We start from the raw sequence: 72,089 nt of genomic DNA, 5'->3' as shown, positions 1-72,089 counted from the left end.
TACCTAATAATATAAGATACCTTTAATTTATGGTATCTGTTCATCTTAAATGCAAGCCTATCATATAAATGAAAGGATTGATTGATGAGTTCAAGTATTGAAATTGAAAGGACAAAGAGAAGGCCAAACTTAGAAAAGAGATGTTGGTGCAATCCAAACTGGAACACTACTTGGTAATTGGGTCATATCTCGAGTTCTAGATGTCTAAATGATTTCAATTTTTTACACAGATTTGGTAAGACATAGGCCTACAACTTTCATGTGGAGTCCAAGATTTAAAAAGGCCATTTTTAAGTCCAAATTATAGCAACAACAGAGAAGTCTGAATCTGTCCTGCAGTCCAGACACTATTCAGTAATTAGCCCACAACTCGAGTTCTATAAATCCAAATGACCTTAATTTTTTTTCCTAGAAAGATAAGACAATTTCCTAGAACTTTCATGAGTATAATTGGTTCCAATTCTGATGTAAACAATGACGTTTTATTCAGACAAGAAGATAAGGATTTTCACAAAGTCAAGAGTTGGCCACCTACTCAACAATTAGTCATCAAATCAATAGTTTTAAATTTTAGCCTATAAAAGGAGGCATTTGTCATGCATTTAGGCATCTTAGTGTTCAGATCAAGATCATGCTCTTACTCTCTTTCTTTGTATTTTATAATGTTTAAGTTTTATTGTATGTTATATTAATCTCTTGTTTATGCTTTTCATTTCCTTTCCTTTATTTATATAATTATGTTCTTATCTTGTTTATTTATGTTTCTTTCTTTCATTATATTTAGCTAAATCTATTATGTCAAGGTGAAAAGCTTACACTAATGGTGTAAGAATAAGTATAATATAAACTCAACATGACCTTTAATGCTTGATACTAACATGTTTTATATTTATTATCTTGCTCACTCTTAATACCTTGCTTGTTAAATGGTTAATCTAGATTTATGTTGAACAACCCTTGGTACAACAAATGCTTGGCACTTTCATAGCTCAATCGTATGGTATAACCTACACCTGTGCTATGAAAGGAACTTGATTTGTTGTTAACATAAGTTATCACCATGAATACCTGATAATATTTACAAGTATTGGCATTACTCGAATAAGATAATTAATGTAATCATGTTAACAATTATAATATGATTGGAACCTTCTTTGTGTGTGGTTTTCAGTTGAGTAATAAGAGTTTATATTATACTTGTTTAAAGTACCATTAGTGGATCCTTTAACCTTGACATTTGTTTTATTATTGTTTCATCCTTATATTAATCTTTCATCTCAAAGTCCTCTTTATTATTACTATTAATATTATTAATATCATTACTACTACTACTACTACTACTATTATTATTGTTATTATTAGTATTAGTATTACTATTATTATTGTTGTTATTGTTATTGTTATTGTTATTATTATTATTGTTATGTTGTTGTTATTTATAATTCATATAGTTAACCTCCCTATGGTTCGACCCAGTCTTGCCGAGTTATTTATTACTTCGACACTCCTGCACTTGGGAGAAGACATCAATCTTTTGGTCGTGTCAATTTCAATTATAAAACCTTAAAATATATGGTTAATTTGTAGATGGCTTCTAGTTTACCAGAAATATAACAACAGGATATTTATGAAGCCTGTCAATTAGGAAAGTAAACTAAAATTGTTTTTCCTAATAATGCATTTAGAGCATCATCAAAGCTCCAGTTGATACACACAGATGTGTGTGGTCCGATGCACAATGAATCTTTGAATGGTTCAAAGTATTTTATATTATTTGTTGATGACTATAGTAGATTCAACTGGGTTTATTTTCTTAAATCTAAGGTTGATGTATTTGATGAGTTTGTAAGATTTAAGACAACAGTTGAACTATAAACAGGAAACAAACTAAAGATGCTGAGATTTGACAATGGGGGTGAGTTTACCTCTCGAAAATTTGAGGGATATTTGGCAAAAGAAGGGATCAAACATCAGCTAACAGTGCCTTACACTCCATAATAAAATGGAGTTAGTGAGAGGAGAAACCGAACATTGATGGAAATGGAAAAATGTTTGTTATATGAGAAGAAAATGCCATTAAAATTCTAGGCATAGGCAGTAAACACAACATCCTACCTTCTAAATCGTATGGCCATAAGAGTTTTGGGAGACAAGACTCCTTATGAAATCTAGTATGACTTTAAATCCCAATATTGATCATTTTAAAAGTTTTTTGGTAGCCCTTACTATATCCTGCAACCTGGAAGTTAAGAGAGGAGAAAACTTGATCAAAAGACTGATATGAGAATTCTTATAGGCTATAGCCACAAAATCTAAGGCTTATAAAAATCTATGATATGAAATTTAAAAAGTTGTGATAGCTAGAGATGTAAAAGTTTCAGAGAATGGCACATGGAACTGGAAACTGCATCAATTGAAGGGACAAAACAAAAGTATTAAATCAAACTAGATGCTGCTGAGGATGATGTTGTCAATGACAAACTAGTAAGGGGGACAAGATTCTTAACTAACATTTAAAGGAGGTGCAATGTTGCTAAAGTAGAACCAATAGATTTTGAAGAAGCTATCAACTCATAAGTATGGATAGTTGTATTGAAGGAGGAGCTCACGATGATAGAAAAGAATAAAACATAAATGCTGGTTAACAAACTCGTTCACAAGAAGGTAATTAGCATGAAATAGATTTTCAAAACCAAGTTGAATGTAGATGAGAGTATCAATAAGCATAAAGTAAGACTTGTAGTGAAGGGTTATTCACAAGAGCCAGGTATTGACTTAACTAACACATTTGCTCCAGTATCTAGGCTAGATACAATAAAGCTTTTGCTTGCTCTAGCAGCACAAAATGGGTGGCATATTTTTCAGTTGGATTTAAGTCTGCATTTCTGAATGGTGTTCTAAATAAAGAAATACATGTTGAACAACCTGATGGCTTTGATAAGGAGATCACATCAAACAATGTGTATCTATTAAAGAAGGCTTTGTATGGACTTAAACAGGCTCCTAGAGCCTGGTACAATAGATTGGACAGTTATCTCTTGAGTTTAGGCTTTGAAAGAAGCATGAATGAAGCAACTTTGTATGTGAAGAATGTTGATAAACATACTATGATTGTATCAGTGCATGTAGATGATTTATTGATTGCAGGAAACAAGGAGCAACTAGTAAAAAAGTTTAAAACAAACATGAAGGATAAGTTTGAGATGAATTGAACTTGGCTTGCTATCATACTTTTTAGGCATGGAAGTAACTCAATCTGAGCAAGGTTATTTTCTATGTCAAAAGAGGTTTACTATGAAGTTACTACATAAATTTGCAAAGGAAAATTGCAAACCAATTAGTACACCTATGGTACTAGGACAAAAGCTTGTGAAGAAGGATGGAGCACCTAAAACTGATAGTAAAGCCTATAGAAGTTTAGTTGGCATCTTGTTATATTTAGCTTCTACACATCCAGACATTGTGTTTGTTGTCAATTACCTTTCTATGTTAATGCAAGGTTCAAGTCAAATCCATTTTATTGCAATCAAGGGAGTTTTGAGATATTTGAAAGGGGCCCTAGAGTTTGGCATGCATTTTCTATGTTAATGCAAGGTTCAAGTCAAATCCATTTTATTGCAATCAAGGGAGTTTTGAGATATTTGAAAGGGGCCCTAGAGTTTGGCATGCATTTTGTGAAATCTAGTTCTGTTAAACTTGTTAGTTTTTCTGACAGTAATAGGGCTGAAAGTGATGAAGAAATGATGAGCACCTCAAGTTATTGCTTTACTATAGGAGGAAGTATTTTTTGTTGGAACTCAAAGAAGCAATCAATGGTTGCACATTCCACTATAAAGGCAAAAACAATAAGCAACACAATTGATATGGCTAAGGAAAATGCTGAATGATCTAGACTTTAATAAAAAAAAGTCCCACAAAATTATTTTGTGATAACACATTAGCAATAGCTATTTTAAAAAAAAAAAATTGTTTTTTATGACAAGACCTAGCATATAAAAATCAAATACCATGCTATAAGATAGTTCCAACAAGAAGGAGAATTAGAATTGATCTACTGCACTTCAAAAGAACAATTAGCATACCTGTTTACCAAGCCTTTAGCTAAAGATAGGTTTGAAACTCTAAGGGAAAGGATAGAAATGTACAGCTTTGAAACAAAGGAGGAGTGTTGAAGTAATGGCACCAAAGGTGGAGTTTATTATGCAATAAGTTCTTTTATTATTTATCAGTTAATGTCATTGTTATTTAAATATTGTTTTGAATTCGTAGATATTTAAAGTTTATTGAGGATAATCCAGTAAGTCATATATATATCACCTTAGATAAAGGAGATGATGGTTGTTTTTTTATGCTTATTTTTTTGTAGTGTTTGATTTCGTCTATAAATAAAACTACAGGGATGCCTCACCGTTGAGTTTCTGCTCTTTGTTCTTTATGTTTTTCACCTCTGTTCTCTGTTCTTTAAATAAAGCTCTACATATATCATTTACTAACATGACAAACCAGACTTGACAGTCACCAACAACCTCCCCCATGACAACTTTGAGCCTATTAGCCAGTGCCTTTGAGAGAATCCTGTACAAACTCCCAATAAGACTGAATCTGTCCAAACCAGAAACAGAGTTTGAAACATTCCACACTTTAAGACCCCCCTTGATAGTTTTAATAACTTTCGCCATTCTGTCCGAACCAGAAACAGAGTTTATAGCTGAAGACCACAAGTTTTGTATGACTACCTTGAAATCAGGTCGCAGCCACCAACAAGTTAGAAATTTGAATGGTTTAGGACCCCCAATATGTGCTATCCATTCTCACCATGATAGGCCGGGGCGATGTATACTTGGGAAGACCAAACAAAGAAGCAGAGGGAAACGTTTGAAACCATGCCGTGGACATCAAGGCTCTATCAATTCACATGTTGCTAAACAATCTCGAAAGGCTTTCATTTCGCAGGAGTATTTCTTATATTCTTTGCGATCAAAAGGATGCAACATTTCATTGAAATCTTCGATAACACTACCCTGAAAATGCACCAAATAGTCCCATAAATCTTGTTTTTGGGAGTAGTTAGTAGGGGCATACACCATTATGATCATACATTCGAAATTACATTGAAAAAAATACCTTCAATATCAAGGACTCTCCCATTCATACCGACTAAATAAAAATTAACACTAAAATTAGAAGAGTTCCAGATGCAAGGAATCCACCCTGGTAAGCCTATAGAAGGAACAGCAAACCAATATCTAGATTCCCGTCCCCAGATAACGTTTACAAAAATAAATTTAACTTCCAATCTTCCAACATTCAATCGCTTCATCTCTACTACTCTTGTGATGAGATCATATCATCGAGGATCTACCAGCTGATACCATCGTCTGACACTGACATATCTACCAGCTTAATAGAAACAATCTTCTTCTTCTTCTTCTTCTTCTTCTTCTGGCTTTTGCACCTCTTTCCTTTCTCGTGTGGCTTTCAAAATAGATTTCTTCTTCTTCTTCTTCTTTGGAGCAGCTCTCCTCTTATCATTTTCCATCTCAATAATCTCATAGATTTGATAAAGTTTTCAAAACCCCACATTTCTATTGCTGTTTGAGCATCGAACAGCATTTACAGATACCACAAGCTTTGTATTATTGGGAGAACGCACAAAAACTTTCATTTTCTTGTTATCTAAGGAACAATTGCTATAGATCATCAACAGGTCCATCATAAATGGGCTTATCAACTAAAAAAAAGGATCGTCACCATTTATTTTGGTCCAAAAACATTCAAGAGCCCATCACCACCATTGTCAACTGGATCTAAATCATCTTTGTGCCTTTTCCTTCTACCTGAAGAGTGGCAATCACTACCCACATATCCGCATTAACCCCATCTTCACATTCTTTTTCTGATTTCTTTAAACATGCCTCTTTGAGATTTTTATTAGTATATTTAGGGGACTCAACATTCAAGGATGAGTAATCATCAGACGAAGAGGGATTATTATATCTTCCCGCCCAAGAATCAACAGCTTTCTTTTTTTCTATATACCCAGCAAGCATTAATCTCCAGACACGGTTCTTCATTCACTTTAATATTACCACAAATTGATCCAGTTATATCCACCCTTACAGTTCTACCAATGCACTCCCCAGTATAATTAGTACCTTTCCTGCATCAAACTTTAGCTTCGTATAGGAAGAGTTATCAAGAGTGATGAATTTACCAAAAAGGGTTGATGTCGAGGATCTTCCCCAGTATAGTCTTTGAATAGTTTGACGTACACGTTGTTGATACGAAAATAGTCCTTTCCACTGCACTAATAGCATGTTAATCTAGCCTTATAGTTAACTGGCTAGTTAGGCCATTTGCTTAGCGGTGATCAATATCATGCATATAACTGTGTAATTAGTATCTTGTTTGGTTTTCAAGTTTCTTTCCGTTTCTTCTTAATGTATGTGTGCCCCTCGTGCCCTACGAGCTTTGAATCGGAAGAATATAATATTGAAGCTAATAAAAATAACTACAAGTCTTTTCCAAGAAGCCATGCAAGTGAGCATCAATGGGGGAAACCAGGACCAGCTGGGATTGGTGGCGCGTTCATGTTTTATTTCTCCTGCACTTCTGGCTTTATTGATTCGTGTGAGGCAGAGTTGCTGGAGATATACAAAGCCTGTAAGAAGGAGAGAATTGTTCTACTTGTATATTTCATTCTGCAGTTACAGTGGTATATATTACATGAGAAAGGGAAGCACGATCCTATATCTCAGCTAACAATTGCTGAATATCTGCTAATGATTCCAAAGATCAAGCCGAAATATATATGCTAATAACTGTACAATAAGCGATGGATGGAAAGTGAATATATGCTAATAACTGTACAATAATCCATGGATGGAAGGTGAATATATGTTGTTAATACTCCCCATCAAGTTGGAGCATGAAGATCCGTAATGCCCAACTTGAGTGATAATGCTTGGAAAGCTTCACGGCCTAAAGCTTTTGTGAAGATATCTGCCAGCTGATTGTGACTAGGCACGTGCTGGGTGGAGATGAGGCCGACTTTGAGCTTTTCACGAACAACATGACAATCAATTTCTATGTGCTTGGTATGTTCGTGAAAGACAGGATTCTGAGCAATGTGAAGAGCTGCTTGGTTGTCACAATGTAAAAGCATAGGCTGGGAGTGGTGGACACCAAGATCATGTAAAAGTGTTTTGAGCCATGTAAGTTCACAAGTGGTGGAAGCAAGAGCACGGTATTCGGCTTCAGTAGATGAACGAGAGACCGTATGTTGCTTCTTAGTGCGCCAAGAAATAGGACTGGTGCCAAGCTGAACAAAAAAACCAGTGGTGGAACGACGAGTGAGCGGGCAACTAGCCCAATCCGAATCTGAATAAGCTGACACTTGAAGAGTGTTAATAGAAGGGAAATATAAGCCTTGGCCTAGAGAAGCTTTGAGGTAACGAAGAACACGGACAACAGCATTATAATGTGATTGTCGAGGTTGATGCATGAACTGACTTAGAAGGTTGACAGAGAACACAATGTCAGGATGAGAGATTGTGAGATATATCAAACGGCCAACAAGACGGCGGAAGGAACTGGGATCATGGAGCAGATCACCATCAGAATTATTGAGCTTGAGATGTTGTTCCATTGGAAAGGAAGAGGGACGTGCACCAAGGTGACCGCTATCAGCAAGTATGTCAAGGGCATATTTGTGTTGAGTGAGGAAGATGCCACTGGGAGAGCGGGCAATTTCAAGGCCAAGAAAATATTTGAGTTGGTCGAGGTCCTTAAGCTTAAAGCGTTGAGCAAGCATGACTTTGAAGTTATTGATGTCAGCGAGATCATTTCCTGCCAAGAGAATGTCATCAACATAAATAAGGATGAGAGTGAAAGACTGTCCTTGATGGCGAGTGAAGAGAGAGTGATCCGCCTGTGATTGGGCAAAGCCTGCAGTAAGTAGAACAGATGATAATTTAGAGAACCAATTGCGAGAGGCTTGCTTGAGGCCATAGAGTGATTTCTGAAGATGACAAACACGGGCATTCGTCTGTTTGGAATAGCCTGGTGGAGGAGTCATAAAAACATCTTCATCAAGGTCGCCATGGAGGAATGCATTGTGGACGTCCAACTGAAAAAGATGCCAATGACGAGTTGCAGCCACTGCAAGAACACATCTAACGGTAACAAGTTTAGCAACAGGAGCAAAGGTGTCATGATAATCCAAACCTTCTACCTGAGCATATCCCTTGGCCACTAAGAGAGCTTTGTGTCTTTTTATGGAACCATCAGCCCGAAATTTGGTTTTGAACACCCACTTACAACCAATTGGGGTTTTGCCAAATGGAAGGGGTTGAAGGGTCCAAGTATGGTTTGCTTCTAAGGCTTGTATTTCAGCTGCCATAGCATCACACCAGTGAGGGTGATGGGCAGCTTCAGAATAGGAGGTGGGATCAGGGTGATGGGAGAGTGCAGAGAGGAAGGCAAGATGTTTAGGAGTGAAACGTGTATAAGACAGAAAAGAAGAGAGACAGTGAACCATACCTGAGGAAGAGCGTGAAACCTGTGAAGTAGTGGAGGACCTTGGGAAAGAAGGGCAAATATAGTCAGCTAAGTAAGTGGGACGAGTGACAACTCGTTTTGGTCGTGTGGGAAGGGGTGGGGTGGGCGATGTGGATGACGGTTCCTGTAAGGAAGGGAAGAGGAGGTAGTGGGCAGTGCAGAAACAGTGTTAGATGGAAGTTCAGGAATAGGAAGGGAAAGAACCGGGGAAGGTGTGGGATCTAGGGTCATGAGATGATAAGGGAAAATATTTTCTTCAAATGTAACATCACGAGAAATAAAAATTTTTTTATGTTCAAGATCGTAGACACAATAAGCCTTATGATGAATAGGATAGCCTAAGAAAACACATCGTAGAGCACGAGGAGAAAATTTATCACGATTTTTGCGAGTGGTTTGAGCATAGCATAAACACCCAAACACTCATAAATGTGATTATGATGGTTGTTTTTGAAAAAGAAGTTCATAGGGTGACTTATGATTAAGGCGGGGTGAAGGAGTGCGGTTAATTAAATAAGTGGCTGTGAGAATGCATTCACCCCAAAAAGAAATGGGAAGATTGGCTTGAAAACGTAAACACCGGGCCACATTAAGAAGGTGGCGATGTTTACGTTCAGCAACGCCATTTTGTTGAGGTGTATCCACACATGTGCGCTCGTGAAGGATGCCATGATCGTGAAAAAAATTTTGTATGTTATTAGATAAAAACTCTTGTCCATTATCGGTGCGCACATGCTTAATGATGCGATTAAATTGATTTTTAACCATTGCACAAAAATTGGTAAGGCAAGTAAAAGTTTCTGATTTCATACGCATGAGATAAACCCATGTAGTACGTGAGTAATCATCCACAATGGTTAAAAAATAGTGGGCACCTGAATATGAAGTTGTAGGATAACCACCCCATATATCACAATAAATCCGATTAAAACAAAAGGTGCTCTTATTTGTATTCAAAACGAAAGGTAAACGAGTGTGTTTTGCTCTAGCACAAATATCACAAGGCAAATGTGATTTTGGAAAATTTAAAGTTGTTGGAATACTTGAAGGAGAAGGGTGACCGAGTCGTTGATGCCAAAGGGTAGAGTTAGAAATGCGTTGAGAATGAAAAACAGAGGCAGCGAAAGGTTTGTAGTGGTAAAGTCCATCTCGTACTTCACCCGTTCCAATCAGCTTCCTCGTTGATAGGTCCTGAAAGACACAAAAGTCAGAAAAAAAAAAAAAATAGCGACACAATTGAGAGTACTGGTGAGTTTGCTGATAGACAATAGATTGAATTTAAATGATGGTACGTATAAAACATTAGGAAGAGAAATTGCTGGTGAAATATGCAATGTGTCAGTATGAGTGATAGAGACGATGTCACCATTTGGAAGTGAAATAGGACATGGTTGATTAAGAAGCTGAGTGTTATCAAGGGATGAAAGACTGGAAGTCATATGATCTGAAGCTCCTGAATTAATAATCCATTCTTAGTTAGAAAAAGAAGCAGAGTGACAGGAGACAAGATTACCAGCAAAGTTAGCAGAGTTGGTGTTCACAGGTGATAAAAATTCCAAGAGTCGATTGTATTGATCACTTGTGAGGCCAGGGATAGCAATCTCAGTAGAGGTTAAAGAACCAGATATAATATTTTCAGTCTTTGAGGAACCAGCTGGAGTGGGAGAACCAACGACATTATTTGCTGCCTTTGACGAACCAGATATTCTATCAAGTGTTCCACGAGGTTGAGGTCTGTTGCTGGGATATCCATTGAGCTTATAACAATGTGTTCTCCAGTGACCATCACGGTCACAATAGTCACATTTTGGACGACCACGCCCTCGCCCTTTACTGTCAAAACGATGAGAAGGATGACGAGGAGCCATCATAGCAGCAGACTCGGTTGGAAAACTTGGAATATGAAGAAGACGTTGTTTCTCTTCTTGATGCAGGGTTGAATATACCTTATTAACAGGAGGTAATGGATCCATAGCCAAAACTTGGCTATGAATGGAGGCATATGAATCATGCAAACCCATTAAAAATTGAAAAACACGTTCAATATCTTGTATGTGATTCAGTTCTGTCAAGATGCCACAAGTGCATTGTGGTGTGGGAGTGAGCATGGCTAGCTCATCCCAATGACTTTTAAGTGTTGTAAAGTATGCTGAGATTGTCATGGAGCCTTGAGTGAGAGTAGCAATATCACGTTTCAGTTTGAAGATCCTTGGATTGTTGCTTTGAGAGAATCGATCCTCAAGACCGAGCCAGACATCACGGGGGCAAGCATGATAGATTAAACTGCTAACAATGGATTTATCAATGCAATTGAGAATCCATGATAAGACCATGTCACTGCAACGTTCCCATAACTGAATATCTGCAACAGAAGACGTTGGCTTGGAAAGAGTACCATTAACAAAAACCAATTTGTTTTTGGCATTCAAGGCCATTTTCATTGCCCTCTTCCAGGTAGGATAATTGTCACCATTAAGGAGAGTGGAGACCAGAATGGCACCAGGATGATCAGCGAAATGAAGGAAATATGGTGAGGATATGTCTTAAATGGATGGTGATGTGAAAGAGGAGGCTGCCTGGGATGTGGTATTTGACATGGCTGCAGAAAAAAAAAAACGTTGAAGAATTTTGCTTATAGAAATATGCAGAGAACCTGCTCTGATACCATGTAAGAAGGAGAGAATTGTTCTACTTGTATATTTCATTCTGCAGTTACAGTGGTATATATTACATGAGAAAGGGAAGCACGATCCTATATCTCAGCTAACAATTGCTGAATATCTGCTAATGATTCCAAAGATCAAGCCGAAATATATATGCTAATAACTGTACAATAAGCGATGGATGGAAAGTGAATATATGCTAATAACTGTACAATAATCCATGGATGGAAGGTGAATATATGCTGTTAATAAAGCCCAAGCTTAAGATCGTAGAAACTTGAGACCTTTTATGAGCTTCAATATATTGTTAAGAAGACAGTTGAGGGAAACAATTTTTACACGCCCACACAGAGAGGCTAACCTTACATTAGACTTCATTGCTTGATTGTAATCTCTTTAATTTGTTGTTTCCTTGTTCGTTAACTCAAAAGGAAGCTATAGAAAATAGCCATCAAGCTATAGAAAACAGCGGAAAGAAATTAAGGAAAAAAACAGGACAGGTAATAGTCAAGCTAGCTATGAAATCAAGCTCTGCTTTGCTAATGACATGCCACAACTTCCCTCTCTCAAAACGTGAAGAAAGGCCACTGTTCCCAGAGTTGCCATTAATGGAAATAGAATTAAAGAGACGCAGCATCCTCCATAGCCTGGCTACTAACCGAATCTGATTCCACAGCCCAATTAAGCTGGCTTCCCAACGATGACGGAACACTAATCTCTAATGCTTTCTTAATGGGGCAAAATTCAGTCTCTTTTGAATCCATGTCCTCAATCATGCAAGAGAAAACGCACAAGAAACGACCCTATGGGTCTCTCAGAACGCCTCCAATTCCTGGTTTCTCAATCAAATTTGTAAAACAACGTTACCTCCCATCGTTCTTGGGAAACATCTAGAAACACCATCCATCGTAAAATATCCATGAAGCTTTGGCATGATCTCAAGAGATCTGGCATATGCCATAGCACTTCTTAACAACCATTCTTTGTTCACTTCAGCAGCCTCATATTTTAGACCAAATGACATAACCTTGTAACAATATTTACAATATATCCCCAAGATGTAACAAAAGTTGTCTTCACCTTATTTTCCAGGATCATTTTTATTTGGTTGTATTCTAAGAAACCGTTCAAAAAGGAGTATGTGGAACTACGTGCAGCATTATCAACCAAAACATCTACGTGTGGTAGTGGAATATCATCTTTGAGGTTAGCTTTGTTCAACTTTCAGAAATCCACGCAAACTCTAATCTTTCCCTCTTTCTTTGGCACGACAACAATATTGGATACCTATTATGGATATTTCACTACTTCTAGAAAGCCTGCATTCCACTTTTTCTAGAGTTCTGCTTTGACTTTGATCCAGACATTCGAGTGGGCTCTTCTTATTTTCTGCTTGACTGATTTACAACCTTCCTCCAATAGGATATTGTGTACTAATATATTTGTATCCAAGTCAGGCATATCCTCGTAAGAACAAGTAAAAACATCTATATATTCGTATAGTAGAGCGATCATCGTTGTTCTTTGCTCATGAGTAATTAAGGTCCCTATTTTCAACTCTTTCTTGGACTGATCATAACCCACATCTATGGTTTCAAGTTCTTCTACAACGGGCTTCCAGTTATGTTCATGTTGTTCCACTAGCTTTGTGAATTCCCTGATATTGCTTTCATCCCACTCTTCTTCTTCCACCGCAATCACATGTTTGTTAAAGTTTGGTCATTCATTCTTGATGTTAAGTGTATGTGATGTTGATTATGCTTTTGCATAAACTTTGGAAAGGCTTACAATTTACCTAATACTTTGCACAAGTTTAGGAAAGGTTTACAGAATCATGAGGTTATCTAGTCCTCCATTGATTATGCTTTGATCATAGGTAATTTGAACTTTCAACCTTGTATATGCTTAGCTACCCTACTTTTGGTAGGTTTTAATTAACATCTTGACCATTTTCTCTAGGCATAGTATACAAGCAATCTCTATTGCCTCTCTTGCCTTTTTTTTTTCTAGTGACTCTCACTGTTGAAAATCTTTGAGCTTCTCAAAGAAAATATCATGATTCTTGTCACACCTGTACATCGTGGTGACCAATTAAAAATTATCTCTCGATTGGAAAAGAAACAGATATTTGGCGTCTTTTTCTTTTAGGGGAACAAAGGTTGAGGGCATTCGAGGGAACTAGCCTACATGACCATATAAAAGCTGTCAAGATGTGTTTGGTACCTAATGTAATCATTCCTAAGAAATTTAGGTTGCCAAAATTCATCAAATATACAGGAACGCAATGCCCTGTAACTCATCTCAAGGCATACTGCAACAAAATGGTTGATATAGTCTATGACGAGAAACTATTGATTCATTTCTTTCAAGACAGTTTGAGTGGCATTGCCCTTACTTGGTATATATGGTTAGACAATACCAAGATAAAAAAGTGAACGGACTTAGTTGATGTCTTTATTAGGCAATATAAGTTCAATATAGATGTGGGCCCTAATAGGTCAAGCTTGCAAGCTATGGAAAAGGACAACAAGCACTCCATAAGAGAATACACTTAAAGGTGGCATGAGACTGCCGCACAAGTTTATCCTCCTTTATTGGTAAAGAAGATGATCAACTTGTTTGTCAACACTTTCAAGGTCCCGTACTTTGAATACCTGATTAGAAGTTATGTACAACACTTTCAAGGCCCTATTTGTCCAGACCATCTTCTTTTATCATCTTGTTCTTTTGAGATTCCTTTATTGTAAGGTCAATAGTAGATGACATTCTTATGTGATATACTAGTTAAGCAAATTGGGAATACATGACCTGTTAAGACACCTCATTTACCCCCAGATTCTGTGGATATACGAGTATAGGTTCAAGCTGAGTGTAAATTTTTTGCTTTTTCACATTCAAATCTTAAGGCTTGTTCGAGTAGGCTAGTAAACCTAGCGACTTCTTCTCTAAGACTTTCCATCTCTTTTTGATGTTGGCTTTCCAACTAGGCTCTTTCTTTGTTTTCCATTTGTCTTTTTTGCAATTGAGTGTCATAAGTGCATTTCAATGGGGGACCTATATTTCACTTGGAGTGTGGTATTATAACAGTTCATAAGTGTATGTTCAAACATGCATGAAAATGAACGCAATACATTGGATATGGATTCACTTTTTTGGGGGTGACATAATGATCGTTATTCCTTGGATATGTGGTTAGATCCGAATCCAATATTTATTGCAATGTCGAGAGGAGATGTATTTAGCCTTTTATCATCTGAGCTTTCAGTCACATTCTTGGTGTCTTTTATTATGCATCTAATGTCTTAGCGTAGCAGTATCTCACCGACATCTAGTATAAGGCATTCTCCCTTAGTCATTTGTAAGGATTCAGACTCAAGTCCATACTCATCAGTTGTTACCTCATGAATAGCGGCCATTATGTCACCCAAAAGCCCTATAATAAGGATGCTTACATGTTAAGCTTATCTCAGTGAAATTACGCAAGGATCCACCTAAAGGATAGGTTTTAATCTTTAAATGCATTGGGGTAGCTTTGCTATCTAGTCTCAAAGGTCTTTCGCATGCTAAGTGATCGTCCTCAAAAGGTTTGTCGCACGTCAAAATCCGCACGGCGATTCGAGTTTTCATTTCTTTGCTTGATTGGTTCTTTGGGAGTCGCCACCTAGTATTTATTGAGGGTTACTAGAAAACCCGAATTTACTGGTCTTTGCTAGAGATTCGTAGGTACGGGACTGGTTGTGGCTAGGAAAGGTATTAGCACCCCTAGCATACCCTACCTGAGGTAAGCTACTTTGCGGTTTGATATGATTTGAAAATTTGAAATATTAATCAAATTCTTAAGGCTTTGATAAATCAGTTATTAAATCCCAGAATATATGTAGAAACTTGTTCTTACATTTTCTTGAAAAATACAACTTGATTTTATTTGTCCTTGAGATATTTAACCATATTTATATTAACAATTAATTCTTTTTTGTCTTTTTTTTATTTTATTTTTATAATTCAATAACATAAATAAAAATACAAATAAACACACACATCTCTTTTTTTTATTATTATTTTTCTTACACATCCTCTTTTACATGTAAAAAAAACAAAACTCATAATAAATTACAATTCCAAAAATACCAAATAAACCCCAAAAATCTACAAGAATTGCAGGGAAGGCCTTCTGCAATGGTTGGAAGGTTTCTGGGCATTAGAACAGTGGCGGCGCGTCTTTCCCACGCGCCCCCGCCACTGGAGGGGCGTGGGTTCACGCGCCGCAGCATGAAAGTCAGTCAAGGAGGGGGGCTCTGGAACGATTTCCTCCTCTCTTCTCTCCCCTGTCCGTGGTGGCTTTCACAGTGACCTGCAACAAGAGAAAACACCCAAGCAGTCGATTTTATTTTTGTTTTATAGATCTGTCCAGCTCCTCCGGCTTCTCCCTTTTCTGTCGGTGTTTCTACTGCCGATGGCCGATCTGGTGGCTGGGAGGACTTCTTCTTCTCCTCCACTTCAGTGGCTGGCGGTCACTTTGGCTCACTTTGGTTTTGGCCAAAAACAGAGGCGGCTGGGGAAGAAGAGAGGACTCGGGTCTGTCGGGTCGTTGGTCCAAGGAGAGGAAGATGGGGCTACTGGCGGCATTGAGGCGGAGACACCGTCGTTGGGGTTGTAGTCTGCTCGGCTGCCTTCGCTGTGGAGATGAGAGCATCTGTTGAGCAGGGAGGCTGAGAGAAGGAAGAGGAAGCAGGGGGGCGAGAGTGAGATGGGGGAAACCGGAGAGGGGCGCTGCTAAGCTTTAGTGGCTGTTGTGTAGGGGCAGCGGCGCCATGGTCTTTGTGGGGGTTTCTCTCCGGTTGGCTTTCCCAAGGCCAAGGGAGGAGGCGGCTGGAGAGGTTGCCAGAGGAGAAGAAGATGGGGGCGAGGGCTGTCTTGCTTTGATCTTCTGGTTTTTCAAAAGGGAGGGGGAGATGGCCGACTGGTTTCAAAAGGGAGAATGGCTTCGGGTCTCACGTTGGCTTGGTGGCTTCTCTTCGGTTCTTTTCGGCTGGGAGCTGGACAAGGATGAGTGTCGATAAGATTGGTGAGGGAGAAGGTCCTGGAAATGTGCAAGCAGGGGGGCGTCGTGGCTTTGGTTCTCCTTTTTGTTTCCAAGGAAAGGGGCTGCAGCAGGGGATGAGATTTTTTCAGAGGGTGGCGGCTGTTTGAAAAATGGAGGAGAAGGGTGCGGCTCAGAGAAGGCAAAAATCCTTTAGGTTTAGGTTTTCCCGTTTGTTTTCCCCTAAAATTTTCTCCCCGGGCCAAATTTTTTTTTCCCCGTGTAAATTTTTTTCTCTCCGTGCCTGTGAATTTTTCTCCCGTCTCAAAATTTTCTCCCCCCCTTGTTTTTTACTGTAGCATTGTATTTATAGGAGAGGTGTGACTTGGCCAAAATCACAATGGTCCCTCAACTTTTCTTTTTCTTTCTGTTCTTTTTTTGTAAATTTTGATTTTTTCTTTTTTTTGTGTTTTCGAAAGCAAGCAATATCACCGTCAACTCAACAAGAAAAATCAGTTATCATAAAATTTACGCGTTAAAAGTTGAACGCATTCCAAAATACCTTTGAAAATTTAAATTCTTCTGAGATGACGTTGAAAATGATAAAAACGATGCAAATACATCAAAAAATATATTTTTTGGGTTTTTCTTTGTTTTTTTGCTATTTTTTATTTTTCTGAAAATTTATCAAAAAATATGGGTCAAAAATTGGGTAGCAACAAGGTTGATATGAGGTTTACAAGCAGGGTGAAGATAAAGGCCCTGAGTAATATCAGTTTGGCATATCGACCACTGTCGAGCAAAAAATCATGCGAGAGTTGGATAGTTTCGCGAGCCTTATCCAAGCTAAAGCCATTGGGGTGCCATTACTCCTCTACTCATCTTAAAGTTGATACCACATATATTTTAAAAATGAGATGAGTGATGTGTAAAAGCCTTAGACCCATGTCCAATATATATGCATGATAAACAATGAATAACTATGCATGCTTAAACAATAAAAAGAGCAAAAAATAAAACTCGATAAACACAAACAACACAACAACAGAAACACAATACAACAAACATTTTTAGTAATGAAAAGACAAAAAGCAAAGCTTAGTTCTAAAGGTCCCCATTGGAGTTGTCATTCTGTCACACCCGGACATCGCGGTGACCAATTAAAAATTATCTCTCGATTGAAAAAGGAACATATATCTGGCATCTTGTTCTTTTAGGGAAAAATATTTTGTTTTAGGAGTCGCCACCTAATATTATAATCACTAAGAACCCTAACTGGTTAACAAAGATTCTATGGTACAGGACTGGTTACACAAAAGGAAAGATAGTATCCTGCTTGAGGCAGGTTGCATTGCTAGTTTTGTCTAAAATTGCCTAGAGTTTGTTTTTGTTATGTTCCTATGGTCTTTCTATAATATTCATGACTCTAGTGTCAGTGAATACTCGTCTATGAATATTTTTAACTCTGGCATTAATAAATATAGAGTAACCCAAACGATACTGTATTTCTGACTCTGATGCTAATAAATAAATCCGCAAAATTTTGTATTAAAAAAAATTAAATTTTTTTTTTTAATGTAGCATGATCTCAAACTAAAAAGGATCAGGTCACTGGTCCAAACCAGTGACATGATGTGGCCATTGTTGCAGGCATATGTGAACAATTCACGCATGCAAGCAACAGTAACATGCTTATTAATGTTAGCAAAACAGGGAAAGAAGGAGAACTCACCTGGCGTTGCTGTGACTTGGAGACGAAGCCGAAGGAGACGGTCTGGAGCTGCTCTTAGTTGAAGATCTGGCCTGCTGCTCACGGCAGGGACAAGCTGCTGTCATGAAGGAGAGTTTCCGATGTTGCTTTAATAGAGGCTGGAAGAATATCCTGCTGTCAATGGCTGGAGAAGAAGGTGCTTCTTTTTCTGCTGGATTAAACTCTGTTCGGTGTGGTTTTGTGGGATTTTCCTGTTTTTATTCTTCCTGCTCTTCTGGTTTTCTTTTCCTTCTTCCTCCCCTGGTTTCCACTTTCCACCTTGGTTCCTCCCTGGCTCCTCGTCCCCCTTCTCTCTACTGGTTGTGTATTGCTGGAGCAGAGGAGGAACTACTTTAACGGTGGATGGCTGGTGACGACTGCGACTGAAAAGAGTGTGGTTGGTCTTGCGGTTGCGTGCTCACGGTGCAGTATAGAGAAAGTCGCTCGCTGAAGTTGCAATCTACTGTTCACGGCTGGTGCAGGATGGGCAACTGAGGCAGGGGAGAAGACGCATGGTTACCGTTGTACTGCTTCTGGAGCTGGAGGAGGTGCACCTTGCTGTTTGCTGGACTGCTCTGTTGGAGTTGGTGATGGCGCCGTGACAGTAGGGGAGCTGCTGTTTTCAGCCAGGATGATAAAGACTCCACCGTTGCCATGACACTAAGCAACCAAACCTTACTGTTGCTACTGAGAGGGGTTACTGTTGTTGCCGGTTTGGTTGGTCTTGAGGGAGAGGAAAAAGCTGGGGGGAAGAGAGAGACCGGAGGGTATTCTTTTAAAAGTAGGAGTGAGGGAGTGGTTCCTGAGGCCGGGGAAGAAAAAAAAAAACCGAGGGGGCGTTTAATGGTTGTTCTGAGATTAGAGAAGAAGAGTAAAAAAGCTTGGGGGAGGGGGCAGCGGCGGCTAGTCTAGGATTCGGCCGCGCCCCCTCCTTGTTTTGTAAATGTCTTTTTTTTTTCTTTTTTTAGGGTTTCTAGGGTTCTTCTCTCTAATCATTTTTTTTTTTTTTTTGCACACATTGAGTTTATATTTATAGTGTGAGAGTCCCTTTGTATGTGAGAAATAAAGTTTTAATCAATTTTTTTTTTTTTTTTTGGAGTTTGAATTTGATTAAGAATCAAATTTGAAAGCGGATAACTATCATTAACTTAAAGACAAGGATTATCTTGAAGATAGATATAGAATGATAAAAGTATATTGTTGTTCCTAGTTTTCACGCAAGTTTGGCAAATCACGCTTTTCATCAAACTAAATCTCTGATCTTTTAATTTTACATTTTAAACCCTGTAAAATTAAATTAAAAAAATCAATGGGCCAAAATTAGGTTAGAACAATTCTATTTACTGTTATCAAAAATAAATTTTAAAAAATAAAAATAATTATTTTAATACATTTCTAAATAAAAATATTTTTAAAAATAATCGTTAACATAATATCAAATATACCCTTAATCATGGAATGAAGAATGAATAGAGGGAAAGACTGATGAAACATACTCTTAATCTTCTTAGTGATCAAAATTAACTTAAATGATTTAAAATTGAAACTTTGAACTATAAATATAAAACAAATCCACTTATATAAGAAGTTAAATCTCTAATGGTAAAAGAACACTTAATGTTTTTGTTCTGGAAATCTTACTCTTTACTAAGACTAGAGAATAATCATTATACTACATGGAGTGATTATGAACAAATAACTAGACATATTAGGAAAGTAAAAAAAAAGGGGAAATAAAACTAAAGTAGTTCTTCAAAATATCATGTGTGACAAAGCTTTTTCAATTGATACAATTATTATCATGATTATAAGTAAATCTAAAAGGTGTGGGTTTCTTTATTCTGTTGACAATGATTGTTCACACACTCACAAATATTATGACCTATTATTCATTTTTTAATAATTTATTTTGATCCTTAAAGTCTTATTTTAGACAATTTAATACTAATTAAAGACCAATTGCTTTTGATTTATTAGGTAAGGATGAAATTGGAATAAAGGGGACAAAAAATAGCACATGCCAGAAATTGTGACAAATACATTTAGGTCCTCAATATTTTAAAATAGCACAATTTATATAATTTAGATCCCTTTAAATTTAAAATTTTTACTTTTGGTACAGAGGTTCATTTGTATTATTTTTCAATTTCTAGTTAGAAAAGGAAGAGAAAAAAGAGAAGGGTAGTCAGGTTCCAGCAATGAGAGAGAAAATTATTGTTCACACCATTTCCGACCACCAAAATAAATGTTCTTAACGTCCACGCGTTTCATGTTATGAAAGGGAATTAATGGTGGTTGTTTAGAGCCTCAATGTTATCTGTATAAACAAATCTGAGCCAAGAAAGCTAAAACTAACCCAGTTTTATTTTAGGGTTTTTAGACCTTTTTTTAGGTATTTTGAATAGATGGATTGGTTTGTGAGTGTTCTAAGAGATTTAGAAAGGTGTTCTTAGGTTGAAATGACTTAGAAATTAAGTTTTTTGGGCAAAACAAATGTTGCCTGATTTTTCAGTCATCGTAGTGGTGGCTTGTAGATGATATATTGTCTGCATTACTTGTTTTTTTTTCTCAAAAATAGAGGATGACAACAAGTTATCCATCGCTTTAAAAAGTATAAAGAAAAAAAAACAAACCCAAACCTATAGGGCTTGAAGGCCTACCTATATGATTGGGTTTTTCATTACAGTGACCCATACATACTAAGTCATAGGCCCACGAGCATAGGCTTTTTTGTACCCTTTATATATATATATATATATATATATATATATATATATAAAAGAGAAAAAATTATTAAATTTGGTTGAGTACATGGTTTGGATTATAGGCATGACGAGTTAAGCTACAACACCCCGCTATTATTTGTTTTCTAATATTAATTATTTTAAATGATATATTTTTTTTAACGTGTTTTTTTAATATTTTTTAAATTTATGTTTCAGTTAATATCTCTCCTATGTGATTTTTGTTTTTTGTTTATTTAACATTTTTTGGATATAGATTTATTTTTAATGGTATTGTGTGTATTTAGTTTTTGTAAAGATTATTCTTATTCATCTTTATTTTGTTTTAATCTTTTGAATAGATGAATTTTATTTTTGAAAATAAAAAATAGTTATTTTAAGATAATATTTCTAATATGAGCATCGGTTCTTGAATAATATTTTTTTTTCTTTCTTTTATTTTATTCAATCAATTTAATGTATGTGTCTATTTTTATTATTATCTGATTAAATACAAAACTAATTTTAATAATAATAATAAAATGAACAAACACTACTGAATAAATATTAGGTTTTGCGAAATTAAATATCTTAATCTATGAATGTCTCTTGATTTTTTTTAGTTTTATTTTTAATTATTGTTAATGATTTTTTTCTATTTATTAACAAATATAGTTTTTAATTTATTTGATTACATGTATGCATGATCTTTTCAATTTGATTTTAGAATTTTTTTTTATGTACAAAAACACGTCAAATATACAATATTTTTTGTAGGAGAAAACAATATTTGGCCCGCAGTAGAGCCCAATTCAAATAGCTAGTAGTAACTATTGCTTGAGATATTGATATCTAGATACTTTATTAGAAGGATTAAAAGAATGAAAATCTAGAGGACTCATAATTGTATTGTTTGGTTTTGGAAGTTTTTTATGGTTATTTTTGCTTGTTATCGTTTTTTTTCTTAAAAAAAATAATATTGGTAAAATAACATACTATGAAAATGAATTGATGAAATAACATAGTTTATATATATCAATGATTTAAAATGCGATGTGTATAACTTGTCACTATCTTGAAATATCAACATCCAAAAAAAAAAAAATGAACTACATATTAGGAGAGAAAAGAGGAGAGATAAAAAACATTAAAAACATAACAAAACTCTGATTATAATATTATTAGTATTACATCAAAAACATAACAAAACTCTGATTACAACATTACTATAAAAAAACAAAAGAAAATAAAATTGATGAAGGCTTAGTTTGTCCAATAAAATTATCCAGGTTACTTGTCTCTTAAGACAAAGCAGGACATATATGCTAACACAAGATCATAAATGGCTAAAATACAACATGACATGCTCTTCTTTCTCTGTTTATTTATTTATTTCGGATTGGGACTTGTTGGACCTCTATGTCTTGTTCTCATTACACGATACAAACAATTTTGAGGCTTCGAATAGTAAAGGTCACTCAGAGACACGTGTCAACATGCCAACTTGCACTCTCGGCCGGTTATGTACAGTTAAATGTCCAACGAAGTTTCCATTAATTAATAATAACTGACCAAGTCGGGTCGGTTGAAATTTGGATTTTAAACTAAACTAGATAAAATATTAATTTAGCGAAATCTATTTTATCAAATTAGATTTTTAATCACTTAACCTGATTAAATTGTGTTCATTAAAAATTAAAATATTATCAATTTAATAAAAAAATTTAATCCAAATTTATTTAGCAACTCATAAATCACTTTATAAATAAATTAATTCTCTCAAATATAAATAATAATTTTATGATATATATATAGAGTCCAAAACACCAAATCCTTCACTATCTTTATAGACTCCTACCTACCCCTACCTTTTTGAATTCTTATTTAAAATTTTAATTAAGATTATAATAATTATTATTTTTTAAAATATTTGTTTTATAAATATATTAAAATAATATTTTTCATTTAAAAAAAAATTAGTTTAAACACCCATCCATCAAAACAATCTGAAAACATCATAAAAAAATAATTTAAATAAAATAAAATTTAAAATTTTTTAAAATATAAAATAATGACATCAAAAGTAAACTTTTTTGAACTTATATGGTAGATTGACGGCAACCAAAATTTATCTATCCAAGAACACACTCTGATACAGCTCAGCTAGGAATTGTTTACTGAGGTGATGTGTTGCAGGCCACTGAAAATTTGACCACCACAATCGTTGAATTGGCCGGCGATTAAAATAATTGTAAATTAAGTCTTTCATAACTCAGTTGGTTTCCCTTCAGAAGATCTTTTTTTTGAATTCAAGCTTCTATTTTATATTGTCAGGTTTTGTGCTTACATTAAATTAGGGTTAAATTACAATTTTTTCAGCTATGTTCCTAAATTTTCATCTTTTTGTTTAACCTTTTAACCATAATAATTGCATGCCATATATTTATTATTAATGACTGAGGTAAAGATAATAGAAAAAAATGATTTAAATCCCAAATTTATTAGGAATAATTACACTATAGTAAAGTTTTAATTCAAATACACTATTCAAAATATTAAAAAATAAATTTGAAAGTACATAAAATTAAAGTAAAAGTAAAAATAAACTCACTATTAAAATTACATCCTTTGATGTTTTGTGGAATATAATTCATCTATAATTGAATTTGAATCAATATTATAAAAACCCTCAATCGGGATAAATTAACAATCTCATGTCAACTGGAAAATAAAGTAATTAAATTTTTTTCCCTCTTTTAATTTCTTCTTCCTTCACTTGATTCTTTCCTAGATTAATGTTTTATAAGTTGGACTTTGTTAATTTATAAGGTTATTCTCTCTCACTTCTTTTTTTTTTCCTTGAAATTTTTTTATGTTTTTTCCTTATTTTTTTTCTATTTATCTCTCCCTTTTCTTTTCTTTCTTCTTCTATTCTGCTTCTTCTCAGTCAGCAACATATAAAAAAAAGGGGGAGCTTATTTATTTTATTTTTTAATGGCAAATAATCATTTTACTCTTAATAAATCATTTTGCTTTTATTTGACGGTCCTTTTTTTTGTTAGCACTACTAAGCTCTCCGTTCATCCTAAACTCTTAACTAGATTTTCTTCAATATATTTTAAGATCCCTCATAAAATTTCAACTCGATCTGATGATCGGATTGAAAATTACGTCCAATAACGTAAAACTGATCAAATTATGATTTTTCATTAAATTTCTAAAATTTTTTCAAAAATTCTGAAATTTTAACTCAAGTTAAAGCATAATATTAGAAGGCTCCACGCAAATTTTCAGAATTTTTTGATAACTTGATTGAGAATTATAATTTTGTTTTACATAAAACTAGTTAAAAATTATTGATAAAATCTTGACCTAGGCTAAAGCTTACCTTAGCTTTTGCCATGCCTCCGCCTATGACTCTAATGATTGGTTAAACTCTCTTTTTTTCCCTCAAATATTCTTTATAAGTTTGTTCCTTCTTAGTTATTAAATGGAGATATTTTTATTAATTTTAATAGTTCATAAATATCCTTCATCTTTTTTCTTTCTTTCTTTCTTTCTTTATATATATATATATATGTGTGTGTGTGTGTGAGAATTGTAAATATTGATGCACAAAGACTCAAATATATACTAAGGAATTAAATTAATTTCTGATATGGCGGGTCAATTGGTTTCTAGGATTTTTGATGAAATATATTAAGCCACACAACGGCAACAGAGACCTCACCTTTAGAAATGCTTATTATTAGAACGTTCCAGACTCGGGGGGTTTGAATGATTGCTGCGATGGCGGTGGCGGCGGCGATTTGTTGACAGTGATGGGGCAGTACTGAAATACATTGTTAGGAGGAATCGCAAGTTAATTTGTCCTGGTGAGGTTGAAGAGGATGTGGTGACAGCAGCAGTTGACCACTTGTCCGTCATCATGGTGGTCCTAATGTCACAGGAGATGTCGTCACAACCTGACATTTCGGTAGTTTTTTTTGTAGCGGCGTGTATAATGGGACCGTTTGTTTCCGAGCCGTGTTTTTTTTTTTTTTTTTTTTTTTATTATTATTTTGAATTGCTTTTCTATATAAAATTAAAATTTTTAATATTTTTAGATTCTAAAAATATTTTTTAAAAAATTAAAAAAATATATAATTTTATTATATTTCTAAATAAAAAATACTAGAAAAAAAATATTATCATAATAATAAATGCTGCATTGATAGAAGTAATAATTTAAAGTGATGTATCGTGATTTTACATATATAAGTATACAACGTGCTTTATATTTATTTTTTTAAATTTTAAAATGATTAAAATAAATATTGTTAAGAAATTAAACAATTAAATTATAGAGGATAAAATATATTTTCTTATCCATATATTTCATTTTATGTTTTATGAAAACCTAACACAATTAAAATAAATATTTTCAAGAATTGAAATTATTTAAATTAATAAGGAAAAATTTTCTTTAACCAAATGTGTCCTTTTTATTGATGTTTTTTTCCTAGAAAAAAATACATATTTTTTTTTATGAAAACAAAATAATTTTTTAAAATAAAAGCTTAGCTCACTTGAGAATAATATTTCAATAAAAAAATACTATCATGAATTTTTTTTTATCATAAAGTATAAATGAATAAAAAATTAATTAGTTTCATAAAAATATATGAAAACTAACATAGTTTGTATTTTAGTTATTGTTATAAAACTTGAACCAAATTATTGTTCGACTCAAAACTAGCTAAGGTTAATTTGAAATCTAGACCAATGAATAAAAAAAAAAGAATGGACCTAGTTAAAAACTAGAGTTGATTAACCACATGTACTTGGGTAAGATCCGGTAAATAATTTATTGACTTTTTTTTTAATTTTTTTAAATCTAAACAACATCTCTTAATAGAAAATTTATCTCATTTAACTTGGATGAACCTGCCTTGTCCCGAATGTAAAAAACTGTGAATGTGACATTTCTAGTAGGATATAAAGTTGAAATTTGATTCATTGAACTGATATTGAACGTAATTATTTAATTTTGTTCTTAAAATGTCAACCAAACCTAAAATGTCAATGTATGGACTAATTTCATGTCACTATATGCTTCATTAATTTATTTTAAGGCAGTGTATATCAAAAATGGAAAAGAAAAATCATGGCTACACAAACTTTTTAAAATGAACAACATTATCTATTGATCTGATAAAATCGAATTACCGAGTCTGATTTCATGTTTCTGAATTGTTAATAATTTTTTGTCAATAAATAAGTTGAATATGAAATAGATTTTTAAATAGATAAGTTCAGCTAACTAATAAAACCTGAATTAAATAGATTTTTTAAAAACTAATAAAAAAAATTCCGGAAATGACAAGAAAAATAATAAGAATGATGAAACAACAACTTCCCTATCTAATTTGAATATGAAAAAAAACCATAACTCCTTATATATGGTGAGCTGACCTTTTATTAAATTAGATTTGTAGAACGTCGTCATGCTCATGCACTCTTATCTCGATTCATAATTGAATTAAAAAGTTATGCTAATTTCAACTAGCAAATTTGTTTTACTACTCATCCAAGCATCTTATACATAAAATAATTTAGACACGTCGATGTGCTCAAAGAACATATATGCTAGACTTTTTACATTTCTAATTTACTAACTATATATACAGCTGACAACATTATCTGTCGATCTGATAAACTAAAACCGAGTCTTTGCACAGAGAAATTAAGTTTAGTTTCCTCGGTGGACCATATATGTTCTTGAAGCTTGTTTGATATTTTAATTGTTGTTGTTTTTTAAATAATTTTTATATTAAAATGAATGTTAATAATTTTTTTTTTAAAAAATTATTTTTAACATCAACACATCAAAATGATTTGAAAACACTAAAAATATATTAATTTAAGTTAATAAAAAAATAAAAAAAATTAAAATTTTTTTTAAAACTTTTAAAAATATATATATAAAAAAAAAACTTAATTAAAAACATCAATATTATGGCCACAAATTTCTTCTATGGGTTCCTCGTATAGGCATAGTGATGGAAATGAATAATGGGAAGAACCGAGGAAACTTCCTAGTCGGAAGGTTCCTTGGAATTGCCTGAATTAAAAAACAAACCACCAAAGTTTTTCCACAGCTACTACGTATATTGATAATTTTCATACATGTTCTAAAAAAACAAAATATAATTTTTTTTTAATATAATTAAAATAAACTAATAAAATATATCTAATTAATTATAAAATTTTTTTAAAAATAATTGATAGAACCAGCAACTCTAAGAAAAAAAACAAAAATTATAAAATTATAAAAGAATCTCATCAAATTATTAACCAGTATCTTAAAACAAAACAAAAAATATATTTTGAATTTAAATTATTTTTATTTTTTTGATGAAAAATAAATTAATTGGTAACTCTGTTTTAATTTTTTATAGAAAAATTTTGCTCATAATTTGTATTTTTTTTTTGTTTGATTGGCTATAGGTTGCAGAATTTATATATTAGGGTAAATTGATAGGTCTTTTTTTATTTTACAAAATAATGCTTTTATATTTTTTTTTTCTTTCCATGTAGGTTTAGGTTAAGAGTAAATTAGGAAATCAAAGTAAAACTAAAGCCATAATTAATTACTCTAATAAAACCCATCTAAAAAATATGACATCTCCATTTATAAAAATTAAAATGTCTTGGAGGGGGGCCGGCCCCTGCTTCCCTCCCTGTTGACGTGGATAGCTTTTCACTAGTCTTCGTTTTCTACCACTCAACAAAGTTAATTATTAAAGAAGTAATGGTATCTTAAAACTTAGTTTTTCTTTTTTTCTTTCTATTTTTAAGCAATGAGGGCATGATTGTGCCGGCTTTAATTTCTAGAGTTATTTTACGATGCAAAATAGTGAAATACTATTAGTTATTTGAAGAAAAAATTCTCTAAAAATAATTATAGGAAGTAATTAATATTTTTATCATTTTTTTAGGGTAATAAATTTTATATTCTCTCGTCTTCGTGTTTATCTTTTTCTTTCCTAAAGAATAACAAAAAAATAACTAATACAGTGTCCATAGTTATTCTCACAACCAGTGGCGGAGCTTGAGTTTTTTTAAATGAGGGGGCAAATTATTAATAAATACTATATTATATAAACATGCATTAAAAATCAATTCAAAAAAAAATATATTAATTCATATCAAGTAAAATTAATTTAAAAATACATGTTAATTCATCAAAATTAAAACCTATTTCAATTCATATCTATATCCATATAATAAGTATATTGATTAAATTATACTTAATTATTTCTAGACATTTAATTGAGGAACAATGCCTAGTATGCGTGTAAGAGGAACAATGCTAGAAAAACATGTTTTCTACTTGATATTTTACTTACAAACAAATAATATGAAAAATATTAAATTTCAATAAACTACTCCGTCGATGTAAGAAATGCTAAGAATAATGGTTTTGCATGAATATTAATTTATTTATTTATAATAAAAAAAGAAACACTTAATTGATTAAATTAGCATATTTAAATATTTATTTTGAACATATTCATATCAAAACTTTCTAAATTATTATAAACCCTAATATTTTTAATAACTAATTATAAAAAAATAAAACAAAAATTAGATAATAAAACAAATAAAAAAATAAAAACATTTTACCTAAAGCATAAAGTAAAACGCAAGAAAAATTAATTAATGAGTAAAGCAAGAGGCAGGGAACGGTAGCTAGTTGAGACAGGGGAAGATAAAGAAAAGAAAGGGAAAAAGAAAAATAATTATGGCAATGAGATTATATAATATATATATATATATATATATATATATATATATATATATATATATATATAATTAAGGGGGCAATTGCCCCCTTTTGATCCACTGTGGCTCCGCCACTGCTCACAACATCATATTTTACACGAAGAATAAGTTTTTTTTTTTATCATATTTTAAAGATGTCATTTACATTCAAATAAATAAATTAATAATCTATATAGCAAATAAAAAATATTAAGGGATAGAAGAGAAACTAAAATAAGGAAAATGATGTTTTGTTTGTTTAGACATATGATGGAAAAGAAATAAAAAACAATTTATTATAGGATTTTACGAGTGAAATTCTGTCCATTTTTTTTTTACTTCAATCTTCTCTGAATCTGGGCGGACAAATTTTAGGTATATAAAAAAAGAAAGTTAAAGATTTATGTCCGTTTCTTTATTTTCTATTTCTAATTTTAGCTTTCAAACAAAGAAAAGAGGCTTATTATTTTATTTTATTTTTACATACTATAAATCTTTGAGATCACATTTATATAACTTAAATGATTTAAGATTGAAACTTTGAACAATAAAAATAAAATAAATCCACTTATCAATAACTTAAATTTCTAGAGAGGATAGCTATTTTATTTTATTTTCATATTAATGTGAATCTAATTAAATTAATAACAATGACTTATATTCATAATTATATTGTTTGGTTCTTGAAATTATTATGAAACGGTTATAAGTATGATTTTTTTTTTTATTTTAATTAATAAACTCAAACATAAGATATAATTCTTACATGATAGTTTAAATATTTAGATTAAAATGGTTCTTTGATACTAAAATATATATTAATTTTTTTTAGAATTAAAAAAAGAAGCATTTCATTACTATGTTATCATCAAAATCAATAAACAAATAAGTTTGCTTACTTTTTTTGTCGAGCCCACGTCAATTTATAGCATTACGCATCTCTCTCTCTCTCTCTCTCTCTCATTCTCTGAGTTTGTTTCCTAGTGTATATTAGCTAATCTCTGCTCCCACCCTAGCCTTCTCTCTCCATAGAAACTCTTCATCTCCTGAAAAAGAATGGAACAAGTACATCTCTTCACGAAGAAACTAAAACCAACCCATATAAGCCACGCTCTTTCATTTCCAACCCGTGTCCTTGAGGCTTTTCCAATTCCTGAAGGAGCCCATATGATGAATTTTGAAGCAGTCGATGCTACTGATAATGCATGGAGGTTTTTCCTGTCAACCCGTCTGACTGGAGCATACCCGAAACCCGTTCTTCTACGCTCTTCTTGGGGTCGTTTTGTAGAGCAGAAAGGCCTTGCTCCCGAAGACAGGGTTGTCTTCTTCATGGAGAGAGATGACATGGTCAGGAGGTACACGGTGAGAGCTCAACGAAAAGTGATGATCTTGATGGGGCAAGATATTTGGGTTGACGTCGAGGATCTTCCCCTGTATGATCTTTGAAGAGTTTGACCTATAAGCTGTACGTAGCTACGAAAATAGTGTCCTTCCCCCTCCACCGGTAGTTATTCTAGCCTTGTAGCCTAGCTAGAGCCGTTTGGAAAGGTGATTTAGTATTGCTCTCTCGGATATGGTAATGTTAATATAATAAAATTCTGTTTAATTAGTTAAATAATTTGTTTAGCTGTAATTAATGTCATGCATGAGAAGTATTTATTGTATAGTTTGGCTTTCAAAGTTTCTTCCCTCTTCTTCTTCTTGATGCAGTATGCATGCTCAACGGTGTCCTATGAGCTTAATTTGAATAAAAAGGATATGATGAAGCTAATAAAAATAACTCAAAAGTTGGCATAAGTCAACTCCCTTCTATACCCATAATTGTCTCTACCAAAGTATATATTGACATGAGGCTGTTCCCATTGGAGACATGAAGTGCGACCATCTCTACCTCAGTACTTGACCAATCTCATGTTTAGTAATACGATTGTACATGTTTTTGTAGGAATTTAAAAACATCACAGTTTTAAAAATCTAAAACAAAGATTGACACGAGGTAAAGCTTTATTCATGAATTCAAAGGATTGACTTTAAATATTTTTTTAAAATAAAATCTTATCAAGTTAATAATTAGGTTTGGTTTTGACTAGGTTGATCAGGTTATCGAGTCAATCTCATATTTAGTAATAATGGTACATGTTTTTGTAAGAATCTAAAACATCATAGCTTTAAAATCTAAAACAAAAACTGACATGAGGCAAAGCTTTATTCATTGAATTAAAAGGATTGACTTTAAATTTTTTTTTAAAAATAAAATCTCATCATTCTTGTAAAAAGTTAACAAGTTAATAGTTAGGTTTTCACTAAGTTAATCAGGTTATTGAGTCAATTAGGTTTTTTCTTTATTTTTTTCTTCAATACAGACCAATTCAAGCGTTGAGATGGCCAGATGTCAAATTGACCTGTCAAAACCAGTCTGAGTTTTAAAATAATAATAAATATTTTAAATTTATGATTTTGACATTAATATTTTAAAATCATTTCAAAATATAACACTAATTATCATTGATTCAATATTTGCTTGTCCCAAGTACATTTTCAAAACATTTTATTTATTTATTTATTTTTATCTTGGTAAGGTTAAAGATGATGAGAATTATAATTGTTATTCAATTTCACTTGAAAATTTAAAAATGAAGAGACTTAATTTGAATTAAATCAGACTAGATATTAAATTGATAAAATTTGACAATAATTTTATTGGCCTAATTCAATCTCAACCCAGTTAACACCAAAGAAATTCTTTTAAAAAGTAAAACAATATTGTTTTACTAAGAACAATTATAAACTTAATAATTCAAAAGTTGACTTTTCGAGGCCCGTGTTTTAGTCAATTCATAAATTGAGCTTGGTGTAGATGTGAACATATTCTGACAATTGACCTTTGTTTTTGCATTTTAAAAAAAATTAAAATATTATTTTAATATATTAAAAAAAAATACTTTAAAATAAAATACTTTTACACCACTTAAACACCCCAAAAACAAACTAGTGGTAATGTCAGCGGCACATGTATGTATATACACGGCCAGTGGTTGGAAGAGGCAGTGATTTGATGCTTAGTGTTTTATACATACAGTATACAACATGCTTCGAATCTGGTAAAATCAAAGCATCTCCAACTATACGGTATTTATTGTATAGTTTGGCTTTCAAGTGTCCTATGAGCTTAATTTGAATAGAAAGGATATGATGAAGCTAATAAAAAAAACTCAAAATATTGTTGGCATAAGTCAACTTCCTTCTATACCTATAATTGTCTGAACCAAAGTATATATTGACGCGAGGTTGTTCCCATTGGAGACATGAAGTGTGACCATCTCTACCTCACTTGACTAATCTCATATTTAGTAGTACTATGGTACATGTTTTTGCAAGAATCTAAAAAAATCATAATTTTAAAATATAAAGTAAGATTGACTCAAGCTAAAGCTCTAGTCACAAATCAAGAAAACTAACTCTTTAACTTTTTTAATAAATCAAAATAATAATTTTATATAAAAATAAAGCTAACTGATTAATTATTTGGTTTTAACCAGTTAATCAGGTTATCAAATCAAACAAGTGTTTTCTCTAAATTTTTTTTAACACAAACCAGTTCAAGCTTCGGGTTGGCCAGATACCAAATTAATCTGTCAAACTAATCCCAAGTTTTAAAATAATATTTGCTTAATTTATGATTTTGATATTAATGTATGAAAATCTTTTCAAAATTAACATTAATTAGCATTAATTCAATATTTGCTTGTCCCAATTACATTTTCAAAACATTTAATTTTATTTTGTCTTGCTAAGGTTAAAGATCGATGATGAGGATACAACAATTATTATTAAACCCTACTAAATTTAACTTGAAAAAATTTACAACTCAAAGACTTTATTTGAATTAAATCAGATCAAATATTGAAGTTATTATTAATAAAATAAATTAAACCTAATTTTCTCATAGCCTCCCAACCTCCCTTTTTCAATGGAACAACCACCACATACATCTTTAAATTCTGCAGCACCAGCAGTCCAGCTTTCTTCTTCTCCGACAGTGCAGCCCTCTTCTCTTGCAGCGCCTCCTCTGCTTTCCTCTACTACATCATCGCCTGGATTCTCCTCTGCCATGGCTGGTGAACGCCTCCTCTTGCAGCCCACGTTTGCTGCCTCTACTGCCGCAAGCATTATCTCTCTTTCTCACACTCATCAAGTCATCTCCCTCAAATTAACAAACACCAATTATTTATATTGGCGTATGCAAATGCTACCTTATCTCCTAGGCCAAGGAGTTTCTGGTTTTGTTGATGGCTCCAACACATGTCCACCAACACATGTTCTTGCCCATGATGGTATCTCTCTTCAGATAAATCCGTTTTTTCAAACCTGGAAACAACAGGACCAACTCATTCTAAGTGCTCTTCTTTCCTCCCTATCTATGGAAGTTTTGCATCTTGTTGTTGGTTGTCAAAGTTCTTGTTTAGCTTGGGGCACTCTTGAGCGAGCTCTCGCTTCCACCTCCAACTCTCGTATTATGCAACTTCACGGCTCTCTTCAGGATCTTCGACAGGGTGATGAATCAGTAACTCAATTTATGCAAAAAGCGAAGGCCTTATTTGATGAATTGGCCGCTGCTGGTCGGCCAGTTTCACTTGAAGATTTCAATTTATATGTGTTTCGTGGTCTTCGGGGAGAGTTTAAAGACTTAGTTACCAGTCTTATTACCAAGGCTGAACCTTTATCATATGCAGATCTTCACAACCATCTCCTCACACATGAATTTCTTCACAAATCTTCTGCTTCCATACATGCTCCTCTGCTGCCCACACCCAGCATTCCATCTTCTGCTCTTGTTGCATAGCGCCAGACTTTTGGCAATTTTGGCCGTAGTAGGGGCCGCTTCAACGGTGGCTGGCGTCCCAACCAGTCCAACAACAGAGGCAACCAATTTGCTGGCTCCAGACCTGATCACCGCAGCTTCCAAAACACCTCCTTCGGTGACAATAGGCAAGGCTCTTGGCAGCGTAATAGGGGGCAGAATCCACGCTGTCAACTGTGTCAGAATTTCGGCCATACAGCTCCCCATTGCCCTCAATTCCAGCAACGAGGTTATGGCCAACAACCTACTGCCAACCTGGTGCAGCGCAATCTCTCCTCAACCGGTTCTGTTGATTGGTTTCCAGATACCGGTGCCAATCAACACGTCACACCTGATCTTGCCACCTTGACCGCTTCAGAACCGTACCTTGGTAATGATAATTTGCATGTTGGTGATGGTAAGGGCCTTCCTATATCTCATCTTGGTCATACAAAAATATATACACCACATCGTTCTTTCACCTTATCTAATGTTCTTCATGTTCCTGCAATCACAAAACCTCTGCTCTCTGTTCAGAATTTTTGTCTTGATAATAATGTTTATTTTGAATTTCACCCTCGTGTGTTTTATGTCAAGGATTTCAACACCCATGAAGTCCTTCTCTCAGGTCAGAGTAAAGATGGTCTCTATGCCCTGACCAAGTCTTCCGTCACGTCAGTTCCTCAAGCCTATTGGTCTCCCTGCACTTCTGCCTCTGCCGATTTATGGCATCGTCGACTAGGTCATCCTACTTCACGTATCTTTCAATTGTTAATCTCGAAAAATAAGATTATTTGTAACAACAAACTTCTTAATTTTCAATGTCAAAGTTGTCCTTTAGGAAAATCATCGCGTTTGTCTTTAGGACCTACTGGTCACAAAACTTCTGCTCCACTTGAATTAATTTTTAGTGATGTATGGGGCCCTGCTCCTCTTTTTTCTTCAGATGGCTATCGTTATTTTGTTATCTTCGTTGATGCTTATACTAAATATGTATGGTATTATCCTCTAGTTGCCAAGTCTGATGTTTACTCTGTTTTTCATCAATTTCAAACTCTTGTCGAACGTCAATTTTCCTTAAAAATAAAATCTGTTCAAACTGATTGGGGTGGTGAATACCGAAAACTATCCACATTTTTTAGACCATTGGTATTCATCATCGTCTGATTTGTCCCCACACTCATGAACAAAATGGAACAGTAGAGCGTCGTCATAGGCATATTGTGGAAACAGGTCTTACTCTTTTAGGGCAATGTAAAGCACCTTTTCGATTCTGGAATTATGCTTTTGAAACCTCTGTTTATCTTATAAATCGCATGCCTACTCCTATTCTTGCCCATCGCTCTCCGTTTGATTGTTTATTTCAACGGTCTCCTGATTATCATTTTTTGCGTACATATAATAATCATAAATTGGATTTTCGTTCCTCTTCATGTGTGTTTTTTGGATATAGTTCCTCGCATCTTGGTTATCGATGTCTTGACATTGCATCTCACCGTATTTATATTTCCCGTCATGTCCGCTTCCATGAACATGTTTTTCCATTTGATAATTCTGAATAGATTGCAAAGGTCTCCACCACAACCCCCACCCCACCCACTACTGTCACCCTCCCAAATTTGCTAAACCACCCATCGCTACCCGCTTTCACTAGTCACCTAAACAGCCCACAACACTCCGCTTTGCCACTCCAAACAGCCACCCGACCACAGCCTCCACCCATCCCTTGGCCATCATCCCATGCTTGTTTATCTAACCCTTATGATGCAGGTTCAGATCGTCAATTGGTCTCCTCACCTCATGGTCTTGGGGCACTTTCTAGTCCCTCCTCTGCTTCGCCCTCCCTGGCTAGCACTCCTGCCGCTTCAGTCTCTACCTCCAGCCCCTCCTCTACTGACAATCCTATGCTTGAGGCTACTTCTTTATCATCCTCTCCCGCTGGTCTGCAACTTATGGTTGATTTGTATTCTTATCAGCTGCCACAGGTCTCCTCGCTACAACCGTCTTCCCCTGCGTCTCCACTAGCACACAGCAGACATCCTATGACTCTTAGACCGCGTCAGCCGAAGATAGCTAATCTAGTTGCTTCCACTGCCGCTACTTCTACCTCCACACGGGTACTGTATTCTCCCTCTTCTGAGCCTTTTGCATTCTCTGATGCTGACCGATATGCAGTTTGGCATAATGCTATGTGTGATGAGATCGCCGCTTTACGCGAAAATCGCACTTGGTCTTTGGTTCCATTTCATCCTTCGATGAATGTTGTTGGCAGTAGATGGGTATATCGGATCAAACGTCGTGTTGATGGTAATATTGAGCGCTATAAAGCGCGCCTTGTTGCTAGAGGTTTTACCCAGCAGGAAGGTATTGATTATTCTGAAACCTTCAGTCCAGTTATTAAGCAAGCCACTGTCCGATTGGTTTTCTCTATTGCGGTTTCGCGAAATTGGAAGATTCATCAGCTTGATATTCATAATGCCTTCCTCAATGGTGTTCTTACTGGAGAGGTCTATATGAAACAGCCTCCAGGTTTCGTTGACTCTTCTCTTCCATCTCATGTGTGTAGATTGCACAAATCATTGTATGGTTTGAAACAGGCACCGAGAGCATGGTACACTCGTCTAAGTGATTTTTTGCTCTCCATCGGTTTCCGAGCTTCCAAGGTTGACACCTCCCTGTTTATCTTATCTGATGGTACTAATATCTTTTATCTCCTAGTGTATGTTGATGATATTATGCTCACGGGTAGCAACTCTGCTATGCTTCATCACCTTATACAGTTACTCAGCTCTGAGTTCAAGCTTCGTGACTTAGGTGTTGTTCACTACTTTCTGGGTATTGAAGTTCAGTCTACCAGTATGGGTTTAATACTGCGTCAACATAAATATATTCTTGACATCCTCACTCGAGCTGGTATGACTTCTTGCAAACCAGTTGATACTCCGGTCTCCCCTTCAAAAGTCATTTTATTATCGGATCATTCATTCTCTGATCCTACACGATTTCGTCAAGTCATGGGTGCTCTTCAATATCTTACCTTCACCCGTCCAGATATATGCTTTGCTGTTAACAGAGTCTGTCAGTTTATGCATGCTCCTACAGATTCTCATTGGGCCGCTGTCAAACGTATTTTACGTTATCTTAAAGGTACGACATCTTATGGTTTCCATATCACTCGAGGCTCCTCTTTTGCTCTACATGGCTTTACAGATGCAGATTGGGCTGGTAGTATTGATGATCGCAAGTCTACGAGCGGCTATCTTGTTTTTTTTGGTCAGACGCCGATTTCTTGGAAATCCGGCAAGCAACGCACTGTTGCTCGCTCCTCTACTGAGGCTGAGTATAAAGCCCTTGCTGATGGTACCGCTGAAGTCATTTGGCTTCAATACTTGTTAACAAATTTGCAGGTTCCCTCAGTCTCTGTCCCTACCATTTGGTGTGATAATCTTGGTGCTACCTATCTCTCAGCAAATCCTATCTTCCATGCTCGTACTAAGCATGTTGAAGTGGATTATCACTTTGTTCGTGACCGTGTTGCCAAGAAAGAAATTCAGATTCGTTTTATTCCATCTCGAGATCAACTTGCCGATGTCTTCACTAAACCGTTTCCTGTTGCATCCTTTACTGCTTTTCGATTCAAGCTTCGGGTTGATCCCCCACCCTCAGCTTGAGGGGGCATATTATAGAATAAGATTCTAATATAGGATGTTGTAATCATTACAGTTACTGCAGTGTTCTACTGCCTCTATATAAATAGGAAGGTTGGCTAAGGCACAACCCAACACATTCTATTATTCTCAACTGATATAAGTAAATGGTTGCACATTAAATTAATGAATTATAAATTACTAATTCTTTTTTTTTTTCCGTTATCCATATCTCTTTTTTGAAATATGTAAAAGATTTTACTAAAAATTCAATTCATAAAAAGATTAATTATTTTGCATAAACCCAAAATTTGAATCATAAGTTATATATTGACTAGCTAAGTTGACCAGATTTACCCAAGTCATGGTTCCATAAAACCTGACCCAGACTGAGACTAGATCCCAAGTCAACAGTGTTACCTGAGCAGGCCGGTTTTATAACAATGACTTCAAGCATTCTTATGAAGACGACTAACCTTCCAGCTCATCCAAAATGGACAACCATCTGGTCGACAGGGATGGTGAAGTTCCATTTCAATGCTGCCATTGATGTTCAAAATAAGGTGGCCAAATGGGTTTCTTCCATTCAAGTCTACTGAATCATGCTCGTCGAGCTAACAATAGAGCTGCTCATGCGATGGCCTTCTAGGCTACGTTTGAGGGTGATAATTGTATTACACAGGGGAAGATCCTAGTGATTGCAAACTCTGATGCATCTTAGCTGTTTTTTTTTTTTTTTAAATGAAAGGAAACAAGCTATCAAGGAAGATGAGAAAAAATGAAATACATAATTAAAAAACCTAGAAAACACTGTAGGCCATTCAACTCTGTAAATCTGGCAACTCTTTTGCGCTAACCCACCAGACACAAACACATGCACAATTATCTCGACTAAAGTTTCCAGCCCACAAGAACTACTCAATTACTAACCACCATACAAGTTTCAAAGGGTCTGAGAACTAGAAATTTAGAGCTAACCCAGGCAAATAGCATACAAGTTGAGAGCTTAGATCAAATTGTCGTTTATATGTGTTTTGCAGCACTACACTTGACTGATGTACCAATCTAATAGAAAGGAAGTTATAGAGCTACCTTGAGAGTTGGGATAGAACAAGGCATGGAATTCTAAAATTTCATCTGAAACCATTCCCCTGCATCCTCCAAGAATGTTCAATTCTTGTGATTTATAGAACAAAGCAACGAACACAAACAGGCTGGCCTTTTGCTCTATATCCGAATCCAACCTTGGCATCCCTGAAATGGAAGATCTCATTAGAAATTACTAGGGTATACAAGAGTAGTTTATAATTTTAAATTCCAGCAAGCACTTTTTCGGTTTTTTATGTTTATAATGTTGCCAAATGACCCATAACACTCTTAATCTTTATAAAACAGAGACTACAAGAATCAAATAGAGAGAAAATAGAAAGAAGTGAAGAGACTAAATAAATTCATTTTTCTTTAGTTTGCTTAACCTCTGTCACACAAGATAATTGTTTATATAATTATAGTTAACGAACTAACGACTTTGAGCTAACTAACTAACTAACTGCTATATTATGATTATGATAAGTGTCACAATCTAAAGCAATATACTCTAACATCCCCCCTCAAGATTAGACTTGGAGAAACCAAGCATGAGATTGCAACAATGGGTGCGGAATAGAGGAGCACTCAACCCCTTGGTAAGAATATCAGCAAACTATTCTTGAGACGACACAAACTGCATTGAGAGTTGGTTGTGTGAAACTCTTTCATGAACAAAATGCACATCTACTTCGATGTGCTTGGTCCTTTGATGCTGAACAGGATTGAAAGACAAGGCAATGGCTGACAGATTGTCACAAAAAAGAACGGGCACACACCAGGTAGTGAAATGTGTAGAAATGCTAATAACTGTTTTATCCAATCCAATTCAGCGAAGGTCAATGATAAAGCACGATATCCAACTTTAGTCGAGGATCGAGAAACAGTTTGTTGCTTCTTAGAGGACCGTGAAATCATATTGTTGTCCAAGAAGACCACCAAACCAGTGGTAGACCACTTGTCATTAAGGTCCCTTACCCAATCAGCATCATTAAAGGCTTTTAAATGCAAATCACCTCTAGTATAGGATAGACCAAGTTGCATAGCGCCCTTAATGTATCATAGTATACGTTTGACAACAGTAAAATGAGACACCATAAGATTCTGTATAAACTGACATACTTGATGCAAATAAAAAGCAATGTTAGGCCTTGTGAAAGTTAAGTACTGTAGAGCCCCAACAATGCTTCTAAACAGCGTAGGATTTTAGTAAGGTTCCCCATCCTCTTTGAGTAGTTGATGGTAAGGGAGACATGGAGTATCACAAGGTTTAGCTGCAACCATTTCAGATTTAGTCAACAGATCCTTAACATATTTGGTTTGTGACAGAAACAAATTGGTGACAGTTTGAGTGATCTGGATCCCTAAGAAATAGTGGAGGAATCCTAAATCTTTGATATCAAATTCAGTAGTAAGAGCACTAATAGCTTGCTGAATTTCACCAAACGCACTTTCAGTGATAATAATATCATCCATATAAAGAAGCAGGACCACAATCGCAGGACCAACATGTTTGACAAACAAAGATGAATCGGAGTAGGTGGTTTCAAACCCCATAGAAAAAAGAAATGGAGTAAATTGATCATTTCAAGCCCTAGGAGTTTGTTTAAGTCCATAGAGAGATTCATGCAACTTACACACAAGATAAAGATGATTGGAATCTTCAAAACCAGGAAGTTGAGACATATAAACCTCCTCTTGGAGAATGCCATGCAAAAAAGCATTTTTGAGATCTAATTGTCATAGAGACCAATTGAAATGTGCAGCAAGAGCAAGAACTAACCTGACGGTTGTTGGTTTCATAACAAGACTAAACATCTCCCCATAGTCCAATCCAGGTTCTTGACTGAAACCTTTAGTAACCAACCTTGCTTTATGTCTAGCAATAGAGCCATCAGAGTGTGTCTTAACCTTAAAAATCCATTTACAACCCACCAGATTCCTGTTTGTTGGCAATGAAACTAGACTCCAAGTGCTTTGATCAGGTAGAGCATTCACTTCTTCTTTCATGGCTTGTAACCACATGGGAATTTTAACAGCAAACTTGTAACTAGCTGGTTCAACCAAGGACATATCAGCACCTCCCAAGTCTTGAATATTAACTGAGAAGGCCTTTTTTTCTAATAATCACACTCTTGCTTTTAGTTTGCATTGAATGTAAATTGAGGGGAGGAATAGACAACACCACTTTAAAATTATCAGGAATAAAATCATGAGATTCTGAACTAGAAGTAACGTTGATATCAGGTACCACAGGAAACAGAGAAGAGGCTTGGAGTGGAGCAACAATGGACTGGGAATGAGCAAAGACAACACAAGGGACAGGTGTATGGGTACGAGAAGGAAGAGATGGAGAAGCTGGATGGTTGGGACAATTACATTTTTTGGAGTTACTATAGGCACATGACAAGTGGAAGGCTGACAAGGTGATGGTGAAGTTAGTGTGTTTGAATGTGTTGACAATAAATCTGGATATAGAAACTATTGTTCATCAAATATATCATGCCTAGAGATAAACAATCTCATTGGATGTATATGATAACACAAATAACCTTTATATTTTGTGGTATATCCAATAAGCACACATTTCATAGTTTTAGCCTGCAATTTGGTGCTACTATAAGGTTTGAGGAGAGGAAAACAAGCATGTCCAAAAATTTGTAAATGAGTAAGACTTGGAGATTAGGTGAATAACATCTCAAAAGGGGAGCTATGATGAAGAACAGCAGTAGGAATACGATTGATTAAATATATGGGTGTTTGACAAGCAAAGGACCAAAACTGAGATGACATTTGGCTGTTTGTAATAAGGTGATAGTGGTTTCAATAATATGCCTATGTTTCCTCTCAGCTAACTCATTTTGTTCAGAAGTATATGGACATGAGAGGTGATGAGAAATGCCCTAGTAAAGGAGAAAATTATTCAATCTAATGCTGGTATATTCCCCCCTATCAGTTTGAAGAGTTTTAATGGTGGATGTAAATTGATTAACAACAAAAGAATAAAAAAGAACTAAGGTAAAGAACAAATCAGACTTGTTTACTAAAGGAAAAATCCAGCAATAATTGGTACACTCATCAACAAAGATGGTGTAGTATTGATAACCATCGACCGATATACAAGGTGCAGGACCCCACAAATCAATATGTATAGTTTCGAAAGGAATTACAGACTTATTGACATGCTGTGGAAAAGGTAGTTTGCTAAATTTCCTTTCAAGACATGGATGCCACATTAAAGGTGAGGTAGTTTTAGGAACATGCACATTTGCTTTATGTAACATCAGAGAGACAATGGTATTTGTAGGATGTCCTAACCTATGATGTCATAGATTGGACTAAACAAGTTGACAAAGAAAAACTCGAGATGGATATGGTTGCTGGGAATTTGAAGGTGAGAAGGAGTGGATAAGATACAATCCATTACTACACAACCCCCAATAAATGATCTTCCCTGTGGCTTTGTCTTGTATCCAAAAATACAAGGCATCAAATATAAGCCAACAATTATTGTCAAGGCAAAGTCGATGGACTAACAAGAGATTCTGAGTGAGTTGAGGAACACAAAGCACTTAATTCAATTTAATTGGAGAAAGTAATGAAGTAATGGTAGAATGACCAATATGAAACACTGTCAAACCTTCACCTTCCTCTTTAAAATGTTCCTTTGCCAGATTCATTAACATTCTTCACAGTTAACTTTGTCTGCAATGCTTGTTCAAGAAATCTTCCTTCTCCTCTTTTATCAATTTTCTGCTCATGGGCTTGCAGAGATCCCATTAATTCTTCTATTGTCAGATTTTTCAAATTCTTTGATTCTTCAATTGCTACGACCAAATGAAAATTTTGAATCCAGAGACCTCAAAATTTTCTTCATCACACAAACATTATCAATATTTTCACCATTCCCTCTCATCTGGTGAACCACAGAGAATACTTTTGTTAAGTAATCTGAAACTGTCTCATTACTTTCTTTACTCAACTTCTCAAAGTCTCCTCTCAATGCTTGCAACCGTACCCTTTTTGTCTTTTCAACTCCACTATAAGTTTTGTTAAGCATTTCCCATGCCTCCTTTGACGTCTTTGCTGGTGCCACCATCTCAAGAGTTGTTTCATCAAGTCCTTGATAAATGGTGAATAACGCCTTATTATCCTTCTTCCTTGATTCTCTCAATGTTTGTCTTTCTGCATTACTCATTGCTACCTCTTCTCTTGTTGATTCTGGTTGAGTGTAACCATCTTCAACTAGCTCCCATAACTCTTGTGATCTTAGCAGTGCCTTGTATTGAATACACCACAGATCATAGTTTTGTTTGGTAAGATGGGGAATATGAAATTGAGAGTTGTTGTTGCTGGAAGCCATATCTACTCTCAAGCTCTAATGCCACTTTGTTGGAAAAAAACAATGACAGAATAGAGAAGGGATCACTACTCACACAATTTTGGTGGAATACAATACACTAAATAATGGTACTCTTACACCTTTCATTATCAAATACATACAATAGATAGACATTATAAAATGTCTTTTACAATCTTCAAAATTAGACTCTTACTTACTCTAGATTCATAGTATTTCTAATGTGGATGATTATTCATTGAACTAACTTCAATACACATAATCTTACTAAACAAGTTTACTAACTAACAAGAACTCCCACAATTTATAATCCAGGACACATAAGTAATCGAGATCTGCAATGGCGAGCAAGTAATGTGTGAGCTTCACTGGCTCCTGATCATTATCTCGGTTTGCATGAGCCTTTCGGAATGGCTTGATTACCAAACCATTTTGCAGGTTCATCATGAAATTTCTTCGCAGATCGTCAAACATTATAGTGTTTTTTGAACTGTAAAACTGAAACAGAAAGAAAACAGTATGTCAACTTGTGGTGCTTGACAATTGGACTTCATGCAAGAAACAAAATGGTTCCATTTTCTCCACAGTATTTGAAAAATATTAAAACATGGAGCAATTAAGTATGTCACTGTTATTTGTGTAACACATATAAACGATGGAAAATTATACACACGTGTCTTAAAATTGCACCTCTGGGAATTTAGCCCAAATCAACCCAAGTGGCTTGCATTCAGAGATTCCACAAGAGTCTGACTGAACTGTAATCATTGCCGAGTGGTTTAAAAGAGCTGTGATTTTGTAGTTCGGATTGTCGACGACCCCCAACTGTCCCATCTTCAATTCAAACCACTTCATGCTGTAGAAAAGAGGTACGTTTAGTATTTGACTCTTTTGGAATTTTATATTGTGTTAGTCATTTTAATTTTTAGTATTATTTAGGAATATTAATATTTACAATTTAGTAGTAAAGTAGGAATGTTGAGTTCTTATTTAGTAGGTTTTCCTATTTTTATAGGGATGTTTTAATTTATAAAGCTATTAGGATCTACTTTTCCTATTTCTATTTTGTTCGTGCCATTATATATGCTAGTCGTGTTGTGAGCATTGATTGATCAAATAAATTGGGTTTTTCACAGAATTGGTTCTCTTGAGTGTTTTGTTCATGTGTTTACGACTGTTTCTACATCACTTCATTTATCGGGCTTGGGATGTGGAGGAAAAGTAGAAAGCCAGCACAAAGAAAGAGAAAAAATCAAAGTGATCTGACCTGGTTGCAGACCATATCACTATGTCATATTCTGCATAAACGGCAGTGAGAAACTCATGTAGATCTGCACCAGATGACAACATTAGAAATTATTAACTGTTACAAAAAATTCCTCCAACCTAGCTTCTTACATGGTCGCATGAGTTCAAGTGGAGTCCCTGTTGTGGATCGGTGATCAAACAGCGTATAGTCAATGTCCAGAACAAGCAGTTTTTTCCCTGGACGACATGGATTTTTAAGTTCAATCTACAGATCCAAACACGACAAACATGGACATTACTCACAAGCTTTGTGCAGAAAAAATAATTATCAAATCGTGCATGCAAATTAATGTCAGTTTAGAAGTGTCATGCCATACACGTAAGGGACCAGGACTAGAACCGAGACCAGAGGGGTCGGTTTGCCCTAATCCTTAATAATTTGAATTGTTTTTCTATATAAGATTATTTTTTTTAATATTTTTAAATTACTTTAATATAAAAACTAATTTTTAAAAAATAAAAAAAATATATGCTTTTATTGTATTTTTAAATAAAAAAAATACTAAAAACACAATTATTATTGTTGTACCCTCTCGAGAGCGCGTGACGTCGCGTGACCCTTCCCGGAGCGGGGAATTGATTTCGAGGTCTTTGTTTTGTGAAAAAGGAGTCATCACCTAGTATTATCGTCATTAGAAAACCTAACTGGTCTTTTAGAGATTCTAAGGCAACAGACTAGTTGCGTAAAGGGAAGGTTTTAGCACCCTTAGTACGCCCTACCTAAGGTAAGCTGCTTGGTATTTGTTTTGCCTTATAATTGTTATGGTGTTGATGTTCTCTAATCCCATCACTTTTTCTAGGATAAGTTTGCTATGATGAATGATTTTGGGTTCAAAGTCTAAAAGAAAGAACCCTTTGCCACCATCGATCATACCTTTAGATATATCTATAGAGTACCAAAGCGAACCAGTACAGATCTCTTGAAATATGTGTTTGATTTGAAATAAATTTACAACCTATGAATTAAGAGACCACTAAAATAGAAATCTAAGGAGATTCAATGGGCTTAAAAGATCATTTTTTTCTTTAGTATTTCGATCGTTAAATCGCAAGGAAAAGAAACAAAAAAAAAAAAAAAACTAAGTTAGAAATGTAAGGAAATTCAAGATGCTTTAAAAGCCCATTTTTGCCTTAGCATTTCATACTTTCACGACTCATAAACCATTGAATCAAAATTTGAAATGTCCCCAATTATAATTGAGGCTTCTTTTAAGAATGTGCAAGTAAATTGTTCTAAATAACATTTTGGGCATAAACCTACCATTATGTTAAAAATGAACAAGTTAGATTACTCTTAACAATATTTCAGACATCTACCTTTCATAGGTTTCTTTTCCCTTATATTATTAAAGGATAATGACTTATTATTTCTAGAAAAGTATTTTGGATATTAACCACTTAGGGTTTATTTATCCAAATATTAACAGCAAATTTTCCCAATAACATTTTGGATATAACCCCTTTGAGATTTCTTTATCCAAATATTAATGGTGAATAAAATAATTATTCCCAATAATATTTTGGATATTAACCCATTTGGGATTTCTTTATCCAAGTATTAATAGTGAATAAAGATGAATTTCTCAAAAATAAGATTTTTATATTTTTGGAATATTAGCCAATACCCTTTGGAATTAATTTACAAACATGTTGTAAAATTCAAAGTGCAAGAAAATAATTTTTGTGTTTAAGAAATCCATGCTAAAACATATTTTTTTAACATCGAATATTTGTTTTTTTAAAAAAAAGAAATATTCAAAATATGTTAGGGTATTCAAAATTTGTATGCAACACACAAGAAAACATTTTTATTATATCAAAACAAAAACATCACAGTAAACACAATTAAAATGACAAGCCATCACATATATTTCTAACATTGCAAGACAGGTGCATGTAGAACAAAGCAGGAGGAACCCGGCAGGGGGAAAATACTTTTCAAAGCCAAATCTCATCCAACATACTTTGATCCATCCTCTCAAACTTAGAAACTAAACATAGCATGACCCATTATTTTCAATAGAAAAGAGTAAGTCCGTATACACATGAAAATCAAAGCTTTGAAACCCAATCCTATAGTAGAAACCGTGACCCACGCCTCTCCCCTTTTCTTAATCTCAGGCTTTGTAACGTTTGTTTCAGCTAAAGGAAACAACCTAAACATGCATTTGTATTACATATGTTAAATACCATAACTATAGACCAACGATCTGCTACCTCCCTTTTCACAGAAACAAGAATGAAAACGTGAACCAAACAACTGCCAAAAGAAAACCTCAAATGCAAAGGAACTCGAGCCAAACAAGAATGAAAACGTGAACCAAGCGTGGCAGATTTTATTTTCTATCCAATCCCCGTTTCTTCAATTCCTTCAAATCTTGCAAAATTTCTTCCAATTTCATCTTCAATCAACTCCCTTATTTTAGCATTTTTTTAATTCAATCCTTGGTCCAAAAAAGTCCTTCACATTGGCCTGTAATTGATCTTCAAACTTTAAATATCTTGCAATTAGGTCCCTCGAATCAAACCTATAAACTCGAGCCAAACCTTCTCATGACAAAATTCTCTACTTTCACATTAGATATTCAAACATGAACATCTTAAGCTTCTAATATCAAAATCAAGTGATTCAAAAGTCCAAATTCATCTACACGTCCAGGACTACAACTTTAATGAAGGATTCGAAGTGAGATAAAATCTATTTAAAGAACAGAATCTAGCAGCAATCTGGTTGATAAAAAAAAGTGGTCTCCTGATCTGATTCAGAAACTGACAATGCCGAGCATCCCAATATGATTGAGAGTATGACCTAAGAATAACGACCAGCAAAATCATGATGGAAACAGAGTCTTTAGTGCAAAACTCGAGTCAGAATCTTTTTCACGGCAAAATTCTCTACTTTCACATTTAGATATCAAACGGGAATATCTAGAACTTCTTATGTCGAAATCAAGTAATTCACTATTATAGAATAGGATTCTAATATATGATGTTGTAATCATTACAGTTACTCATGTATCTATCAGATTAGGATTCTAATATAGGATGTTGTAATCATTACAGTTACTGCAGTGTTCTACTGCCTCTATATAAATAGGAAGGTTGGCTAAGGCACAACCTAACACATTTTATTATTCTCAACTTGGTATCAGAGCAACAAAACCCTAAAATAAATTAAACCTAGTTTTCTCATAGCCTCCCAACCTCCCTTTTTCAATGGAACAACCACCACATACATCTTCAAATTCTGCAGCACCAGCAGTCCAGCTTTCTTCTTCTCCGACAGTGCAACCCTCTTCTCTTGCAGCGCCTCCTCTGCTTTCCTCTACTACGTCACCGCCTGGATTCTCCTCTGCCATTGCTGGTGAACGCCTCCTCTTGCATCCCACGTTTGCTGCCTCTACTGCCGCAAGCATTATCTCTCTTTCTCACACTCATCAAGTCATCTCCCTCAAATTAACAAACACCAATTATTTATATTGGCGTATGCAAATGCTACCTTATCTCCTAGGCCAAGGAGTTTTTGGTTTTGTTGATGGCTCCAACACATGTTCTTGCCCATGATGGTATCTCTCTTCAGGTAAATCCGTTTTTTCAAACCTGGAAACAACAGGACCAACTCATTCTAAGTGCTCTTCTTTCCTCCCTATCTATGGAAGTTTTGCATCTTGTTGTTGGTTGTCAAAGTTCTTGTTCAGCTTGGGGCACTCTTGAGCGAGCTCTCGCTTCCACCTCCAACTCTCGTATTATGCAACTTCACGGCTCTCTTCAGGATCTTCGACAGGGTGATGAATCAGTAACTCAATTTATGCAAAAAGCGAAGGCCTTATTTGATGAATTGGTCGCTGCTGGTCGGCCAGTTTCACTTGAAGATTTCAATTTATATGTGTTTCGTGGTCTTCGGGGAGAGTTTAAAGACTTAGTTACCAGTCTTATTACCAAGGCTGAACCTTTATCATATGCAGATCTTCACAGCCATCTCCTCACACATGAATTTATTCACAAATCTTCTGCTTCCATACATGCTCCTCTGCTGCCCACACCCAGCATTCCATCTTCTGCTCTTGTTGCACAGCGCCAGACTTTTGGCAATTTTGGCCGTAGTAGGGGCCGCTTCAACGGTGGCTGGCGTCCCAACCAGTCCAACAGCAGAGGCAACCGATTTGCTGGCTCCAGACCTGATCAGCGCAGCTTCCAAAACTCCTCCTTCGGTGACAATAGGCAAGGCTCTTGGCAGCGTAATAGGGGGCATAATCCACGCTGTCAACTGTGTCAGAATTTCAGCCATACAGCTCCCCATTGCCCTCAATTCCAGCAACGAGGTTATGGCCAACAACCTACTACCAACCTAGTGCAGCGCAATCTCTCCTCAACCGGTTCTGTTGATTGGTTTCCAGATACCGGTGCCAATCAACACGTCACACCTGATCTTGCCACCTTGACTGCTTTAGAACCGTACCTTGGTAATGATAATTTGCATGTTGGTGATGGTAAGGGCCTTCCTATATCTCATCTTGGTCATACAAAAATATATACACCACATCGTTCTTTCACCTTATCTAATGTTCTTCATGTTCCTGCAATCACAAAACCTCTGCTCTCTGTTCAGAATTTTTGTCTTGATAATAATGTTTATTTTGAATTTCACCCTCGTGTGTTTTATGTCAAGGATTTCAACACCCATGAAGTCCTTCTCTCAGGTCAGAGTAAAGATGGTCTCTATGCCCTGACCAAGTCTTCCGTCACGTCAGTTCCTCAAGCCTATTGGTCTCCCTGCACTTCTGCCTCTGCCGATTTATGGCATCGTCGACTAGGTCATCCTACTTCACATATCTTTCAATTGTTAATCTCGAAAAATAAGATTATTTGTAACAACAAACGTCTTAATTTTCAATGTCAAAGTTGTCCTTTAGGAAAATCATCGCGTTTGTCTTTAGGACCTACTGGTCACAAAACTTCTCCTCCACTTGAGTTAATTTTTAGTGATGTATAGGGCCCTGCTCCTCTTTTTCTTCAGATGGCTATCGTTATTTTGTTATCTTCATTGATGGTTATACTAAATATGTATGGTATTATCCTCTAGTTGCCAAGTCTGATGTTTACTCTATTTTTCATCAATTTCAAACTCTTGTCGAACGTCAATTTTCCTTAAAAATAAAATCTGTTCAAACTGATTGGGGTGGTGAATACCAAAAACTATCCATATTTTTTCAGACCATTGGTATTCATCATCGTCTGATTTGTCCCCACACTCATGAACAAAATGGAACAGTAGAGCGTCGTCATAGGCATATTGTGGAAACAGGTCTTACTCTTTTAGGGCAATGTAAAGCACCTTTTCGATTCTGGAATTATGCTTTTGAAACCTCTGTTTATCTTATAAATCGCATGCCTACTCCTATTCTTGCCCATCGCTCTCCGTTTGATTGTTTATTTCAACGGTCTTCTGATTATCATTTTTGGCGTACCTTTGGGTGTCTTTGTTTCCTTTTCTACGTCCATATAATAATCTTAAATTGGATTTTCGTTCCTCTCCATGTGTGTTTTTTGGATATAGTTCCTCGCATCTTGGTTATTGATGTCTTGACATTGCATCTCACCGTATTTATATTTCCCGTCATGTCCGCTTCCATGAACATGTGTTTCCATTTGATAATTCTGAACAGATTGCAAAGGTCTCCACCACAACCTCCACCCCACCCACTACTGTCACCCTCCCAAATTTGCTAAACCACCCATCGCTATCAGCTTTCACTAGCCACCCAAACAGCCCACAACACTCCGCTTTGCCACTCCAAACAGCCACCCGACCACAGCCTCCACCCATCCCTTGGCCATCATCCCATGCTTGTTTATCTAACCCTTATGATGCAGGTTCAGATCGTCAATTGGTCTCCTCTCCTCATGGTCTTGGGGCACTTTCTAGTCCCTCCTCTACTTCGCCCTCCCTGGCTAGCACTCCTGCCGCTTCAGTCTCTACCTCCAGCCCCTCCTCTACTGACAGTCCTATGCTTGAGGCTACTTCTTTATCATCCTCTCACGTTGGTCTGCAACTTATGGTTGATTTGTCTTCTTATCAGCTGCCACAGGTCTCCTCGCTACAACCGTCTTCCCCTGCGTCTCCACTAGCACACAGCAGACATCCTATGACTCTTAGACCGCGGCAGCCGAAGACAGCTAATCTAGTTGCTTCCATTGCCGCTAGTTCTACCTCCACACGGGTACTGTATTCTCCCTCTTCTGAGCCTTTTGCATTCTCTGATGCTGACCGATATGCAGTTTGGCATAATGCTATATGTGATGAGATCGCCGCTTTACGCGAAAATCGCACTTGGTCTTTGGTTCCATTTCATCCTTCGATGAACGTTGTTGGCAGTAGATGGGTATATCGGATCAAACGTCGTGTTGATGGTAGTATTGAGCGCGCCTTGTTGCTAAAGGTTTTACCCAGCAGGAAGGTATTGATTATTCTGAAACCTTCAGTCCAGTTATTAAGCAAGCCACTGTCCGATTGGTTTTCTCTATTGCGGTTTCGCGAAATTGGAAGATTCATCAGCTTGATATTCATAATGCCTTCCTCAATGGTGTTCTTACTGAAGAGGTCTATATGAAACAGCCTCCAGGTTTCGTTGACTCTTCTCTTCCATCTCATGTGTGTAGATTGCACAAATCATTGTATGGTTTGAAACAGGCACCGAGAGCATGGTACACTCGTCTAAGTGATTTTTTGCTCTCCATCGGTTTCCGAGCTTCCAAGGTTGACACCTCCCTGTTTATCTTATCTGATGGTACTAATATCTTTTATCTCCTGGTGTATGTTGATGATATTCTGCTCACGGGTAGCAACTCTGCTATGCTTCATCACCTTATACAGTTACTCAACTTTGAGTTCAAGCTTCGTGACTTAGGTGTTGTTCACTACTTTCTGGGTATTGAAGTTCAGTCTACCAGTATGGGTTTAATGTTGCGTCAACATAAATATATTCTTGACATCCTCACTCGAGCTGGTATGACTTCCTGCAAACCAGTTGATACTCCAGTCTCCCCTTCGAAAGTCAATTTATTATCGGATCATTCATTCTCTGATCCTACACGATTTCGTCAAATCGTGGGTGCTCTTCAATATCTTACCTTCACCCGTCCAGATATATGCTTTGCTGTTAACAGAGTCTGTCAGTTTATGCATGCTCCTACAGATTCTCATTGGGCCGCTGTCAAACGTATTTTACGTTATCTTAAAGGTACGGCATCTTATGGTTTCCATATCACTCGAGGCTCCTCTTTTGCTCTACATGGCTTTACAGATGCAGATTGGGCTGGTAGTATTGATGATCGCAAGTCTACGGGCGGCTATCTTGTCTTTTTTGGTCAGACGCCGATTTCTTGGAAATCCAGCAAGCAACGCACTGTTGCTCGCTCCTCTACTGAGGCTGAGTATAAAGCCCTTGCTGATGGTACCGCTGAAGTCATTTGGCTTCAATACTTGTTAACAGATTTGCAGGTTCCCTCAGTCTCTGCCCCTACCATTTGGTGTGATAATCTTGGTGCTACCTATCTCTCAGCAAATCCTATCTTCCATGCTCGTACTAAGCATGTTGAAGTGGATTATCACTTTGTTCGTGACCGTGTTGCCAAGAAAGAAATTCAGATTCGTTTTATTCCCTCTCGAGATCAACTTGTCGATGTCTTCACTAAACCGCTTCCTGTTGCATCCTTTACTGCTTTTCGATTCAAGCTTCGGGTTGATCCCCCACCCTCAGCTTGAGGGGGCATATTATAGAATAAGATTCTAATATAGGATGTTGTAATCATTACAGTTACTCATGTATCTATCAGAATAGGATTCTAATATAGGATGTTGTAATCATTACAGTTACTGCAGTGTTCTACTACCTCTATATAAATAGGAAGGTTGGCTAAGGCACAACCTAACACATTCTATTATTCTCAACTGAAATTCATCTAAGCGTACAGGACTACAACTTTAATTCAAAATGAGATAAATTCATTTTGAAGTACAAAATATGGCTGCAATCTCGTTGGTCAAAAAGGGTCTCCTGATCTAATTCAGAAAACTGACAATGCCAAGCATCCCAATTTGACTAAGAGTCTGCCATAAGAATAGTGAGCCCTAGGACCCAATAAAAGTGTAGGTCAATTCTTCAACATGTCATGAGTGATAGAATATAGCTGGGATGGTCAGATATTACACAAAACCAAGTCAGAATCAAGGTCGAAGTTGAAACAAAGTTGGTTTACAACATAATTGTGACAGCGGCAGAATCAGTTTCCAGTTCAAATTCTGAGAGATTTTTCTAGCCTTAAAGACCAGATACAGGAGGAACGAATTTAGCATTAGAAAAACTTACTTAGCCTAAGAATCCTGACAATTTCGGTAGTAAAAAAAGGAAGGATAAAAGAGAGCAAAAGACGACTGAAACAGGGGTTCAAAAAAAACATTTATTCTTCTATGCTTTTGTCAATTTCCCAGCAACCCTGAACTAAACTCCTGCCTTCGATTTGTCGTAACCCATTTTTGGGTCACTTCCTAAATTATTTTTTTTTCCTTTTCTTAAAAAAAAAAAACAAACAAACAAACTGCACGGTGCCGTTTTGAACTGCACGGTGCAGCTTCTTCTCCCCTGCAAATGCAGAGACAGGGGAGAAGAAGATTTTAAATCTTTCCCGCTAACTTCTCCTTCTCTACCTCCCCACTTGCCTAACTACTTACACAACCCATACCCTCATTAATGGAGAACACTGGAGACCCATGCCTCCCCACCATGACAAAAGGTAGAAGACCCATGCCCCGGCCACCATGCCCTGTGCTTGTACAGGGTATGGTGAACCTCTCCTCGACTACCTATAAATACAGGGGAGCGAGCGACACAAAGGATAGGGGGAAGGGAGAACAAAAAAACAGAGGGGAGAGTTTGTTTTTGAGAGGAGTAAAGCTCGAGCAAAACAGAAGAAAAAAAAAGGAAGAGGAGAAGAGGGGAGGAAAGGAAAGAAACGGTGGAGAAAACAAAAGGGGGCCGGGTGTTTTGAGTAGTTGAAAACAGAAAAACTGAGAGGAGAATGGTTTTGAAAAGAGAAAAGACGGAGAACATTTGAAAACAGAGAACAGAAAAACCAAACAGAGGAGAGGAGAGGAAGAACCACTGGTTGCGGTCCGCATAGCTGCCACCATCTCCTCCACCGTTCCTCCCAGTCACCCCCGACAGCACCATCATCGTCCAAAAATAGAAGAAGAGACAGGGAAGTGAGAGGAAGAAAAATACAGAGAAACAGAGACTGCGGTCTCTACACAGAGAAGGAGAAGAATCGTTCCTCATCCCTTGGGCACCACCGTTGTTCCTTCCTCTCCACCGCCACAGCAACTCCACTGGTCAGCAGCCTCCAACAGTGCCACCGTCAACCTCTAACCATCTTCCTCCCCCTGCTGCAACACCCTTGAAGAAGAAGGAGTCGGCACCTCTGCACAGACGAAAAAACAGTAGCAGACATTGCCAGCCACCGCAGAGAAGAACCATCATCGCTCCGCCAACAACAGCAGCCACCATTAGAAATAGAAGAAGAAAGGAGAAGTAGCAGACAGAAGCGGGGAGAAGAAGAAACACTGAAAAAAAAACAGAAACAGAGGAAGAAGAAGCGAAGCAGAGGAGAGAGGACGAAGAACCACCGTTTGCCACCACCGTCGTCCACCGCGACAACCACGCCACCGCGACCAGCACAACGAGCTACCAGCGCTGCCTGGTCAGTTTCCTTCTTTTGCTTCTTCTCCGGTCGCTCTCCACTGTTCACGTTGCATGTGAACAATGGAGAGTGCTCCACTGTTCATCCGGCCCAGTCCAAAATGAGTGGGCCGGGTCCGGCATGGTCCAAAAAAAAAAGAAACAAATTCCAAAAAAAAATATTTTCGTCAAAATCTGTGATTTTTTTCGCGTATTTTTCTATTAAATTTTGCTTAATATTTGGTTTGTATTTTTATACCATAAAAATACAAATTCGATATTAAAATACCTGGTTTTCATAAAAAAAAATAAAAAAAAAAATGTCTTTGTTTTCATGCATACGGTCAATTTCTCTAAAAATTAAAAAAAAATAAAAACTCATATTGTATTTTTATACAACAAAGAAAACTAAAATAGATATATATATATATATATATATATAATATATATATAATATATTATATATATATTAGCCATGCATTTTGGCTTTTAATAACCAAGTTTATTTAAAGTCCCACGAGAACTTGGCCAAAATATTCAAAAACAAAATCCAAAAAATATATTTTGTTTGGTTTTAATGCCTGGGAATTAATGAATTTATACGTAAAAACGTATATCCCGATAATCAAAAGGTAGTTTCTTTCGTAGACATTAGAACGGTTAGGGCTTTACCCGATTAAGATTAGGACCTCCTTACCGAGGAGAACTTTTCTTAAACCGTAGACAAACTAACAATTAGAAATACAAAGAAAAACCTTTAAACCTTAGCATTTATCAGACAATTAAACAATGCAGCTTACCTTAGGTAAGGTGTACTTGGGGTGCTAATACCTTCCCTTTACGTAACCAATCTCCGTACCTGATCTCTAAGACCAGTTAGGGTTCCTAGTGACCAGAATACTAGGTGGCGACTCCCGGTTCATTTTTCACTGCTAAGAGACAACGAATTTCTTGTCTCACCATATTTTCCAGATACACACAAATTGAGTGTGGAGGGCGATCGTCGCGACACCACACACACTGCGACACAATTCAAGAGGAATATAACTATTCTCCATTAGCATGCCCTAAAAATGAAGTAACAACAATTATCATAGTAATAAAAATACTAGATTGGTAGAAGTAATAATTTAAAGTGGTGTATCGTGTTTTAACATATACAAATATACAACCTGCTTTAATATATTTTATTTTAAAATGTTTAAAATGATTAAAATAAATATTGTGAAGAAATTAAACAATTAAATTATAAAGGAAAAGAATTGACTAGGTCAAAAACCTGAGTTGATTATACGACCGCAATATACTTGAATAAAAACCAGTAAATAATTCATCTACTTTTTTAATTTTTTTATCTAAACAACATCTCTTTATAAGAAAATTAATTTCAATTTAACTTGGATGAAACCTGCCTTGTACCGAATGTAAAAAACTGTGATTGTGATTGTGACATTTCTAGTAGGATATAAAGTTGAAATTTGATTTCATTGAATTGAATATTGAACCTAATTAATTAATTTTGTTCTTCACTAAAAATAACAACCACAAATATATTAAGCTTTAAAAGCACTCCTATTTTCTTTCAACCGCCTTTTTTCCCTAAAATGTCAATGTATGGACCAATTTCATGTCACTATATTCTTCATTAAATTTATTTTTAAAGGCAGTGTATAGCAAAAATGGAAAAGAAAATCATGGCTCCACAAAACTTTTAAATTACAATTATATTATAGAGAGAATTCTGACTTCATGTTTCTGAATTGTTATATTTTTTTTGTCAATAGATAAGTTAAATTAACTAACTAATAAACCTGAATTAAATAGATTTTTAAAAACTAGTAAAAAAATTTCCGGAAATTATGAAACAACAACTTCATCTAAAAAAAAAAAAAAACCTTAAACTGCTTACAGTGAGCTGACCTTTTAAAATTGAATTAAAAAGTTATGCTAATTTCAACTAGCAAATTTGTTATACTACTCTTACAAGCTTCTTGTAAAATAATTTAGACACGTCGATGTGCTCAATGAACATATCTGCTGACAACATTATCTGTCGATCTGATAAACCGAATTACCGAGTCTTTGCTTGAGCAGCACGCACAGAGAAAATGAATTTTAGTTTCCTGGGTGTGATTCGACCCACCTCTACTGGTCCATGTTCTTACTTAATTGAAAACTTCAATATTATGGCCACAAATTTCTTCTATGGGTTCCACATATAGTCATGGAAATGAAAAGGGGGAAGCACCGAGGAAACTTCCTAGTCGGAAGGTTCGTGAAAATTGCCAGGAGCAAAAACCAAAGCATCCAAGTTTTTCCACAGCTATTACGTATATTGACATGGATAGCTTTTCAATAGTCTTCGTTTTCTACCAATCAACAAAGTTAATTATTAAAAAAGTAATGGTATGTTAAAACTTATTTCTACCAATCAACAAACTTAGCTTTTAAATTAGTTTTTTTAAGCAATGAGGGCATGATATATTGTGCCAGCTTTTATATAGAGTTAATTTATGAAGCAGAAAAAATAATAAAATCCTATTAGTTAGTTAAAGAGAAATCCTTTAAAAATATTTACTGGGAGTAACTTTGCTCAATACAAAATTTTGGCAAATTAACATTGGCATGTAACCATTTTATATGATTTTCAGACTAAATTCAGAGAGTAACTCGTTAGTTATTCTCGGAATACTATAAATCCTTCTGTTTTTTCTATATGAAGAATAAGTTTCTTTTTATCATATTTTAAAGAAATTATTTACATTCAAAAATAAATGAATTAATAATCTATATAGCAAATAAAAAATGTTAAGGAATAAGCCTTAGATTTTATCAGACAATAAAATAATACAGCTTATTTTTGGTATGACGTAGTTGGGGTACTAATACATTCTCTTTACGCAACCAGTTTATGTGCTCATCTTTGAGACCAATTATGATTTTTAATGATTAAATATTAGGTAACGACTTTAATATAAATTTCTCACTGATAAAAATTAAGAATTTATTGTCTTTCTATATTTACCAGATAAACCATTATATTCTTCTAAGTAATGGACGAAACGTTATGACACTGCACACTTGCGACATATAAATTTGGCTTTCAAGTTTATTCCCTCTTCTTCGTCTTTACGGAGTATGCATGCTCAAAAGTTTGGCATAAGTGAACTCCCTTCTGTACCCATAATTGTTCTCAACCAAAGTATATATTGACATGGGGCTTGTTCCCATTGGAGACATGAAGTGTGACGCAATCTCTACCTCACTTGACCAATGTCATATTTAGTAATACGATGGTACAATTTTTTGTAAGAATCTGAAAATGATGTTTTGTTTGTTTAGATATATGATGGAAAAGAAATAAATTACAATTTTTTATAGGATTTTACGAGTAAAATTCTATCAATTTTTTTTTTTTTTCATTTCAATTTTCTCTGAATCTGGCGGATAAATTTTTATGTATATAGAAAAAGGAAGTTAACGATTCATGTCCGTTTCTTTATTTTCTATTTTCTAATTTTAGCTTTCAAACAAAGAAAAGAGGCTTATTATTTTATTTTATTTTTACACAACTCTTTCCTTCTATTTCATTTATCTCTAAACATACTATATAATCTTTGAGATCAACATTTAAACTTAAATGATTTTAAGATTGAAACTTTTGAACAATAAAAATAAAACAAATCCACTTATCAATAAGTTAAATCTCTATAGAGGATAGCTATTTTCTTTTATTTTTAATATTAATGTGAATCTAATTAAATTAATACCAATGACTTTTATTCATAATTATACTGTTTGGTTCTTGAAACTATTATTAAATGGTCATAAGTATGAATTTTATTTTTTTTCATTTTAATTAATAAACTCAAACACAAAATATAATTCTTACATGATAGTTTAAATTTTTAGAATTAAAATGATTTTTTGATACTAAAATTCATATAAATTGTTCTTAGAATTAAAAAAAGAAACATTTGAAGACTATGTTATCATCGAAATCAATAAACAAATAAAGCAATCAATACGTTAAGAAAATCAAGATATTATATAGTTGATGCGAAAGAATTAATCATACCCCACATGTTAATTTTCCATTCAAGTCAATAAGCTAAAAACAACTTTTGCTTGATTTTCTATTAATATATAAAATCAAGAAATTAATGGTAGTTATTTTGTATTCTAATATTAATGTAGAGAATGAGAATACTTTAGTAGTGAAGTCGCGAAAACTATAACCAGCTAGATTTAGAAATTAAATTGGCATCACTCTTACATGGTAGTGTGTGTGTGTATATATATATATATATATAAAACTATGAAGGGTGTACGTGGTTTAATTGATCAAGTTTTGAATTTACTTATTAGAAGTCATCAGTTCGAGTATCACAAACCTCAAGATTAGTAGAAAATTTACCTAATTGTTAACTTCAGGACCTTAAAAAATTAATTGAGGTGAGCATAGGCTGGTTCGAACAACCACGATTATCAAAAATAAATTAAATATTTTTTTTTTCAAATTTATTGAAATAGTATTAGCCTGGTCTTTCATAACCAAAATAATGTCTTAATTATATCGCCTGTTTTTTATTTCACTCAATGTCTTTAATATTATATTCATTTACGAGTGGATAACCCAGAAATTACACTCTGGAATTCTTGCTTCAATTTCTAAAACAATTGCAATAAAGTTTAGAATCGATGAGGACATGTACTTGCTGCCTGTTATGTACATGCTAAAGGCCTAATGAAGCTTCCAATAATCAGTAAAAGTGTTCAAATTTGACCATAGTTTTTCATGATTTTTATAACATATGATAAAAGAAAGTTCCTTTAACAAGTTTGAGTTATGGTAGTGAAATCATGAGCATTGTGATTGGGAACCCTTTCAATAGGATTATATGTAGTTGTTAAATTTGGTTTGAGTTCAGAAATTAATGATTTAAAATTTAATTTAAATTTAGTTTTTAATTATAGTGGACAAAAACATTAATATAGTCAAACCCATTTAATCTAATAAGATTTTTAATGACTAGAATTAACCTAAATTCATATCCAAACCCACCATGTTAATATTATTTAATTAAGAAAAAAATGCATTGAAAAATCTAGAATTTTAAAGTCTAATTTAAATCTGATTTATAACTAATCTTGATATGATAAATAATTCATTCGTTAAACTTGTGTGGTCTAAATGATTTTTTAATGGTTCTATTGATTTAATTAAACAAAATCCAAACACTAACATGTTAATTAAAAAAATAAAAAACAAGAATAAAAATATTGTAGTAAAAAATAATTAACGAGTCATTAATTAAACTTGATAACTCTAGAAGCTATACCTTTATAAATAGTAATTTAGGAGATAGTGCAAAACACCAAATCCCATCTTCAGTGTCTCTATAGATCCCTAGCTATAGGTACCCTTTTTGACTTCCCAATCAAGTCAATCCATTGGAAAGTAATCTATTTTGAACTTATATGGTAGATTGATCCATCCAAGAACACACTCTGACAAAGCTCAGCTTGGAATTGCTTGATATGATGATGTGTTGTGGGCCACTGGAATCATCCGTTGAATTTACCGGCCATTAAAATCATCGCAATCTTTTTCTAAAATCTCCCATGAATCTATAACTCAATTGGGTTTACCTTCAAGAGATTTTCTTGAATTCAAGCTTCTATTTTATTATGAAAAATTTTATGTTTAAAATTAAATTACGGTTGAATTATGGTTTTTGTAGCTATGTTTATAACCAAAAAAAAAACACTTTGTAAATATATAATTTATTAGGAATAATTACACTAATGATTGATTAAATATAAATTTTGCTCAAATCTTTGTAAGTGCTTACTATTTTTGTCGAGCCGACGTCTATATATAGCATTAGGCATCTCTCTTTCTCTCTCTCTAGCCTTCTCTCTCCATAGAAACTCTTTATCTCCAGAAAAAGAATGGAACAAGTACATCTCTTCACGAAGAAACTAAAACCAACCCATATAAGCCATACTCTTTCATTTCCAACCCATGTCCTTGAGGCTTTTCCATTTCCTGAAGGAGCCCATATGATGAAGTTTGAAGCAGTCGATGCTACTGATAATGTATGGAGGTTTTGTCTATCAACCCGTCTGACTGGAGCATACCCAAAACCCGTTCTTCTACGCTCTTCTTGGCATCGTTTTGTAGAGCAGAAAGGCCTTGCTCCCGAAGACAGGGTTATCTTCTTCATGGAGAGAGATGACATGGTCAGGAGGTACACGGTGAGAGCTCAACGGAAAGTGATGATCTTCATGGGGCAAGATGTTTGGGTCGACGTCGAGGATCTTCCCCTGTATGGTCTTTGAAGAGTTTGACCTATAAGCTGTAGCTACGAAAGTAGTCTTTCCCCCTCCACGGGTAGTTATTCTAGCCTTGTATCCTAGCTAGAGCCGTTTGGAAAGGTAATTTAGTAATGTTAATATAATAGAATTCTGTTTAATTAGTTAAATAATTTGTCTAGCAGTAATCAATGTCATGCATGAGAAGTATTGTATAGTTTGGCTTTCAAGTTTCTTCCCTCTTCTTCTTCTTCATGGAGTATGCATGCTCCTCGGTGTCCTATGAGCTTAATTTGAATAGAAAGGATATGATGAAGCTAATAAAAAAAACACTCAAATATTGTTGGCAGAAGTCAAGTTCCTTCTATACCCATAATTGTCTGAACCAAAGTATATATTGACGCGAGGCTGTTCCCATTGGAGACATGAAGTGTGAACATCTCTACCTCACTTGACTAATCTCATATTTAGTAATACTATGGTACATGTTTTTGCAAGAATCTAAAAAAATCGTAGTTTTAAATTTAAAGTAAGATTGACCCGAGCTAAAGCTCTAGCCATGGATCAAAAGAATTAACTTTAATTTTTTTAACAATATTTTTATATAAAAAAAGCCAATTGATTAATTATTTAGTTTTGACCAGTTGATCGGATTATCAAGTCAATCAAGTGTTTTCTTTAATTTTTCTTTAACACAGACAAGTTCAAGCTTGAGGTTGGTCAAATGCCATGTCGACCTGTCAAACCAATCCAAGTCTTAAAATAATATTTGCTTAATTTCTATTTTGATATTAATGTATTAAAATCATTTCAAAATTAACATTAATTAGCTTTAATTCAATATTTGCTTGTCCCAATTACATTTTCAAAACATTTTATTTTTTTTATTTTTTTTTGTCTTGGTAAGGTTAAAGATGATGATTGATGAGGATACAACAATTGTTATTAAACCCTACTAAATTTAACTTGAAAAATTTAAAACTCAGACTTTATTTGAATTAAATCAGATCAAAAATTGAAGTTATTATTAATAAAATTTCCTTCACAATAATTTAATTGACCCAATTCAATCTCAACCCAATTAACACCAAAGAAATCTTTTTAAAAAATAAAACAATATTATTTTACTAAACACAATTAGTTCATATAAACTCAATAATTCAAAAGTTGACTCGATTGATATCTTAACTCCTAAGGAGTGGAGCCCTTGAGCTTGAAGTGGAGATTTGAACATATTCTGACAGTTAAATATATATTTTTTTGCATTTTTAAAAACATTATTAAAAAATTTAAATTAATATCAAAAATATATTTTTTTTAATATATTTTTCCAACAACACTAAACACCCGAAAACATACTAGCTGTGATGTCAGCGGCACATGTATATACACGGCGGCCAATGGCTGGAAGAGGCAGTGATTTGATCCCAAGTCAACAGTTTTACCTGAGCAGACCGGTTTTGTAACAATTATTTAAAGTATTCTTATGAAGACGACTAACCTTAATGTGAAGTTCAACTTTAATGCTGCCATTGATGTTCAAAATAAGGTGGCCAAATGGGTTTCTTCCATTCAAGTCTACTGAATCATGCTCGTCGAGCTAACAATAGAGCTGCTCATGCGATGGCCTTCTAGGCTAGGTTTAAGGGTGATAACTGTATTACACAGGGGAAGATCCTAGTGATTGCAAACTCTGATGCATCTTAGCTGTTTTTTTTTTTTTTTTTTTTTATATATATATATATATATAATGAAAGGAACAAGCTATCAAGGAAGATGAAAAAAAAATGAAATACATAATTAAAAAAACCTAGAAAACACTGTAGGCCCTCTAACTCTGTAAATCTGGCAACTCTTTTGCGCTAACCCACCAGACACAAACACATCCACTATTATCTCGACTAATGTTTCCATCCCACAAGAACTACTCAATTACTAACCACCATACAAGTTTCAAAGGGTCTAAGCATTAGAAATTTAGAGCTAACCCAGGCAAATAGCATACAAGTTGAGAGCTTAGATCAAATTGTTGTTTACATGTGTTTTGCAGCACTACACTTGACTGATGTACCAATCTAATAGAAAGGAAGTTATAGAGCTACCTTGAGAGTTGGGATAGAACAAGGCATGGAATTCTAAAATTTCATCTGAAACCATTCCCCTGCATCCTCCAAGAATGTTCAATTCATGTGATTTATAGAACAAAGAAAGGAACACAAACAAGCTGGCCTTTTGCTCTATATCCAACCTTGGCATCCCTGAAATGGAAGATCTCATTAGAAATTACAAGGGTATACCAGAACAAACATGTGTGTAATTGAGTAGTTTATAATTTTAAATTCCAGTAAGCACTTTTTTGGTTTTTTATGCACAATAGTTTTATAATGTTGCCAAATGACCCATAACACTCCCTTGATAAGGTTTCAAAAGGGCCAATGACTTCACGCTGAACATAACATCAGCCATCTAGAACTACCACTTCCATGTGAGCTACACCCCATGAGGGATCCATATACCTGTTCCTTCATCATCCCCCCCCCCCCCTCACCCTCTCCCCTCCGGTCTCTGAAAACAACAAATCATGCAAATTGCGACACTTTAACGAATCAAACAATGTCCATCATCCCCATGGTTGCATGGCATTCACCTCATCAATGTGTGCATAACACAATCCACCATTGCTATAATAATTAAATCACTGATCACTTTTAAAAACTTTTTCTCTTTCATATGAATTCCGTAGATCTGCAATGAGAAACTTAGGTAACAATTTATGTATGTATATGATTAATAGTTAGCCATAAATTTTCCATCATATTAATAGTTAGCCATAAAATGTAGTAGATATCTACATTTTGGTTCAATACACCCCCTCCCCCCTTTTCTGATGAATTTCTGTCAATGTTAGAGATAATGTTTTGGCAGCAATAACAAGTGAGGTTTGACAGAGATGATAACTGAAAACAAAAGAACATAAACTACCTACCTCAAAAGGAAGACATAAACAGCAAACTTTAAGGTTTCAAAATTCATTAACATCACTCAGGTACATCACTCAGTTCGTCAGCAAAGAACTCCCACATTTTATGATCCAGGACACTTAAGTCGTCGAGATCTGCAATGGCGAGCAAGTAATGTGTGAGCTTCACTAACTCCTGATCATTATCTCGGTTTGCATGAGCTTTTCGGAATGGCTTGATTACCAAACCATTTTGCAGGTTCATCATGAAATTTCTTCGCAGATCGTCAAACATTATAGTGTTTTTTGAACTGTAAAACTGAACCAAAAAAGAAAACAGCATGTCAACTTGTGGTGCTTGACAATTGAACTTCATGCAAGAAACAAAATGGTTCCATTTTCTTCACGGTATTTGAAAAATATTAAAACATGGTGCAAGTCAGTTTGTCACTGTTATTTGGGTAACACATATAAACAATGGAAAATTATACACCCGTGTCTTAAAATTGCACCTCTGGGAATTTAGCCCAAATCAACCCAAGTGGCTTGCATTCAAAGATCCCACAAGAGTCTGACTGAACTGTAATCATTGCCGAGTGGTCTAAAAGAGCTGTGATTTTGTAGTTAGGATTGTCGAGGACCCCCAACTGTCCCATCTTCAATTCAACCCACTTCATGCTGTAGAAAAGAGGTACATTTAGTAATTGACTCTTTTGAAATTTTATATTGTGTTAGTCATTTTAATTTTTAGTATTATTTAGGAATATTAATATTTACAATTTAGTAGTAAAGTAGGAATGTTGAGTTCTTATTTAGTAGGTTTTACTATTTTTATAGGGATGTTTTAATTTATAATGCTATTAGGATCTACTTTTCCTATTTCTATTTGGTTGGTGCCATTAAATATGCTAGTTGTGTTGTGAGCATTGATTGATCAAATAAATTGAATTTTTCACAGAATTGGTTCTCTTGAGTGTTTTGTTCATGTGTTTACAACTGTTTCTACATCACTTCATTTATTGGGCTTGGGAAGTGGAGGAAAAGTAGAAAGCCAGCACAAAGAAAGAGAAAAAATCAAAGTAAGTTGAGGATCTGACCTGGTTGCGGACCATATCATTATGTCATATTCTGCATAAACGGCAGTGAGAAATTCATGAAGATCTGCACAAGATGACAACATTAGAAATTAACTGTTACAAAAAATTCCTACAGCCTAGTTACTTACATGGTCGCATGAGTTCAAGTGGAGTCTCTGCTGTGGATCGGTGATCAAACAGCGTATAGTCAATGTCCAGAACAAGCAGTTTCTTCCCTGGACGACATGGATTTTTAAGTTGAACCTACAGATCCAAACACAACAAACATGGACATTACTCACAAGCTTTGTGCAGAAAAAAGAAGTATCAAATCATGCATTCAAATTAATGTCAGTTTAAAAGTGTCATGCCATACTTGGTAGATAAAAACCATGCGTCCTTGTTTATGATTAGGTACATAATAGGCACTTTTTATAATCTTCTGTGCAGAGAAAACAAATGGTGGAAAATATAGAGGAAACAACAGCTTGGCTACTAAATACACAAAGCACCAGGCACCCCTTATGCACCAGCTAGATGAACATTTCACCTCAACATTAAATGCACATATACATATACCACTTTGACATTTTGACCTTCCACTCCATTAAATTCCTTATTTTCTTATCATCTTTCAAAAACTGAAAGTTAAGAGAATAGTTTACAAAGCCAAAGATAATTTGACTATACTGTCTAGTGACCGAAACACATGCAATCAAGATATTGATTAAATCTCAAAATTTGCAGCCACAGACTAATGAGAAGGTGGTAGTGCTATGGAATAGATTTCATAAAACTTCAACAGGCATTAAAATCATCATTTTAAAGACAGGAAGTACAGTTTTAAAATTAGTAACAAAGCTGAATTGGCTATTTAGCAGTGGCTGTGTAGGGCACATTGAAAAGCTAGTAGAAACTCCATAATCGATTCCATTTGTAGTCCTGTGTTTTTACCATTTATTTCATATGAAGAATAGAATCACACATTTGGAGTTCATGCAAAGCCTTTTTTACCTTGTCTTTAACAAAAACAGATATTTTTCAGAACAGAAGTGATAAAAGGGTAGGAGGATAGCCACCACCCTTGACAGGAAAAAAGTTTAATACAAAATTGCAGTTGTGTTAAACATCCAGTAGAGAAGCTCCACTGCAAGACCCTGCAGCATTACTCCATAACGAGGTTCAGAAAAACAATATCTATCACACTACAGATGCTTCATAAGGGATAGTAATCTTAGCCATACATTCAGCATCTCATGTCACTAAAACTAAATACTTTGGCGTCCTGCTAGTTTGGAAAAGGTTGGGTGGCATCATTACTGCCAATCTATATATTGGCACGGGTTAGCTTAAGGATGATAGCCATGCTTTAGGAGAAAGTGAGCAGCAAACAAATCATTAAATGAAAACGCACAAGGAGATTCATCAAGCTATAGGGTAAGGTGAATGACAAATGCAGTAATATTTTGACTCCATGTTTCTTGGACGAATAGCATAGGAAGGTTTAAATCTCTTACAAAGCATACATGTACACGAGTGTTAAGCGTTCAGAATAAAAAGATACATCCAAGCACATATTATATTCCCGTAGAACTAACAAGATACAATTCACTTAATTAATTAACCAGGAATTTTTTAAAGGCTGACCTCGTATTGATCAATACACCTCCTCAGTTTCTGCTTATTGACTTCATCATCTTCAATGTCAACCGCTTCATCTTGCCCAAGTTCAAAATCATCAACAATCTCTGGAGAGTCCATTTGATTCACTATTATATCATCTTCAACAGTTCTGTAGTGGTATTTAGTATCCATTTCAAATGAGATTAAAATTAAAAGAGTAATAATCTCTTGTGATTGACATTGCAATATAATAAATTAAAGTTGACGTAGATGTAACAGACTGACCCCTTGTCATTACAAACTTAAACAAATGTGATGGTGACTTTATTTTTTAGCAATAGCAAATTCTTATATCAGACAAATTCAACCTATAGCACACTAGGAAGAATGAAATTTCATTTCAATGTAGTAATGTACAACTTGTATTATTATGCATTCTGCTTCCACCAATCTTTTAAAGCAAGTTGCTAGGAATAAAATGCTGAAGCTATGAAAATGTACAAAATTTCACTTTAGAATGAATAATCTATACAACCCTACACTCTATTTGCTGAGATTTATAGCAGTTATCATAGTTACATTCTGCATATTCTGTATCACAGAAGATAGGCACCCTTATTCCATCACTGCCTTTGTCAATAGTTTAATTTTGGGCCCATATGACTGCTATGTGCTATGCAGGGAAAAAAAGGGTATCCTACAATAGCATTACATGTTGCCAATGAGATACTAATTCAGTGAGGAAGACCTTAAATTGAAGAAGGCTTGACTACCGAGTAAGTATCCTAAAAGAAAAGGACAAAAGAAGGAGAATCCAGAAAAAGCTCTTTGTCGAAAGAACTTTCACCATTGCAAAAATAAGATCAACTTTTTACACGTAAGGGACCATGACTGGAACCGAGACCAGAGGGGTCTGTTTGTCCTAATCCTTCATAATTGGTTCTTGAGCTAAGAAACATAAGCCTCACCAAGACAAAGTAGCAAAACCACTTTCTCTTAGTTCTTTCTAAGTAGACAAACGAATGCAGACACAAAAATGGTGTCTTTTCCACAGGAAATTCTGAAAACTCACAGAAACCACTCCGTTTTACAAAAAAAAAAAAAAAAAAAAGCCCATTAATCAACACAAGAGCATCATCAACAAAAACCCATGAAGAAACAAGCACATAGATCACTAAAGAAACCAACTTTTGCTTAGTCTTTGGTATGCACTGAGAGAGGGAGAGTTTGTTACCCGATCATGGTCATCTTGAGAGAGGGTTTGAGGGGTAATTGAGAGAGAAAAGCGGAGTCATCAGCGAGTTTGTTACCAATTTTGGGGTAAAGAAGCTTTTGCCTCTTGGGCAAAACGTTGGTGAGTTCGCAGAGACGGCGCTTCAACCCGGCTACTGAGTCGTCGCCGCAGACTTGGACAGTGTACTCCTTTCCGCTCCATTTAACTGTCAGCGTTATCTCTTCTTCTGTCGCCGACGAGGTTAGTGAAGCAGAAGCAGAGGCAGAGGCAGCCATTTTTTTTTTTTGGGTCTCTTCTTCACCACGACTTAGTCTCCCCTCTAATATAACTTACGCTTAATGGCAGTTTTTGTCACTTAATTATTGAGGCTGTGACAAATTGAGGCTTTTGCTATTAATTTGATCAATTATATCCTTTGATAGTACTTGCCAGATTGAATTCAATATGGCTTTCAACACCTCAATTATATCCTTTAATATGTGTATATATATATACATATTATTTAGCCGTACTACATTGCTTGCCGAATAAATTTTTTTTTTTTTTTTTTTTAGATATTGCTAATATATTTTAAAGAAATAAAAAAGTTTAAACCGTGTAGAGATTTATCAGATGTGACTCGGTTAACTTGTAAATATCCAAAGATAACATGGACAACCAGAGAAAAAAATATAATTTAACTAAAAAGTTTTCAAAATGATATATTTTTTTAAAAAAATAATACTAAAGCGATAACATATTAAATCAATCTGGGTCAATCCATATTCATATGTAAAATTTATAACCTGGGTTATGAAATTGTGATAACCTTTTGGAACACAAATTAAAAACTATGTTGAAACTTAATTATCAATCAATCCAATATTAAAGAATGAAATTAAAAAAAAAAAAAAAGATAAAAACACATGTTAACCTACCAAAATTGAACCATGATATCTAAAATAAAACAAATTATAAATTTAATTTTCAATCAATCCAATATTAATTGAAAGATGAAATTGAAAAAAAAATCAATAAAAAAAAACCAAAAACCAAGTTAAACCCATTTTAACTCGTCAATCCCTTAACCTGGTTCATCAGACTAGGATAAACTCATAGAAATTAAACCGAAATAAATTATGAAATATAATTCTTAATCAACTTAAATAGTGAATGATGAAATTGAAACAATATCAATTACAAAAACAAAACAAAAAACACGAGTCAATCGAATTAACCCACAAAACTCGCGACTTGGATCATGAAAATGAGATAACCTCATAAAAAGTAAATTGAAGTAAATTATGAAACTCAATCTCCAATAAATCAATATTAAATGTTGAAATTAAAAAAAAAAAACAAAGTATTGTTAGTTTTTCCTTTTCAATTAGTTCTTTACTAGACTAGTGCCCACATTATGCTCACTTTGCTGCAAGTTCACATTATTTTTCAGTAAAATATTTAGGTGTGGCAAGTGTATTATGTTTTTTTTAAAAGGTAAAACCCAATAACTCGATTTATAGTCTCGACTAGCTAAATGAGTTGGTTTTATTTGAATTATATGAATAAAAAAAAATAAAAGAGGCAACAATAGAAAACAAACAAAGCAATTTGCTTCAGTTCAAAAAAAAAAAAAATCAAACTCAAAATCTTAGATTATCAACTCTCCTTGTTTTTTTCTATGACATGGCTTTTCATCTAATTTAATTGACTTTTAGAGACCTTTAGAGATATTAAAATACACTATATATAGAATCACTTTTATCAATATCTAAATTCGATGCGAAATTCCAACTTTGGGAACTACAAAGAAATCTCTTGAATTCCAATTCTTGCAACTTCTTAAAAAAATTCTTGTATTAACACTTCGGCTGTCCTCAATTTTGCAGCCACCAGGTTAAAACTCTTATTGTTTGTAGCCAAACTGGATTTTAATTGCATCGAGAATTGATTTATAAGATTATCAGGTTTGATTATATTAATTTTCATTCTAATCTAAATCAAGTTTTATGTTGGTTGGTCATTAAATTAATTTATCAGGTTAGGTGGAGTTTAATAATACTAATTAAATGTCAGGATTATTATATTTTATATTTAAATTAGATATAAAACATGATGTGCAAATCAGAAATTAATGAATCAAAATGCAGAAAATTTATAAATGGATCGACAAAGGTTTACTTCACTATCAAATATTAGTTACAATTGATATAACATCACTATTCAAAATCCAGCTATGCACAAGCCTCTCACTATAAAAACCACACAAAGTCTCTTTGACAGAGAATAAAATAAAATAAAATAAACTACGACTTCATAGGATTGCCACCACTAACAGAAGAAATCTACCATGTAGATGCAATAAACCTCGACAGACATCGAATATTGCGGGTTTTATATATATATATATATATATATATATATTTATATTGCTGTGATTAATAATCCACCAGAAAACTACTAAGATAATGTGTTTCCTTACACAGCACTGTCATGTATAAAATTTCTAGAAAGGTAATGTTATATGGTTTTTTATTTGATGGTAAAGCTACTCTCCAATCCGATTAATTAGCGTGTTAATCAAGATTTTCTTTAAAAAAAAATTAATTTTTATCTTCTTCCAATGGTCACAATCAAACGTTTTATGTTTTTCTTATGCAATTTGCTTGGGTCAATTCTCTCCACCGCCCTTCGATCTCCTAATCCTGTAGTGAAATAAGCAAACATTATCTATTCTACAGTGCGAAAAAAAGTCCAAACTGCTTGCTCAGCTCTGCATATATAAACCCTAGCTAAATTAGAAAGCCCTTCAGGCTTTGTGATTTCTTTGCTTTCTTTCTGCTAGATAACTTCTCTCGGAACAAAATTTCCCCGTTCTTTAAACACCTTACTCTCTCTGATTTAACAAGAAAAACTCTGTATTTAAAAATCAACAATCATCTATAATGGCAAATTTCAGGAAAACTCTATCTGAAACTGACGTCGAGGTAAGATTTTCAGTACCAAGTAAATGGTTCGAGGAAAATTTGTTTTCTCGATTTGAAGGTAAAAATAAATTAGATTTACCAGTTAAGGATCTAAGTGGAGAAGTGCAGTCCTTTGGTTTCTCGGTTCGAACCAAAGGGAACCACTTCAAACCTGTCATCTCTAGGGGATGGCGTCAATTTGTTCGAGCCAAGGGCTTGAAGCCTGGCAATAAGATAATCTTTGTTATGGAGAATGACCCAGAAACTGGGACAGGGTACAAAGTAGAAGTGATCAAAGAGATCAGGCTATTTGGAACAGATATAGAAGGAAGGGTGTAAGGTATATGTTTACAATATATGTTTTTTTCTTTCTTTTTAAATTAATGTTCTATATCTAAACATTACTTATATTTTAAAAAGTCAATTGATCTAGTACCATAGTAGTACAATTAGCTCAATCCTTTTTTAAAAAATAAAAGTTATTAAACTCTTTTTTTAGTTTTGGGTTGGTAGGTTAACTTGAATTAAATTTTAAGATTTATTTTTAAAAACTAAAATTATATTATTTTAATTTTTTTAAAATTAAATCAAATTTAAAGATTATGTTTTAAAAAATCAAATCAAGTTATAAAACTTTTTCCTAGTCTTGGGTTGGTAGGATAGCTTGAATTTAATTGAAAATGATGTTATTTAAAGATTTTTTTCAAAATAAATAAAAATAATATTATTTTGAATTTTTTTAAAAATCAAACTGGATTAATTTCTATTTAAATTAATTTAAAACTCATTTAGATCCAAGTTCGGATTTATGGGTTACTAGGTTGTTCTGCGCCAAGCTGGTTTAATAAAACTATATAAAATGAGATGAGCTGAAAAAATAAAATGGATAAAAAAAGGCAAACTTGTGCTCAGCATCAAATAAAATATTGGGACATTAATAACGTTAGATCAGCGCATGAAAAAATTATTGCATTTTTTTATTTATTTCTTCTATACCAAATATTGGATATTTAGCTTTGTTTTATGAAAGCAATCAAATATATGATGGTTCGGTGACTCAAAAGATGGAATACTCTTTTTTTATATAAAAAAAAACCTTTTTTCACACTTCAATTTTCTTTCTAATGCCTTTTTAACCCTCTTGTTATTTCGACAGAATTGAGAAGACGACGTCTAGCTAGCTAGGGAAGTTATGCAATTTATTAGGCTTGCTGGGTTTTTTTTTTTCCTTTTTTTTGAGTGGAATATTATATATATTTTATTTTATGTAATTTAGGATAGAGGAGAATGAAAATGTATCATGACCTAAGGTAGCAAAGAGAGAGAGAGAGGTGTGTTCATCCCTAGCTGGTGTTGTTTGTTTATGTCTTTTCTCTTGATGTACAAGAAAAAGAAAGTTGAAGTTTTTTCATTATTTTCTGCCTTTACTGTATACTATAGTGGTGCGCGAGACATGACATCCGTGCTGCTAGCAAATAAATATAAAATTTAATTAGTCAATGACCTTCATTCTATATCATTAAGTATGTTTTTGATGTGGCACTTGAGGTCTTGTCCCAGTGGTTGAAGGGACTTATTCCCTTCTTCTACATCCTGGGTTTAAACTTCACTGTGCAAGCCTGTCATCCCCGCGGTGCCTTACATGTTCATTGGGTTTGCAGGATGTTCAGTGAGCCGTGGGATTAGTCGTGGTGCGCGCAAGCTGACCCGAACACCCACATAAATAAATAAATAAATAAAGTATGTCTTTGATGTGAATGCCTAACTATTGTAATTAATAGCATACTAGATAAGAGCAATTTTTTTGCGGTTGGGGTGAAATTTTTTTTATTTATTAAAATTTAATTTTTATTATTTTAAATTATTTTTTTAAATATTTTTAGATTGTTTTAATATTACTGATATAAAAAATAAACTTTAAAAATAAAAAATATTAATTTTATATATTAAAAAAAACAATTTCTAATATAATCTAAAGTATCCTAGCTATTATATGATTCACATCCCATTGTGCTATGCGATGTCACGTGAAATTTGGGATTTCCAACAAAACTCCTTGAGGTGTATCTTCTCATGACTGTATAATTCTTTTCAGCTACGTGGCCAAATATAAAATGGATGATGAAAACATCTACACGCATATCCAGCATAATTACACATGTGGATATCTAGTGATAGTGATGATATTGTACTTTCACAATCTCAATCATAATTATAATTATTAAATTTAATCTATTTTGATGGATAAACTCAAAAACTCTTCTATTCAAAACATAATTAATATCACATAATTTCAGATTTAATTTATTTTAAATTATTTAAAGAGTTGATTTGATTAAAATTAGATGATACGATCAATAATTTTATTTTTAAATATTTAAAGTAATATTATTTTATTAAAAAATTACAATAAATTTAAGTTAATTTATCAATTTACA

The 72,089-nt window shown here is 34.5% G+C and overlaps 3 protein-coding genes across 4 annotated transcripts in view; 1 reads left to right on the top strand and 2 right to left on the bottom strand.

The window, feature by feature from the left end:
• Positions 1 to 4,679, bottom strand: part of LOC118044084 (uncharacterized) — a 14,646-nt gene extending 9,967 nt beyond the window's left edge. The window contains exon 1 of the mRNA XM_035052244.1: positions 4,495 to 4,679. Within this exon, the coding sequence (XP_034908135.1) occupies positions 4,495 to 4,679 (185 nt within the window). The remainder of the gene's footprint in view (positions 1 to 4,494) is intronic.
• A 33,295-nt stretch (positions 4,680 to 37,974) lies between these two features.
• LOC118044093 (ubiquitin-like domain-containing CTD phosphatase) lies at positions 37,975 to 67,018 on the bottom strand. 2 transcript variants are annotated; one of them, XM_035052250.2, is made up of 7 exons: positions 66,707 to 67,018; positions 65,497 to 65,641; positions 63,999 to 64,113; positions 63,871 to 63,934; positions 63,286 to 63,451; positions 62,801 to 63,092; positions 37,975 to 38,262 (listed from the first exon to the last, which is right to left on the bottom strand). In XM_035052250.2, exons 1-6 carry the CDS (start codon positions 66,979 to 66,981, stop codon positions 62,853 to 62,855), a joined length of 1,005 nt encoding a protein of 334 aa, XP_034908141.1. In that variant the 5' UTR covers positions 66,982 to 67,018; the 3' UTR covers positions 37,975 to 38,262; positions 62,801 to 62,852. The 2 variants fall into 2 exon arrangements, with proteins under 2 accessions (XP_034908141.1, XP_034908143.1); XM_035052252.2 differs by lacking the exon at positions 37,975 to 38,262 and adding an exon at positions 61,595 to 62,072.
• A 2,612-nt stretch (positions 67,019 to 69,630) lies between these two features.
• On the top strand, positions 69,631 to 69,990 carry LOC118044083 (B3 domain-containing protein Os02g0764100). Its single transcript, XM_035052243.1, has one exon. The coding sequence runs from the start codon at positions 69,631 to 69,633 to the stop codon at positions 69,988 to 69,990; it is 360 nt and encodes a 119-aa protein (XP_034908134.1).
• The last annotated feature ends 2,099 nt before the right edge of the window (positions 69,991 to 72,089 follow it).

Source organism: Populus alba, chromosome 3, assembly GCF_005239225.2.
Source record: "Populus alba chromosome 3, ASM523922v2, whole genome shotgun sequence".
Taxonomy (NCBI): Eukaryota; Viridiplantae; Streptophyta; class Magnoliopsida; order Malpighiales; family Salicaceae; genus Populus; species Populus alba.
Note: the sequence above shows the minus strand (reverse complement) of the source record. Positions and strands in the feature narration are given on the sequence as shown.

Bases quoted from the DNA above. Each gene is read 5' to 3' on its own strand.
- LOC118044093 (XM_035052250.2), bottom strand. From the start codon at position 66,981: ATGGCTGCCTCTGCCTCTGCTTCTGCTTCACTAACCTCGTCGGCGACA. The intron at 65,642-66,706 runs GTAACAAACTCT...ATACCACTACAG, and splicing joins CTCAAGATGACCATGATCGG to AACTGTTGAAGATGATATAA. The intron at 63,935-63,998 runs GTAAGTAACTAG...CATCTTGTGCAG, and splicing joins ACTTGAACTCATGCGACCAT to ATCTTCATGAATTTCTCACT.
- LOC118044083 (XM_035052243.1), top strand. From the start codon at position 69,631: ATGGCAAATTTCAGGAAAACTCTATCTGAAACTGACGTCGAGGTAAGA.